General features: G+C 42.9%; 5 protein-coding genes across 23 annotated transcripts in view; 3 read left to right on the top strand and 2 right to left on the bottom strand.

Moving 5' to 3' along the window:
- SEC31A (SEC31 homolog A, COPII coat complex component) overlaps positions 1 to 2,023 on the bottom strand; it is a 45,449-nt gene extending 43,426 nt beyond the window's left edge. For 7 of the 13 annotated variants that reach the window (XM_055796213.1, XM_055796215.1, XM_055796220.1 and 4 more), the window contains exons 1-4: positions 1,804 to 2,022; positions 1,270 to 1,517; positions 569 to 651; positions 1 to 18 (exon numbers count right to left, since the gene is read on the bottom strand). The exon at positions 1 to 18 is cut by the window's left edge and continues 106 nt beyond it. In XM_055796213.1, coding sequence (XP_055652188.1) covers positions 1 to 18; positions 569 to 647 — 97 coding nt within the window. In that variant the 5' untranslated portion in view covers positions 648 to 651; positions 1,270 to 1,517; positions 1,804 to 2,022. Of the gene's footprint in view, positions 19 to 568; positions 652 to 1,269; positions 1,518 to 1,803 lie in introns of those variants that run through there. The other 6 variants (XM_055796208.1, XM_055796211.1, XM_055796212.1 and 3 more) reach the window with 3 other exon arrangements.
- Positions 2,024 to 2,270: 247 nt separating this feature from the next.
- THAP9 (THAP domain containing 9) lies at positions 2,271 to 8,006 on the top strand. Its single transcript, XM_055796222.1, has 5 exons — positions 2,271 to 2,502; positions 2,585 to 2,780; positions 2,878 to 3,157; positions 3,905 to 4,055; positions 5,568 to 8,006. The coding sequence occupies exons 1-5, from the start codon at positions 2,357 to 2,359 to the stop codon at positions 7,489 to 7,491; spliced, it is 2,697 nt and encodes an 898-aa protein (XP_055652197.1). The 5' UTR covers positions 2,271 to 2,356; the 3' UTR covers positions 7,492 to 8,006.
- Positions 8,007 to 10,844: 2,838 nt separating this feature from the next.
- Positions 10,845 to 52,365, bottom strand: LIN54 (lin-54 DREAM MuvB core complex component). 7 transcript variants are annotated; one of them, XM_055796224.1, is made up of 15 exons: positions 41,883 to 43,013; positions 38,863 to 39,026; positions 35,706 to 36,433; positions 30,035 to 30,155; positions 26,588 to 26,733; positions 24,912 to 25,070; positions 22,369 to 22,585; positions 21,577 to 21,650; positions 21,230 to 21,427; positions 19,311 to 19,402; positions 17,996 to 18,067; positions 15,477 to 15,579; positions 15,168 to 15,305; positions 14,218 to 14,420; positions 10,845 to 13,641 (listed from the first exon to the last, which is right to left on the bottom strand). In XM_055796224.1, the coding sequence occupies exons 3-15, from the start codon at positions 36,396 to 36,398 to the stop codon at positions 13,440 to 13,442; spliced, it is 2,418 nt and encodes an 805-aa protein (XP_055652199.1). In that variant the 5' UTR covers positions 36,399 to 36,433; positions 38,863 to 39,026; positions 41,883 to 43,013; the 3' UTR covers positions 10,845 to 13,439. The 7 variants fall into 7 exon arrangements, with proteins under 7 accessions (XP_055652199.1, XP_055652198.1, XP_055652203.1 ...); XM_055796223.1 differs by lacking the exons at positions 38,863 to 39,026; positions 41,883 to 43,013 and adding an exon at positions 52,142 to 52,365; XM_055796228.1 differs by lacking the exons at positions 38,863 to 39,026; positions 41,883 to 43,013 and adding an exon at positions 52,142 to 52,365 and having other exon boundaries at positions 10,845 to 12,563.
- Positions 49,988 to 52,117, top strand: LOC129783982 (basic proline-rich protein-like). Its single transcript, XM_055798056.1, has 2 exons — positions 49,988 to 50,020; positions 51,104 to 52,117. The coding sequence occupies exons 1-2, from the start codon at positions 49,988 to 49,990 to the stop codon at positions 52,115 to 52,117; spliced, it is 1,047 nt and encodes a 348-aa protein (XP_055654031.1).
- Positions 52,366 to 52,562: 197 nt separating the features above from the next.
- On the top strand, positions 52,563 to 62,293 carry COPS4 (COP9 signalosome subunit 4). The gene is made up of 10 exons (XM_055796230.1): positions 52,563 to 52,833; positions 54,084 to 54,163; positions 54,950 to 55,101; positions 56,385 to 56,488; positions 57,348 to 57,501; positions 58,639 to 58,789; positions 59,163 to 59,333; positions 60,675 to 60,790; positions 61,135 to 61,219; positions 61,720 to 62,293. Exons 1-10 carry the CDS (start codon positions 52,760 to 52,762, stop codon positions 61,851 to 61,853), a joined length of 1,221 nt encoding a protein of 406 aa, XP_055652205.1. The 5' UTR covers positions 52,563 to 52,759; the 3' UTR covers positions 61,854 to 62,293.
- The last annotated feature ends 7,902 nt before the right edge of the window (positions 62,294 to 70,195 follow it).

Here is a 70,195-nt window from a genome sequence, read left to right as displayed (position 1 = left end):
GCTGCTGAGCTGATGTACCTGCAAAGAAGGATGCTTGGCAGTGAGAAAGCCACGATACACAAAAGATCAACTGCAAAAGCAGTACAAGGAGGGGAATAAAAACATCATCCTTGCAATGCGAAAAGGATTGTGAAATGAGGACAAGTTTCTGTTTCTGTTATTTGGATGTAGTTCTATATAGCTCTCCTCCCCATGATTCCCCCTCTAGGCATTTCTTAACCAGCAAGAACAGGAAAAGCTTTGGGCAAGTGCTTTTTCTCCCCCCCATGACGATGCACAGAAAATGATCAGAGTTAGAAATGAGCCGCAGGAGACAGAAAACTAGTGGTTCAGATTGCTGTCAACTTACACTGGCAGCAAGAAGAGGATGTTTGCTGTCACTTGCAGAATGTAAAGCTTTTTTTCACGCGTGACACAACTAGAGAACTCCACTAAAGACAGCACAGCATATACCCCGCTCCTGCCTTCGGGACATGAAATAACTCCTACAGCTTTCAGTTACAACCACTTCACGGCAGCCACCACACGTAGTCCAAGGCCTGCTAGCACACACTTCCCAGAAGCTCACCTGTAGCCAGGTAAATTGGGTGCTGCTGGGCAGGGCTCCATGCCTGCATGGCAGTGCGATCAATTTCCTTCAGCTTCATTTCACTAAAAAATAAAACCAAGAAAAACAACGCTTAAAGGGAGCAAGGGGAGATGGCACTGCCACAATTTCAGCAGCTGCATTTGGACTTGGCAGAAGCTGCCAGGGTGATTGCTTTCCTAAGGATATCCACAGACAGACACACATCCGCACATCCCAAAGCCATCCCCTCCAGCGCACACCCAGGAGGAAGGGGATGAGTAATTCTCCGTTGGCATAATAACACAGAGGATACACAGAGGAAACTGACAGTTGCTGAACAGACCATAATAAAGGAAAATGTGGGCAAAGCTCCAACCGCTCTGAAAACCCTTCCTCTGGTGGCATGGAGGCACACGCCGGGCACCCCACGGCAGCCCCCTGCCTCGACCCACGGCGCAGACCCGCCTGGAGCAAAGCCCCGCCAGACCCCCGCCGCCAGCCGGCTCGGAGCGCGGCACACCGCTGCGAAGCCCCCACCGCTCCGGTTCTGGGTCTCACTTGAGCACCCCGGGGCTCTGCCCGCCGTCGGAACACCGCGCACGGCCGGCGTCCGCGGGCCGCCTCGCCCACCGGCACGGGCGCCCCGGAATTAAAGGGAAAAAAGGCGGAAAACGAGGGTGAGGGTGTCCGCCTCGCCTCACCTCCGCGTCCCCGCCGCTCACCCGGCCCCGGCCCGCTCCAACGTGGCAGCCACGGCCCCGCCTCCGGCCGCTGTTTCCGGGCGCGCCCGGCGCCTTCCGGGCGCGGGGCGGGGGGGGGGAGTGGGGGGGGAGTGGGGGGGGGCCCGGCCGGCCGCCCGGCGCGGGAAGCGGCCGGTGTGCGGGGGGACGTGCCTGTGGCTCCTGCAGGCTCTCCTCCGGGCTCCTGGGGGCAGGAACAGCGGTCGGCCCTGGGAAAGAGGGAGACAGACATCAGGGGCGGCCGCCCCGCCGGGGTGTAGAGCAACCGGGGGAAAGCGGGTGCGGCAGGGGGGACTCCGGGGCCGCCTGTCCTCCTCAGCTCAACAGCAGTAATCACGGCGCTGTCATGATGTGAACAGCAGAGAGGCTCATCATCGGACAGGTGCCAGGCCGACAAAGGGCTCCTCCGCCTCGCGGGACGGCGCGGGGGGGAAGCACAGCACCCGCACGCCTGAGGTACCGACCCGCCGGCTGCGGGCGCAGCCCCTGACCCACCTCTCACAGCAGCTGGAGCACAGCTCCGCTGCCACCTCCCGCCGCCGGAGCCTGCGGCCGCACAGCGGGCGGAACCTGTGCCTGGGGCGGGCGCTGCCCCGGCCCCATGGCGCGGCTGCGGCTCCCGCCTCGGCGCGGAGGAGCGACCACGCGCACAGGCCCCGGCGCACCGGGCAGCCGCGCACAGCAGCCCCGCCCCTACCAGGCCGCGGCGGGAAAGGCAGCGCGCTTTCCCGGCCCTGCTATATATGCAGACGGTGGCGCTGCTGCCATTGGTTGCGAGGATCGCCGCTTGTCATTGGCTACCTCTCCCTCCACCACCACTACCGGTTGGCTCCGTTCTCTTCCCATTCCTACCGTCCACTTTCCCTGCTTACATCAGACCGAGGCGGAACTGCAACACCGCTAGGAGGCGGAACTGCAACACCGCTAGGAGGCGGCCCGCAGCGGCCGCCCGCCAATGGAGAAGCGTCTTCCGACGCGGAGGCGGAGCTGTCGCGGCTTGCGAGCCAATTGGGAAGGAGAAAGCTAGACGGGCAGGCGGTGTCAGCCAATGGGCCATCGCGTTCCGTGCCGGGCCGGTCGTGCCGGCGCGGCGCGGCGGTGCTGGGGGGCAGCCATGACGCGGAGCTGCTCGGCGCTGGGCTGCACCACCCGCGACAACGGGCGGAGCCGGGAGCGCGGCATCTCCTTCCACCAGTGAGTGCGGCCGTCCCCCGTGGCGGCACCCCGCGTCCCGCCCGGGCGGGGCGAGCGGCTCCCTCTCTCCCCTCCCCCGTAGGTTCCCGGTGGACGCCGCGCAGCGCCGTGAGTGGATCCGCGCCGTGAACCGCGTGGACCCGCGGAGCCGCCAGGCCTGGCGGCCGGGCCCCAGCGCCATGCTCTGCTCGCGGCACTTCACCGAGGCCGACTTCGAGCGCTACGGGATGCGGCGCAAGCTGAGGCGGGGGGCCGTGCCCTCCCGCTTCCCCCGCCCGGTGCGTGCGCTGCCGGCCGCCCTCCCCTCTCCTTCCCCCGCTAGGAAGCTGTGCTGGCCCCGCTAGGCGCTCACCGCCCCTCTCCTTCCCCCGCCAGGAGCCGCGGGGCGCCGGCCGGCGGAGCCCCCCCGCCCGAGCCCTGAGGCAGGCGGGCCTCACCCCCGCCGCCGAGGACCACAGCTACACCGCGGCGGGGCAGCGCGCAGCGGGCGCGGAGGCGCGGCCGGCCCCGGCCCCCCCGCAGAAGCCTCCCCCCGCGGCCGGGAGCCGCCCCGCCGCGCAGCAGCCCGCAAGGGTGGCCAGCATCCTGATGGAGCTGGTCGATACCCAGCAGCTTCCCGAGGAAACCGTGAGTTTGCTGCAGGCCCTGGTTGCAGGTACCGCTGGGGGCGTTTGCTGGGGCCCGGCGTCGCGGGGTCCCCGTTCCCTCGCCGCGGGTTTCATGCAGTCCTGTAATTTTCTGGCATCGGTAATCCGCAGCCGTTGGGAAACTGTAGCGCAAAGGCTTTGCCGTTTTTATGTCTGGAATGCAACCGCCAATGCTGCAAGGTGTTAAAATCTCCCTAAAAATGCAGTTGCTCGAGGCTGGGGTCGGACCTGGCGCGAGGGCTGTTAGATGAGACCTGGCCGGTGGCCCCAGGGTGTCTGTGAATGGGAAAACCCCCTTGTCTGTGCTGTCCGGACATGGGCTCTGTCAGTGCCAGTAACAGAGCCTGAAGAAGCCATTTCAAATTGCCGTCGGCCGCTAACGGCTTCCCTGCACTCACTCTGAAGCAGCAGCACCCACCTGTAAGATACAGCCTTTACTCAAAACTGGGGAGTGGTATTAGGTGGGAAAAGAGGGGAAGGACGTGCTGGGGACTTGGCCTGAGCGTGGGCCACATGCTCCCTAGCCATTCCTCTCTCTGGGAAGAAGTGATGCACAGTGACAGCATTGCTGAGCCCTGCTCTTCATGTCAGGCTTCAGGACCGAGCGATTCCAGAGGCTGCCCCATTGCTTTATATTGTGCAGTTTGTATTTTACATCCCTGTGTTAACTTACCAGCTGATTTATTTGCTTCTCTAAAGCTGACAAGCTCTTGGTTTGTTTGTTTTGTTTTGTTTTGTTGTGGTTTTTTAACCAGATCTGCCTTGTGAGTTACACAGCTGGAGGCACATGACAGAATACTCACCAGAAATGAGGCAATTCGCATGTATTCTCCACCTCTACCACGTTAAGGCCTATGATTATCTGCAGAAGATTCTTCCCTTCCCTCATCCTCACAGCCTGACCAAGCAAGTTTTTATTCATTCATTCATTCTGAGTGTATTGCCAGGTACTCGTATAGCAAATATGCGTAACAGATCTGTCCTGAAAACATTCAGCGGTAGTAGTTTTTCCTCTGCTTTAAGTAACAGAAGCAGAGTAGGAAGCAAATGTCAATAAACATTGATACACCTAGTCTCAGAGAGTTGGTATGTGGGTCACAGCATGAGATTATCACATTACTCACACCAACGATTTTGGAGTGTGGAGTTTGCTGAGTATTCCCAGATGAGTATGTGTGAAGAAAAGCTACATTTCAGGGCCTCAGCTGCTGTAGGGCCTATATGTGTTTACTGTTCACTGTGGAGGAAGGAGGAATTAAAAAAAACAGGTGCTTTACTGCATTGGCACATGCTTTTGACCTGTGATGTGCAGTGCAGGCTTGTGAGAGGGGTTGGACAAGCCGAACAGTGGAAGGAAGGGCAAATACGAGTAAGGTCATCTAAAAAGCAGCAGCAGGAGGCAGTGTAAAGGGAGCCGCTGCAGTACTTCACCAACAGCCTAAACCAGGTGAGGAGAGATGGGCAGGATTAAGTGTCAGCAGAGGAAATGAAAACCAATAGGACTAAACATGGAAAACTTTGGGACTGTTTTCTGGAAAAGGGAGTGGTCAAGAAGAGGGCATGAGAAAGCGAAGGACTGCATAAAGCAATTAGACTAGAGCTTTGTTTTTTCTCACCTTGCCCCACAAGGACTCTGGGAAGTTAGTGAATCTTGACAAGTGTCTGTTTCAAAGTTACAGAAGGGAGATTCTTCTGTATCATAACTCCTTTGTGTAACTCACGGCAAGTAGTTACGTAGGCTCAGAATTTAATACCTGAACTGCTATCAGACCCATTAACAAGGAGTGCAGTTGTAACAGCACACAAAACAAAAGCTGAAGAAACTCTCCCCCTACAGGTTTTGAATCTCAGATTCCTGTAGTGCAATTGGAGGATGCCCGACAGATAACAGACGTCCATGCCAGCCTGTGGGGGTTTCACACAGTATCTTCCAAATAATCTGCTTGAAGGGGTGCAAGGAGCTAGTGGACGGAGCATATTAAAGGGAGTAGCATTCCACACAGGCTGCCAAGGCTTTCCCATCTTCCAAACTGGAGTACGATGTACAGCGTGGAGAAAGCCAGCTGGGAAGGAGAGCAGCCTGGTGTTGCTGACCCCCTGCATACCCTGATTTGTACTTCTGTATTTGGTTTAATTTTTTTTTTTCTGTTGTCCCGATTTCCTATACGTTGGAGAGGCAAGAAACTGCTTTGTTATTTCCCTCGATGGTCAGTACTTTCATTTGGCTTCCCATAGGGTGTGAGAAAAGAAACTCAGAGTATGCATTAGGAAAGGCAGGGCTGCTTGCTTTATACTCTATGCCTTTGCCTGCCCTGCACGGCTGACCATATCTCCTAAGAGGTAAAAGGTGCTGACTGTTGCTTCAGTTTTCTCAGATTGCCTAATCACATCCTCTTTTTCCTCTCCTCACCCCTCCAGTTGGCTGTCTACTAATGAGGCTACTGCAGGCTTCAGCAATGACATTTTTCTCTGCCTTGAGGAAAAGGTGGAGAGAGGGGAACGGGCCTACCGCTACTGCACCCTGATGGTACAAGACATGTCCCTGCAGAAGCAGCAGGAGTGGGACCCACAGACGCAGCGCCTGACAGGCTTTGTTGACTTGGGAGCAGGCATCCTTGATGCTGATGAAGCGCCGCTGGCCTCAGAAGCGATAATCCTCATGGCAGTCGGCACCTTGAGTCCCTGGATGGCTCCACTTGGCTACTTCTTTGTGAACAGCACGACTGGCCACTTACTTGCTCAGCTGCTTCGTCAGACCATCAGTAAGCTGAACAACATTGGCATCATGGTGTTGGCTGTGACGTCAGGTGCCACCGCTCGTGGTGCTGAGACTGCCAGAGCTCTGGGGATCAGGATAGATCCCGAAAGGATTCAGTGCACTTTCCAACATCCGCCAGACTCCGGTCACAGCATCACGTACTTCTTTGACATTTGCCATGTGCTGCAGCTAATAAGGAATGCTCTGCAGTGCTTCCAGAAGATAGAGTGGCTCAGTGACACCGTGTGGTGGCAGCATGTGGTGGAGCTGGCAGCTTTGCAGGAGCACAGGGTGTTAGAGCCATGCAGTCCCAAGTCATGTAGACTGGGGAGTAAGGAGAGTTACCACCTGAAGGTCAACCTTGCTACCCTGTTGTTCAGTGAGGGTGTTGCTGATGCACTGGAACACCTCCAGAAGCTGGGCCTAGCCTCATTCCAGAACTGCAGCGGTACCGTCAAGTTTGTGCGTTTGATGAGCCGTCTGTGCGACGTGTTTCATGGTAGAGGTCCCTGTAGAAGGGGACTTGAAAGGCCTTTGCTAGCTGTAGATTACACCAAAATAAGCCACCTCTTTAATGAGGCCAAGAGCTCCTTCACCACTTTAACAGACTCTATGGGGAAATACATTATTAAAAGCAAACGCAGACTAGGTCTTCTGAGTTTATTGCTCAATGCTGAAAGCCTCCAGTGGCTTTACACCAACTACATATGTCCAGAAGGCACTCCTTCCCACCACCTCCTGGCCTGTGCCTTCAGCCTTGACCCACTGGAGCTGTTTCTCAGGGCCCTCCAGCAAGCCTGCGGCAGCAGCCCCACCTGCACTGTGTTCCAGGCCGCTTACCACAGACTGCTGGCCAGCTGCAGCCTGGCACCAGGCTTGTCACGCAGCAGCGGCGCAGGCAATACAAGCTCCTTGGACATATCCTTGTCTCGCAGGAGAGATCTGACCCTTGGCAGCATTCGTGCTCAGTATAACCCAGCTCATGGGAAGACACTGACAAAGGAGTACCCCTATTGTGCAGGCCTTCTTTTGCATGGCTCTGCACTGAGTAATGCACTGACAGACCTATCGCTGCACGCACAGAGCATCACCTGCATCGCAGGCTTTGTTGCTGAGCAATTAGCCTCTGACTTGCAATGCGAGGCTTGTCTTGCTTCCCTCTTTGAGTCAGATGACAGCAGGCCAGGATGCGGGTCAGTGCTTTACATAAAAAAGTTAGGTGGAGTGAGTCTGCCCTCAGCAAGTGTGTACCACATAACAAACATTTTGGAACGAGTCCTGAACCGGTATGGCGAAGTAGGAGACGGCAACAAAACCACTAAGCTATGGTGCTTGTCTCTAGAAGAGAAAGTCTTGCAGGAGCTTCTGGGAGAAAGTTCCCTCTTCCCTACTCTCATGAACCATTTATTTGATGGGGAGTTGTGCATCAACAATCACTACACAATCCTAGTAAAGGAAATAACACGATGTTATTTAAACATCAGAATAAACTGTGCCAAACACCTGAACTTGAAATACCATCGTGGAGGGCACAGACTGAAGGGAAAACATTTGTTTCCATCACCACTGGGTGGCTCTCACTGAAGCCAGACCCACATGGGGTCACAAGTACTCACTGCTGTTCCAAGGATGCCTGTCCCCCACTGAGGCTTGGTGATGGCCAGGTCCAGGCAACACATGTGAGGAAATCTTCCCATGATTTGCCCAGCAAAACTGATGTTGATAAGCGGTGGTGTGTTGTGCCACCACTAACCATCTGATCAGAGTTTGGCTGAGCAAAGCAAGGAAGTTCATCTGATCCTGTGTTCCATTTAGCAATCCTGCAAAGCAGCTGCATGTTTCACAAGATTTGCGTGGCAGTTCACAATGAGCAATGGCTCCTCAAGGTGTTTGGCAAAGTGGCAGAGGTGCTGGGTGGCTTAGTGCTGTAAGCACTCTTTTGGGGAGAAAATTGACGCGTATTCCACACTGTTGGTGAGATCATGTGTGCTGGCACTTTGATTTCACCAAAGCAGATCTTCTTTAAAAAAGCTGGAGGCAAGAAAGCCTGCAGAGCTTTTACTTTAAAAGGAAAATAAAGACATGAAAAGAAAATGGCACTCAAGTTGTACACAAGCTCTGATCTCTACTCCTACGTGTCTCATCAAACAGCTAAACAAGCTGCTTAAGCCTGAATCCCCTGGAAGGGGCACTATGATATCAAACTGTATCCCTTAAAGCCCCATGTTTTACAAGTGAGGTAGTGAATGCTCAGCAAAGAGGCTGTTCTCCACAGAGGTGAGAGGGCAGTGCTGAGACTGTGACAAGACTGTTGTGCCCAGCAGTACCCAGGGGCACTGACACCCTCTTCTCTGGGCAGGAGCCCCAGGCAGCAGCATATGGGTGTGCTGCAGCAGGGTGTGTGTTTCAGGTCCTATTACATGGCCCCATCAGGGCACCTGCTCCACTGTGCCACATGGCCCTGTCCTCCCAGAGCTGTTGTGTGTCCTGCAGCACAGGCCATAAGGCAGTTTCAGCTTCAGATGCTGTTTCCACTGGTGACTTGAGTCATAGATATAATGCCACCAAGCAGGACAGGCTTCTTCAGTCAGTTCATTGCTGTGGCAAGGAAGCTGCCTTGGTATGCAGTGCTTTACCTGGAATAGAGAGTTTGCCGTAACTGCTGCTAAATGGCTTCCCTTTGCCACGCAGAACAGCACTTGCATCCATAGAGATGCAAGGCAACTATTTCCCACATAACTCTGGCTGTTCAAGTTACTTTTGAGCTGCATGTTGGAGATGGGATGAAAAATGATGTACTGTGTGCCAGGGCAGGAATAATATTCAACGTGCCATTCTGCCTACTAGTGACTTGACAAAACCGTCCCTGGTTGGTTTGGGTTCTTCCTCCTCCCTTTAATCCTACTCACTCATGGCGGGTGCAGAGGTGCTGCGCTCAAGCACTCAATTCTTCAGGCTCTGCTTTGAGAGCAGCACCACCGCAGAACTTCATATGTTCTCTGGTGGGAGTAGCAAACCAAGAATCTCTATAGATGTTTTCACAGTCCAGTTACCTATGAAAAAACCCATGTTGAAGCTGTTGCTGCCATGGAGCCATTCCACCTACAAGAGACTCTGCAGGAACCGCTTCCCTCCCATATAAGATCTTTAGGACCACTGACAAAATGCTGCTGAAATCCCAGTGGTAGATTGTTTGCACTCACGTAATGTTTTAACATTTGCATTGCCTAAACCTTCGAGCCCCAGTATGAGCTGAGCCCCAGGGAACAGGCATTTCCTTGCTGTGCATTTCTTTCAGCTGAACATAAGCCTGTTGCCACTTCTGTTTACATCTGAGGCAGCCTGTCTTGCTTGATTCATACTGAGCCTCCTCCCAAACAAGAAGCTCTTGCATGAAGATGTGCATGAACTCCTGGCTGCTGCGGTGAAGTTGTGAATATAGTAGGTGTGCTGTGCACAGAGCTCCCCCACCTCTGAATTTCTCGTGGGTTTTCTGCAGTTGCTGCTGATGGGTGAACTGAGCTAGAAACCACTAAGCATACAGGCTGATGTCAGCCTCTGTGCATTGCCATGGCTGACCTGCCTGTACTCATGACCACCACAGTTCACACATCCTTTTGTAATTCACTGAAATATTGATGACAGAGGTTTTCAAGAGATGTTGAGGAAGTTTTACAGGGCTTGGTAGGATAATGTTTGAACAAAAGCACATTATAAGAAAGAAGTGTGGCAATTACCTAATTAACAAAGCTATACAGTATTGTAAGAATGCTTGACAGTTGTTGCAGGAACCCTGTACCAATTGCCATTATTTTCCAAGAATACAGACCTGCTGTTTGCCTACCACAGATACTGCTGGCTGTACTCGCACCGCAGGAACTGTCAGGTTTCAGTGGAATTTTTCAGCATTCCTAACTCCACAAATGCAACAGAGTGATTTTCTGCACCACTCCCTTTTCCACAGTGTCTTTTGAACACTGCATTCTCTTCCCAGCAACTCCTCTGTCAGACATTCACTCTCTCTGTAACACTCTCGCTTTTGCCACCACCATGCCCCCCATTAGGTCCATACAAACCCATCCGTAAGTCACTCTGACACCTCATTCCTTCTCTTGGTCCTTTACAACAGCCCAAGGTAACAGACAGTTTTCCTCTTGCAGTGGTTGGTGCGCTACAGGGGGAAAAGCTCAGTCCAGTTACATCTTCTGTTCACTCAACATCCCAACAACACTCCTAAGGCTCCCTGAGCATCGATTGTATATTGCCTTTACCAAGCTGCTAAAAAAACTGAGCACAGAAATCAGATGCACAAAAATAAACCCAGGTTTTACTTTGCAGAAACAAACCACAAGCTCTCTTAATGACTTGTATTCTGGAATGCAACTGGGTAATATGGCTTTGCAAGAGCTGCTCACAAACCTCCCCCCCAACAGAGACACAGTAAGACACAAATGCCACAAGAAAATGGTGCGTTGCACCCCGCTAACAAGCAGTCTTAAGGCTCTCGACAAAGCTTTGCCGGGCTTCAACAAGCCCTGTGTAGTACCCTGCTGTCTTCCAAGAGCGCTGCAGAATGGCCTTGCACATCTTTCTGCTCAGTCCAAGCCTAACGCTTGTCCAGCCAGTGCACACTGAAAAAACCCTATGCTCTCTCATTAAAGAGTTTAAAAGAATTTGAGAAATCATCATGTGGGCTCAACTACCTGGTGCTGGCTTGGTTGACACATTCTGGCCATGTCACAGTGTGCCAGGAATTGTTATGTATGACAGTACCCAGTAACCACGGGTTTCTCTCTGGTAGGATTCCATCTCGTACTGAAAATGCCAGCCCGTACTTGCATCAGAAGTGGGCCTAGTGCTAATGGATTTATTTTGATATTTCAGTGAGAATCTTCTGTGTATATTTGTCAGTGCTGAAGGAAAGGCGTGCAGAAAAATCGTATTTACAGAATAGTATAAATGTTTATTTTTCTTTGTGATTTATCTGACTGTTTATTTGTACAATATAGAAAAGTGTATTCTTTGAATAGGTCTAGTAAATATAAATTTAATTTTTCTACTTTCAGATGTAAACAGAACTAGAAAATGAACCCTTGCCCCATTCCCAATTATTTTTATGTAACTGAATGAACTTGACTGTAAGTCTTGTCCAGCAGTTTGATGCAAATGGCTAAGGAAGTACAAAAACCAATTCACACATTCTACACCAGGGAGAGGGGAATCCAAGCTTAATGTTTGAGAAAGCTTGTTCAAAACAAAATAGAAGAACTAAGAGCATTTGATTGCACCTTCAAAGTCTTTACAAGCAAAATATTCTCAAGCAATATCATCATACATAATTACAACTGTAATCTAAATCTCACAAGTGTTTTTGCACACTGTATATAAATACACATCACAAAAGGTGCAATTTAGAGTAAGACATGGAATATTTACAAAATTAACATGGATTGAAGTCTAAACAAAAGAAGGCATATTGCAATCAGAAAAATACCGTAAATAGGTATTACTTTATTCACTTACACTAATTTACATTTATACAAATCTTACTGGACATACTATATTAGGTCACTAGAAGTAAACTGAATATCCGCACTATCTACATGTAAAGTTACTGCACTGATTTTTTTTTTAGTCAATCCAAGTCCTAATTATGAAAAAAAAAAAAAGAAAAAATATGGCATTTACTTACACAAGAGGTGGATTCCCATTTCAGAGGTCTGCAAAAACACACTTGCTATTTATGCTCAGGGAGATGTTAATAGCAGACAGGGCCCTTCAGATGGTGACTGGCAGGTCAAAACTTAACCTGCAATGGCCACTCGATGGACCCGCCAGCACTGCTGGCCACCTCCCAGGCCCTTTCTGCCCCTGAGGCATTTAGAGGAGGCAACAGAGAAGGGTGGAAGAGAAAGGGCCTTCTGCTCAGTGCGCAGGACCGTGGGGCGAAGACAGAAGTGGAAGCATCCTCCCATCCCACTGCCATCATGCATGGAGGCACTTGGCTCTGTTGCTGGTTTGCCTAGCCCCTACCTTTCCCCGGCCTGGCCCTGCTAGAAAACCTGGAGGAAGAGCTCCAGAATACATTTCTCTGTATTAAGTTTTACACAAGGAATACAAAATCCTTTTTGGAAAAACCTAGCTAGTTCAGGTTGCACTGTTTAATAAAAATGCCTGTGATTAAACATGGTTATGGATATTCATGGTAGGTAAGTAACCTACCAGGTTAATTCTGCAAATGTGTTCCACTATCAAAAAATGTATTCTGAGATTGCCTGTAACAAATACTGAAAAAATCCCCTGCCCTAGTCTGTACACAGCTATAGTTGATTCCCCTTGCCCCCCTTGCTGTGTGTAAAATGATCCATGCCTCTGCTTTGGTAGCAATCCTGATTCTGTGCTAGCATCCTCTCTGGTCACAGCTCTCAAAGTCATTCTAGACAACACTAAAAAAAACCTTACACCCCAAGTAAATTGCCAACAGAGAAGCAGCATCCTGAAGACCCACGGCCAGGCTGAACATGATCCCTACCTGTGTTTGCAAGTCGATTCAGATGCAGGTTGTTTCAAATCCTCATTAAAACAACTGTGGTTCCACTGCCTCCCATGGCCTCAGCTTCTCAGACTTAACACTCTTCCAGGGTTACAGCTCAATCCTAGAAAACACAGTGGACTGCACAGCCCTACCTCCAGTGAGGGACCAGGCTGCTGCAGACCTCTGAAAAACCAGGCTTCCCCTAAGCAAGAGCTTAGGTAACACTGAACACTGGGCAAACAGTCCGGCATTGTGGCGTGGCTGCTCTTCTTCACTTCTGAGAACAGGCCACTGTCTGTCTTAGCCTTCAAGCTCCATCTTAAGAAACATCTCAGCTTTCAGCCATGTTCCTATTAAAAAAATTCCCATTAATTCCTTTTGCCTCTTAAGTTTCTTGGGCCCTGCTCCAATGAGAATCTGCAAGCAGCTCCTTTGTATTATCACCTGTGTATTTCACAGTGCTCTGTGCACTACATAAACATGCTGTGTCATTTCCTAAACACAAGTACTACCTTCCATTTAGATGCTCATTTTTATACACTTCCTTTCAGAACTATCTTGGATACACTGGTACCTCCTTATTACGGACCTGTTTGCCAAAAGTTGCTTGGCTGTTGACAGCTGTGTTTTCCTGTATGCACAAAGAGATGCAACTTCATACACTGTAAATAATATATATTATAATAATTTATATATGCCCCAGGCAATTATTCTGGGGGAAAGGGGAGAACACATGTAATTATTTAGAAATCCAAGGTAAAAGCTGTACATCAGGAAGAAGAATTGACCTTTAGGCATTGTCTTAAGTAGAAGAGGATTTAGCTAAGATTTAAAAGGCTCTACATCTTGTTATAAAAGATTTTCTTGTTTCAATCTTACGCATGTCAATTTACAACAAGCACCAAATTAACAAATATTATTAAATCCTCTATGCCAAAGTGTCCCTGTGCCTTAAGTGTTCTGTTCAGTCCGCCTCATTATGGCTCATGTGCACGAGTCAGCAGTTCATGGCACAAGGGTCACTTTTGGACTTCCCTGCAGAGTTAATAACTCTCATCAAACAGCGTCCAAACTCCTCCAGTATCATGCGCTCTGCTGCAGCTTTTGACTTGCCCATCTTCTCCGCTTGCTCTGCCTGTGCGAGAAGGCATTCGCAGGTTGCGTCAGCTACCTCCTTGGTTACAAATGTAAAGGGCAGCCTGAAACAAAGAAAGATCCACTCGCTCTCAGCAAAAACACAAAACGCACCTAACTCCATGGCTGGGCAACTGTTTAGTACGAGGACTGATGAGATTTCATCTGTCTCACTGCTTCCAAGAGCCTTTAGACAGCTAACAGGGAGTGAATAAACCAGAGTTACAGTCAAATGAACTGGTGGGCCACTGTGCTTTGGTGCTTGCCTCTATTGATGTAGATTTTGAAATAGGCTTTGAAATGCCCAGGTACATATAACAATTCTCCAGCTTTTACTATAAGGGTAGCTCAAGAATTACATTCTGTCAGTAAATGTGACACTCGTACTTCCATGTTTTCTGCGAGCATATGTGCAACCACAAGAAGACAACACTTAGTTACACGCTTGAACGCAGCTAAGCTTGGCATACCCTAGGTTCCACAGAAAGCACGGCTGTGTCAACAAAAAGCTCCATTCACCTGTGTGCTCCTGCTTCTATAGCTTACACAGATAACATTCAAAAATGACAGGGACATACCGGTCACGTACATCAGAAAAAATACATTAGAAGCAAATGAAACAGGGTGCTGCATTAACTTACTTCCCACCACCGCTGCTGAGTGCTGGTGTTGGCCTTGTCAGCAGATCTGAGATCTGGGAAGATAGCTTGGTCTTTGCAGCTGTCTGCTGCTGGACCCTAACTTCTGCAGCATCTGCTAAATGCATCAATGTCTTTCGCTCTGGGCTTTCTTCAAAATTTTTACAGCCAATGCATTTGCATATGGAAGAACACATGATTTTTGCCTGAAAGGAACAAACAAAACATGAGAAACCCATTGCACCCTTGACTCTCTTTATGGCAAGCCACAACGAAAAGAAGATCTTTAATCTCTTATCAATTAGCCACTAGAAGAAACCCCCAAGTAGCTGTTTCCTCTCTAAATTCTCACCTCAAACTGAGATGCCTTCCCAGAATGCATACTTGAATCAAATGCAAACCAGTGGTTTCCCACTCATCCCCTTCTTCAACAACCTACATTTTCCAGTGGAATTTAGGTGGTCGAGCTATGAGAAAGGTCAGTCTGCCACTGTTTCTGCATGCACAGACCAGTTAGCTGATGCAACAACAGCTTTTGCTTTTGTCTGTCACAGACATGTTCTATCCCAGAGCACCTGTGGGGTGCTGTTTCAAATCCTCCAATGGACCTGGTGCAGTAGATTTCTTTAGGAAATACTGCTGTTCAGTAAAGGACAAATCCAAGCCTGAGTTCAAAGTCGCTACATTTAAAATAAATTTATGTTTATACATATATAAAATATACGTAAGTTTAAACATAAGTTTAAACTTAAACTTATATAACATAAGTGATCAATTTTGCCATATACATGTCTTTCTATGTGCAAACTGCTGGAATAAGAGAAAGAATCATAGCAATAGAAAAGAATAGAAGAGAAAACATTATAGCAATACAAAGAGACAAAGCAAGTCGGAAAAGTCACAGCACTAAAGGGAAAAAGGCAGTATCTTTAAGAAGAGATAATGTTTCATACCTCATAACATTCACAGTAGTTTTTGAGACATCCCGAGCGTTTACAGTTACACCCTTTGCTGTGTCTTCGATCCGATTCTCCTTCCTTTCCTTTTCCTATTTTGGGCTTGAAGGCTTCAGGGTTTCTGTCAAGGCAAGCCTGTCAACACAGACCCAAAGGGTCAGTCACTGCATGTGGGGAGCAGAATTTAAAGGTGCAATAAAAGAACTTAAGCCTTGCACATGTGGGAGGAGATCAGGGCATTATATACCCACTCTGTCCCATGCCGCAGCTTCAGAACATACAAGCTAAATGGCTTTCATCCCTCACCTTTATTGCTTTTTGCCTATCATTTTCATGGTCCAGGTTGTTATAACAATTTGTACAGTTGCAGTTATTGCAGAATTCACCATTTGCAAAACAATCACAATACCTGAAACAGAAGATGCAGAAGGCATTTGTAAACATGTCTATTACATTGTCATTAACAGAAGTTCCTAGCCTGGTGATACACCTATGTACCAATAAGGGTAAGGGCCACCCTATGTTCAACTCCACACGTACAAGTGGTATCAGCCTCCTTGCAAAGCCTAAATCCTCCAGTGCAGGTCTAGTTGCTGTCTAAAGACACAGGTATAGCTCAAGAGTTTGTCTGAGCTGATGTTGACGTAGCACAGGTCCCCACAGAAGCAAGAAAAGCTAATGAGGCTTTTTTCTAGGGTGACTCCTGGGTGGCTGACCCACATATTAAGGGCCATCCTGCTGCATCCCATCTTGCAGCCAGTTCCTAGCCCTGCCAGTTCAAGCCGGCCTTCAGGAGCTCTCATACAGCTGAAACAAAAGGCAGGCGATTGGACTGCCAATCAACAGGCAAACTGACTAACATAACGAGTCTTTTTTTGTTAGTTTTGCCCATAAACTGTTTGCAGCTGTGAACTGAGGCAGAGTTCACCAAAGCAGGGATGGAAGAACAGAAAAGGAGTAAGGAGTGGTACACCTCATAGGCTTTGAAGCACAGGTAATGAGGGAAAGGACCTGAATGAGGATAAAGCTGTGGTTATCAGAAACTTTTTAAAGGGACAAGTATGTGGATAAAAACCAAAATATTGACGCGAAAAGCCAATCACATTGCCAGGCCTCTTATGTACCTCTGCTACCTCTCACCAAAAACATGATCTCACCATCCCATCGGTCTGATATGTGGAAGCACCACATTCATCCCCAGCTCAAACATGGCTCTGGGCCACAACAAACTGCCATGCTTCAATGCTTCCAGTACCACCTCTAGCTATAGCTGATAGAAACTGTGGATCCTCTTCAGCTGCTTTTCAAAACCTGCTGGGACCATACGTTCATCTTTAAGGAGCCCAAACCCCTTGCAAAACTGGCTTCCTGTGGCTTGCCCTGGGTAACACTACAAGAACTAGATAAGGGTTGCCCTGGAGTCCACTATAACTATTCATCTTCTTGAACTGCATTTGAGTGATTTTTAGCATCCTGAATGGTCTCAGGGATAAAACCACATGAAAAGCTTTTTCAACCTGTAATAGCTCTCCTTTCTGCCTTGTTTGAAATTCAGTAGTGGAATGGTCCTGGTTTCCGAAACAAAGAGTGCCAGCATCAGCCCAGAGCATCAGTGAGCATACAACTACTCCGAGTTCTCTTCTTTGTAGAATAGGCTACATGCTTACCTTCAACATTCATTTGGGAAAAAGCAACTCCCCTTTCAGGCAGGAAAAAGTTTTACTAGTGAGAAAGCACCTTTGCCAGAGCGAATTAGCCATTTGCTCTGCACCAATGCCTAGCCACTTAAAGATACAATTACAGTAACTTACAAGAAACGTTCATTTCCAAACAGCATTCTGAAGGTGCAAGGCATCACCAGCAATGCCATTGTTCTCCCAGAACTTCTAGAGCATTCAGGTGCTGATGACTAAAACAAGTGGAAAATCCTAAGCATCTAACATATATTTGGCACTATGAAGTCAGTCACGTATGTTGTAAAACATCTGAAAAAACATCTACAACATCTTCCCATTTCCAATGTCTTCTGTGCAACAGACAATTTTGAGGCTAGGAAGCACAGGGCACACCTCCCCACATAGAGGTGGGGTGCATTACATGAAAAGAAACCCAAGCTGAAAAGTTTAAATATACTTCTTAACTTGGGTTTAGATACTATTGCATCACTTTCTTTTTGAGTAGCACACCACTGTCTACGACTCAGAGAACCACAGATTAATTTCAGTATCTCCTCCTGTTATTGTCCCAAAATTGGTAAATTGACTTTGCCTCAAGTTAAGGAAACTTAGCATCTCCTCAGCTTAAAATGCTTTTATGTCAAATTCTTACAAAGACACTGAATGGAAGAGCAAAATATCTCATGAGGGTGACAGACTCGGACCTATCAGTGAAGAATCACTTGCCTATTCAGTCATTTAAAAGACACACTGCCAATTTTTTCTGAAGTATTTGATACAGCATGGTATTACTGATGTGCTTCATCAAAGTATAGTAAATGCCCACTGATGATACTATGGGATGCTGCTTCACTTATAGCAACAACGATGCAACTACAGCTGCTGAGTGGAATTGGCTCCAACACACAGCAAGGCTGCAAAGTTAGAAATTGATCAAACGTTAGGGTCCACATAGCTCACAGGAGACGCAAAATTGCACAGGCATTGCAACATCTCCACCAACCTTATCAACATTATCAACAGCAACCTTAAACTAGCATCTAGACATAACTTTTCTGATATACTTAACATTCTATTCTGATAATTGGCATAAATCTGTGATGTCAAAAATAAGGCTTAAAAAACCCACTAAACCCAAGCTGTACTTACAATTTCAAACACAGAGACTTAGTACAATTGCAAGGCTTCCTGGGGCGGTTTGCAGATTCCGAAGGAATTATTCTGGGGGGGAAAAAAGTGCATTTACATACACAGACACTTTTACCCATTTTTTCCTATTTTAAATTCAAGTAAATAGCTCATAATAAGAACTTCAAAAAAATCATTATATTCCCCTTGCATTAGGTTTCTGGCTGACTGTGTTTAAGCAAGTATTATATAGAGTGCCTTTATATAGTGCCTTTCCAACCCAGCAAGAGCTGGGTTATTTGTTGCACATCTGGCTGCATGGCTGAAGTAGAAATGAGACTTAGAGCTAGAGGAAAGATCGTAACTGAAAACTGGAACCAGAGAAAACTTCTCCAGAACCCTTCTACATGCAGGGGGACTAGATCCAACCAAGGTTCACACAACACGCTTGTGCCTTTCCCTTTGTTCTAGTTGGAATTAAAAAATAAAAAAAAAGCTATGGAATAATGGAAAAGCAAGCCAAAACATGGTATTCATTTTATAGATAAATTTTATATCAGAGACAGTCTTTAACTGCTCTTAAAACTCAGACTGTGTGTCCCTAATCACTTTTGATGAGATTTGTTCCATCCCAATCCAGCAATTTCTGCACGTAATACCAGGGAGATTAAATCAAACCCATTTGTTTGAATAGCTGCATCTGGATTTGGGATTAGTTTGCGTCAGTTGAGGTTGCAGCAACAAAAAGCACCTTGGCGCTTATAGCTTCCAGCAAACAGTAACACAAAAGGACTGTGCAGAACAGCTAAGCCTGCTGGATTGGCAAAGGGAAAGTAATACATGTTAGCTGTTATTTTCATCCTTCAAGGAAAAATACAAGACTGAAAAAAACAAAGCCTCCTATCAAAATCCATTTTGGGCTTTGGTGCCATTTTGCTGTTCAGCTGGGTGTCTGCAGATGCTAAGCATCTAGCTCTTAAATTGTCCAGCACCTCCTTCCAGCAATGTTCAGAAACAGTTGAGGCCTTTAGCTCCCAGATGCTGATGCAAAATGAAGACTGAGCGACAGGGAGCTTCCAAGTCAACTTCCTGCTACACAGGTTCGAAAAACAGAAAGGAAAACACAGCTCTGATAAAGAGACTGGCTCAATTGTCAGACAGATCCATGTCTTTTAGTCAGAGGTAATAACCACGCCACAGTATACCAGATTTTCTTGGAAAAATCCCCCAAACTCAAGCATCTCCGCTCCCATCCTTCCTGGTAACGGGACTGAAAGAAGATGCTCATTCAGTAGCCTGTAATGCATGTTTCTGGGTTTTTTTGCAAAACACTCACCCATTGAATGGTAGCCGTGCTTGGGACTGGATACTAGACGTCCCTGTAAAGCCAGTGTTGCTTGCTATAGATACATATGATGATTGTTGTAGCTAACAAAACAAAAAGGTTAATGCATAGCATGAAAGAAATTAAAGTATACACAAGAGGATGTGTAGCTAGTCTTTTAATTAGCTTTTCAGATATTATTATAAGAATAAGGTGCTTCTAAAGCACAATTTTAGACATTTGTGTAACTTGGAACAGGCAGCAACCTCCTGCCTCCATACTTAGCATAAAAACATTTCTTTAGATAATATTTTTGTTCTGTATTACAGTGTCTACAGCCATACAAACACCACAAAGATCACACACAGAAGTAGTCAGTCCACAAACACTTCCAGCTCCTAAAAACATGTTCATTTCCCCCCTTCTTTTCCTAAGCAACCCTGCTCCTAATAAAGTAGGATTGCTTCCTGCACAAATTACTTCAGTAGTTTCCTTAATATATACAAGGCACTTATTGCGGAATTAAATAAAAGCAATTAAAATGATTTACATTCCAACCTCTTTGCATACCTGGACCCACAGTTTATTTTTCGTGCTAAACCCCCAAAAACTTGCAAGAACCTTCCAAACGACACTGTCTTGTGCTACCTTCTTTAATATTATCTATGTGCAGCCCTTTTCTCCTGCTGAGACAGGTTCTGAAGACAGATCGGCACATAGCAAGATGTGGACCTAGTGGGGCCAGGTCAAACGGGACAGATTGTGTTCGCAACACAAAACCTCTGAGAAGAGGTCCAACAAATGGATTTAGTTTAAGGTAAGATTTGTGGAAGTGGACTGGAAGAACACACTAAGAGTCTTCAGGTTCAAACTGCAGCTGTGACAAAACTAGAAGGGAACCAAGAAATTATGTTGGTACCAGTAGTGCCATTAGCTGACAGGAATCCTTGTTTGTACAGAATGGCTGGTCAGCTTTCAGCAGGAGGTTTCATTTATTCTCCTTTTCATTCTGACTGTTGGTCAGATCTTGGCAAAGAGCAAAAAACTAATTCCTAGGCCTTGGTTGGTGTGACTTGTACCACCTGCTCCTGATCCCTGGTAATGTGGTTAGCATAACTAACACCATCTTAAAACGCAAGCAGCCATTCTCTGTGTCCAAGCAGGTCACATATTTGTTCCCTTTCTCCTCATTATCAGGCCCTGAAGTTCCTATGAACCACATAGAGAAACCAAACAGATTTCTTCTTCCTTTAACTACTGGCCTCAAGATTCCTGGGCATCAGGCTGGTTACTCCCTTCTTTACTGGCCATGAAAGTCTCAGGCGCCTGGCCAACCAGGTGGTGGTGATGACTGTCACAGAACAGGGAAGCACACAAAGCACTGTCTATAAAATCAAGCAGTTACAAGTCCTAAGTGAGGAACTTGGACTAGAACTGCTGCAGGAGAGTGAGACCTGTGGCCCGCTGGTGGCCAGGGATGCCTCCACTGACATCCGCTTCCTCCAAGGGTTGACTGACTCGTATTCTTTTATATGATTTTTGAGTCTAGATTATGATTGTTATATTGATAAAACAAGCCATGTACTAAGAACTGGCCTGATCTGCAGATGGTCTAGGTGATTAGAAATTAAGTTGTATCATAGATTTTGTACTGCTACTTGTGAAATGGTACTACCTGATTCTGTTTATAGAAAAGCTGTGCTATTCTGGTTATAAATTCTACGTTATGCTAATCACAAAATCCTGTTAAGAAAATAAAGCTTTAATCGTAACTACAGTTTAGTGCTGTCATCATTCTGCCAAGGATCCCTAAAAGAAATTGTTTGTCCTCTTAATGTCAAGTGACAGTTGGGGAGCAAGACCTTTAAGAAGAGGGTAGTACATTCCACAACAGCACTATTTCCTTATTTATCTTTGGGTTAACACCGTACCTGTGTGACATACTGAGCTGGAAGGACTGCATACCCAACATTTCCTGTGCCAGGTGCTGGTGCCAGTACAGTGCCCGGTGGGAGGTTGGTGAGGTTGGGCTGGATCTGTGGCAGTGGAGTGGCTGGCATAATAAGTCTTTGCTGGGGCTGACTAGTAGTAACTATCTGGGAAGCTGGGTTGATCGGTTTGGGCACCACCTGGAGACAAAAGAGGTCTTTATGAAATTGGTGTTTTGTTGATTCAGAATGCACTTTTATTAACAGAACATTTCATTACAGTGCTGAAACTGGACTTTTTTCCATCCAGCCAAAATAAGTCAAGAATATGCATTTTACATTTAGCTCACCTGTTTCACAGTCTGTGCTGGCACTATGGGAACAGACATCCGCACTGGGGTTGTGTTCACCACCACTGGCTTTGCTAGCATCAAGAAACAACATCACATTAACACACATTATTCAAAGTCCACAGTTCAGTCCTCCAGAATTTCACATACACGTAACACAAAGGTACTTAATACTGTAACTATGTGCTGAGAGTAACTGGCCAAAGTCACGGCACATAACATTTATGTCTGAAGAGCACCTTTGTAAACAAAGATGCATGCACTCTTGTGCAAATACATTTCACAGCAACGGCTGAAAAGCCAGCTTGGGTGCAGAGCTCCTCTGGACATGGGTTTTAAACCACAGCTTGGTTTGAAATCCTTTATTCCATCACCGCTCTGGAAAGCATAGACAGAAACATCTGGTGCTTCTAAAGCATTTTACGTGGAAGGATCTTCATGTTGCAGGAATTTTGGCAATGTGTTTGTGGGCTGTACTGAGGATATACATACAGAGGATCTGGGACTTGCCACAAGTCACTCACAAAGCTGGTAAACTAGGGAAAAGCAATCTAAACTGCTCCAAGAATGCTCTGTAGTTGGGCCTGCAATTTGACACATACAGAGGAGCATTTCCACATACAAACCAGATGTAACAGTAGAATATGAAACTTACAGGAGTCTACCACAACACCAAGTACATCTGGCAGTCTTGATTGATCTCTATTACATACTCACTTTAATCCTTATAAAACAAACATGAAAAAAGCCATAAAAACTTACTTTAGATAATACATTAGCACTAGCACTTACCTTGTTGAAGAGGCTGTGTATTCGTACTGGGATTTTGACTGGCTGATTGGGTTGAACTATTGGCTGTTGTGGCAGTAACGAGTCTGACATAATGGAACTTGCTTCCAGGTACCTGAATCTGCTGAACATTGGGCGCAGTTGCCAAGGGAATAATCGTCTTAAATTGAGATGTACCCACTCCTCCTACAGTAATGGTCTGCACTGCTGATTTCACAGCCTGTTAAGCCAACACAGACAGTGCGAAGTTACTTGTACAAAGGCAGAAAGAACATCAGCGTGTTTATTCCTCAATTTGTCAGTGAGCAACTCTTTAATCCTTTGAGAAGCAACTCAGTTATCCCCATTTTTGTTTTCAAAAGTAAAACAGATGTGAAGGGATTAAATGTCTCTCAACAGCTCAGCGCAAACTCACTTCCATTCTGAATGCTCTACACCAAACAACAGAGTAAACAAATATTTACATGAGTAGGGTGACTCAGTCCACTCCCTCAGATACGTCTGCCAAAACACTTCAGGGTGAGTACAGAGAACATTGCTCAGTTTGTATTCAAAAATCAAGCCACAAATCAACCTAGGTATATTCCTACGAATAAAAACACAAGGCAGCAACTTGCAGAACTGTTCACACTGGACTGTGGTGTGATTTATCTCTGTGTGTACAGATACGTCCTTTTACGACAGGTTGCAACTAATACACAGAAATCACTGTGCAGCCCTTAAGAAAGAAATGGAACAGAGTCCAAAAACTGATAACTGAAGACATGAGAAAGAGAGCACAAGCTGAGAAATGAAAGAAGCAAGAACAATGAAGAACAGCAAAACAAATTTGTTAAGGAAAAAAGCAAAAAGGTGAAAGGTAGCTCAGTAGACCTGTACTACCTCACAGCTGCAATAACGGTACATTTGGAATTTGCCAGATTTCATCTTCCCAGTTTCTCTCAAACTACAAACTGGTAATAACCAAGTGTTTATTTTATTTATACACATTCATAAATCTACCAGTTCGATAGCAGCCTCTTTTTCCAGCCTCGCTGACAACCTCAAACCTTGGTTTATTCCTCCTTTTTCTCCTTCCATCTAACTTCTTTTGGAGCTTAGCTTTTTATTCTCAGTATCTTTTAGTATCAGTATTAAGCATATAATTGTCCTTGGCATTAAGTTTTAGTATTAAATTTGGTTGATAGTATTATGTGACTTCCTACTAGAGCATTTTCACAGCTCCCCAGCTTTCAGCAACTACACAAATGAAGTCTCAATTTGCACATACTTCACTGGAAATATAAGCCCAGTCTTTTACAAGGTGATGTTTTTGCAGGATTTTTTTAAAATACCAAAACCTCAACAACCCAGAGCAATTCAAAATAAGCACTATCTGCAAGCAGTCACAGCCTAAGTGTTATCACAGGGAGACCAGCATGGGCAAAGTTCCCTCTAGCACACAAATTAGTGGCCGCTATCCAAGAACACCTGGAAAAACTGAAATTCATGTGACAGTTCTTCTAAGGGCATATTGAGGCCAGTGAAGACAGGTGAAACCCTTATGTTGTGCCAGATAGCTCTGGATCAGAACTCGGCATGTATACCCCACAGCCATCTTTGTTTTGTCACTTAGGGTACTCACATTAGAGCAACTTATCCATTTAACAACAGTTCCAAAAAGACAATTTCGCCAGTTCTACCCTGGGGAAAAAAATATGTTCAGATCGTGCTGGTGTCGATGTTCCCATATCAGCATTCCAATTATCACCTGTATCAGGAAGACGAGACTGGCACAATTTGTCCAAGTCTCTGGTGTCGTGGCATACATACAACTGTGTCCACTCCCTGCTATATCCACTCTGGTTATTTACATTCATAGGCATCCCCTCATGTTTACCAAAATGGGAATACATACATTAAGATAGAAGAAGATTCACCCAAGATTGCAAAAGAGGAAAAAGGTAAGAACTGTAGTTTGTAATCAAGGTCAGTCTTGTCTTGTCATTCATTAACGCAGATCAATTTATCAAAGGTATTATGGAAAACCCTGATATTTTTCTAGAAATGAGACACAAGAAATTAATAATTTCTAACTCTGTAGGTCTCAGACCATGGTGTCTTGCTTATGCAGACCTCTACCACAAGGATATGAACTCCACTGTTGCAAACCTCAGAAACGCCTGGAAAATAGCCCTAGTCAGTGGCACAGAAACACTGGTAGAAGAGATAAAACCACCCAAAGAACATTTCCTCGTGTCACGGGGAGCCCTTCAGATGATTTGGGAGATTCAGTATACGGAGACGAGAACTTGCACCAAGTGGTGCTTTCCAGATTGGAAAGCTGATTTCCAACAGCGTGCCCTCATAAGGGCTTGCAACAGTTTGCGCCTCTCAACTGAAGCAGCGCACACTCCTTGAGGCAATGCTCTTGCCAATTCTCAAGGAAACACCACTACAAGAACACCTTGGGACTGACCACTGCCAATCTGCAGTTCAACACTCCCAGTTTCCCGCAAGCGATGAGACAGAGACACTCTAGAAGACAAAGGAAAGTCAGTTTGTACCTGGGTGGTTGTGTGGTTGACTATAGCCTTCCCAGGGGAGGAGGGTGCTGATTGCTGCACTGTGAGGATCTGCTGTCCTAATGCTACATTCAGTGGGACGCCCACCGTCTTCTGGGGGGAGTTGGGAGGCTGGGAGGCCACTGACACCACTGCTAGCTGCTTGGCAAAACAAAGAAGCAGTTTAAATCTCCGTGGAGAATACAAGACCCTGTACATATACATTTCCCTCCTCATGAAAGTACAGTTCTCCACCAGTACAGAGGGTTCTTTCTGTGAGCAAGAGTGCTGTATTTAGTCACAACTCACATGGGTCCAATTGCGCCACAACAGCACATAGACATGTTAGAAACTTCAAGGCATTGCTCGTTTCCAGCAACAAAAAGCCCCTGCAGAAAGCTAGCACAGCTTCTGGGTTTTGGATTGTTTGTTTGTTTTTTTTAAGGAAACTAGCCCGCTGAAGCCTGAGCATTGTCAGGAAGGATTTTCTGAATAGCAGCTTTATAATCGGTACTATGTCTATTTAATCATAAACTGAAGTTTTAAAGGAGAGCTGTGGAAAAGAAAAAAATAAAATCTCACCTTATGCTACTGATTCAGCCAAACTACAAGAACATCAGTATTTTCAAATCTACTTTCCAGATTCCCTTAGAGGTCTAGTCTTCTGTTTGCATTTCAGCAGAATGTAGTGTTTAAGTACTGTACTCTATACAGCCACACCCTTTCCAAGGCTGGTTTTCTACTTTTTGTTCTAAACTCCCTTCTTTGTGTTTTAAGAGAACTTCCAGTTTTTTAAACCATTTGCTTTTAAAAGATACAATTACTCACCTACGGCAAATTCAAGATGTAACCCTAAGAGCCTTTTTACCCCTACTTGATGCTAATTTTGATTCTAGACTTGTATTTTTTTTACTTCTTCCTCATGTTGCTTTCCTCACTAACAATTCTCAAACAAGAGTCCCCTATCCATTTCTATAAGATTACATAGCTAAAGCATGGCCAAACTCAGAGAACTCTTTACTCTTATGCCAGTTTCTATACACGATACTTAGTTTGCACGTGCTATGCATCTTGCATGCCAACTCTTCATCTCTCCAGCAATATTTCTCTTCTCAAGACAATTTTATCAAGTCTAAAATAGAAGCATCACCACGACATCTGTAACACAGCTTACAATGGGTGAGTTACCTTTTCTATCTGTTGCCTACCTGTGCTAATCTCCAGCTCTGTATTTTTCAAGGACCATTGCAAATGTCATTTACTGCAGACGGTTAAGGAAGACTAAATTATCTATGCAGTAGCAGGCAATGGTTAATAAGTGCTGATCTATTATCATCAAGGTCTCCTCTTAAACAACCTGTTAACATCTTGTGAAGACACTAAAAAAAATAGTTTGAGCACTTGGCTAAGAGAAAACAGCTGCTCTTGCAATGGATGCTTAGGGAATGGCAAGAAATTGCAGGAATGGGAAACTAACGCAGTAATGCATATTTACTTAAAACCACAGGAAGGGAACCAGTTGCAAAAAACCTAGCTTAGGCCATTACCACAGAGCACTGTGATGCATAATGGAGACTGAAGAGGAAGGATCATAAACAGCTTGTAGCAAAGACACAGAGAGCTCCATTCAGACAGCTGGCAGGAGAGACAGAAGGCTGCAGCCAAAAGCAGGTCCTTACCTTATTAGGGGATTTGAGTGGGGAGATAGCTATTTTATTCGGTGTCTGTTGTGTTGTTGTACTCAAAGATGATCCAATGACTCCACTCTCAGAGATTGTTATTGTCTTTGGTGGTGTTCCTGGAGCAGACTGTGAAAGAACCCTACCTATAAACAAGGAAGATACCATCAACTCAAGTTATCCCTGCTTACATTAATTTTTAAAGCAAAGTTTTCTCTGCATATTGTGCAAATGATCCCTACTTCTGATAGCGTATTACCTGGTAGGAAGGACATTGGTATTCTTTAAGTTAGATTTAGCAACAAAGAAGAAAATAATTGGCATTATTGCAAATAAAAAGTTTGCTCAGGTTTAATAAAGCTGAAATGTACACTGAGCTTTCTGTGACATTCAGCTGAAAATTCTTGAAGCCAGGACAGCATCCTGAGGGGTGCAGTCCTCCAATACACATGCGCTGGGCACAAACACCCAGCCAGCTGGCAGTTCCCCAGGAACTCCCTGGGCTGCTGCCAACACAGAGAGAAACTGAGCATCTGCAGGGGGCTACTTCCTTTTAAAAACCTTGGCTATCAGAAATGAGCCGTGTTACAGTGACCAAGGAAAAGGTGTTGGGTCTGTCCAAGATCAACTCTTAGTTGTGGGTTTTTTAGGTTAAACATCAAAACCAGCAGCTCCAAATCATGAAATCAGCCTTCAGAACTTTTTTGGTTTGTTTTTTTTAGCCCATACTTCTAAGTTCCTTTCTAAAGAGTGCTTGACCACTGAGCTTTTCCTCTACTGCACTCATTTCTGCCGTAGCTTCTCTGTCACTGTGCTGGTTTTGGCTGGAATAGAATTAATTTTCCTCATAGCAGCTAATAAGGGGCTATGTTTTGGATTGGTGCTGAAAACAGTGTTGATTATGTTTGTTATTGGTGAGCAGTGTTTATGAAGAGCCAAGACCTTTTCTGCTTCTTACCCCACCTGTGAGTACAAGAATTGTACAAATGCAAAAAAAGTACAAGTGCACAAGAATTTGGAAGGAGACGCAGCTGGGACAGCTAACCCAACTGACCAAAGGGATATTGCATACTATATAACCTCATGCTCAGCTTATAAAGCTGGGGGAAGAAGGAGGAAGAGGGGGACATTCAGTGTTACGGTGTTTTGTCCTTCCCAAGTAACCATTATGCATGATGGAGCTCTGCTCTCCTGCAGATGGCTGAGCACCTGCCTGCAGATGGGAAGCGGTGAATGAATTCCTTGTTTTGCTTTGCTTGTGTGCGTGCCTTTTTGCTTTACCTATTAAACTGTCTTTATCTCAACCACTGAGTTTTCTCACTTTTAGCTGCGTGGTGCCTAGTTGCCATCAGGGGTTAAACCACAACAGTCACTCATTTTCATGTACTACATTTATCAAAATAAGAAACGCACACGCACACTCAGGCATGACTTTTCTGTCCAGCACAAACCAGTGGCATGACAAGTCAAGTAGAACTAACAAGAAAAAGCATCCTCGTGGCAAGCTGCCTTCCTCTGAGGTCTACGTGCTGTAAAATAACCTTCACTTTTGTACAGTCTAAGTAACAGCACAGACAGTTGCTAGCAGCTGCTAAAGCCACACACAACCTGAAAAATGTGAGTCTGTAGGAATTCTATCATCTCCAGTATTCACTGCTTTGAGCTTGTTCTTTCCTGGTGACAGCTTTCCCTTTCTCACTACATGCCCTCTGTGCCCCCTGGCATCAACTTCCTAAACAGAATCTGGCTGCTTATATTGACAAGTCTTAAATTTAAAACTTCCACCTCAGCTTCCAGAAATTCCCAGGCAATTAAAAATACTTATCAGATTCATAAACAGACATATATAAACATCAAAACACAACACTCAAATGTTACACCTTCCCCAAAATGATGCCAGCCTCTTGAAGCTGGCAAGCTGCACTGGCTGTTTGGGATGGTGAGAGGAAAGGCAGATGTTTACAAAGATTTCCCTCTCAATTAGAGATGCATCTTCACCTCCCACTGATGATTCTCTCACAGGCTGAGGGAGAGGTAGTCTTGATTTTCCAACATACTGATTTAAAAACTGGAAGTTTGTTTATTTTGTAACATACCTGTTTATCAACATTATGTAGGTATGTTTTGATTTGGACATTTTCCCTTCATTCTGGAGACAGCAAACTTAAACATATGCTATTGGTAGTATTATTTTTGTTTTGGTTCCTTACTGTTTACCAGTTTTCATGTATTGCTAGATGAAAATGTAATGCAGCTCTAAGTGGCTTGTTTTGGGGTTTTTAATCGTTTTAGGTTGGGTGGTTTTTGTTTACTTTTTTTTTTAACACACATGAACAGCTTAATGTAAATATTTATAAACAGTAGAACAATCTTATTCACAGGTCTGTATGTATGATAGGGAACTGTTTGAGAAAGAGCTAAAACTAGGGAGTAGGATGGAGAATCCCTCTTTCATCTGAAACATGAATCAGGCTTCAGGGTGCAGGCAGCCTGACAACTCAAGGAAAAGACTATGTTTCAGTTTTGTGCCATTCACTTGTATTTACCAAAGTTTCGAAAACAGGACACTGTTGCATTCTTTTTAAAACCAGCTCAAGTCCCAGTTCTGTAAAGGCTTAACTAATTTGTTTAAACATGTGGAAAAAATTTTAAGCCTACTTGGGTTGGTCAATCTGGAAGCAGTTGAAGATATCCTTCAAAGCTCTGAAGATGACTGGCTTCCTACATTCATCATTTTCAGGTAATTTACATATCTTGGATGTTACTTGCATACATGCAATGATGCATTCAGCAAGGGACACATCAGTCCCACTGCCACAATAAACAAATGTTTACACTGTGAATTTTTTTCTTTAATTCTGTTGTTTAAAGGACACAAACAGATTTGTTTTCCAAAGACACAAACCCTTTCATATTTGCCTTAATTACTTTTTTGCGATGCTTATTTTTGAAGTGAGCAACTTAACAGAAACAACACAGCTTTATTCACTTGTTACTCAAGCATTTTTCCTGTTATTTGCATGTATACAATTGTCCAGCTGTAAGCAGATTAAAGTAATAGAAGAGCATGTGTCTCCTTTTCCCCCTGTGTATTTATATAATGTATCTACAAATACTTTCTGTTTACCAAGCAGCCTTTTCTCTGGCTGTGAGGTGGTTTTTTTCCTCCTCACCAAAATCCAGAGAGCAAAATCATCTTACAGTAAAAGCAAAATGATCAAACTCTACCACCACAAATATAGTTCTAAACAAACACTGTGTAAAGGTACCAACAACTGCATTTATCTGCTTCCACCCACAAAATACTCTGATTTATTTTTCCAATTGCTTGAGGTACTTCAACAGAAACTACAGTAAAATCATCAAGACCAAAAGATCTCTACAATCATCATCTCTTTGAAGAGCCTTTAAAAAATGATAAAGCAAAACAAGTCAAAGTAGTACAACCTGCAATGACTGGTGACACTTGAGTGGTCTGCCCTGTAACAGCTTTGCTATTAATCGGTTTTGCAAAGATCAGCTTGGTGATCACAGGGCCAGAAGTTGGGGTTCGGGTCTTCTTCGCAATCTGAAAGATGGAGGAAAAGAGATCTAAAGTAACTTGAGCATTTTTGATCTAAATTATCGTATTGTTAAATATGTTAGAAAAAGGGCAATACTCGCACAGATAATCAGAAGAATAATTGCTTCTCACATTTCATCTCAATTTCTCTCTATGGAGAGAACTAGGATATCATCCATGCCACTTAGAAAACTAACCACCAAAGCAGGATAGCCAAATCCCTTACAGCTTTTTTTGTAAGATATCTCTCTGTGCAAACATACCTCATCCTCAAGATGCTATAATTATTTCTTACATGCTGTTAGGTCTAGATCAAAATGTTAGAATTAAACCCAGAGCTCTCAATATCTGAAGCTTTAAAAAAGGTTAGATCTTTTCCAGCCAATTGGGACACACTGTGTTCCTCCAGTGATTTAAATGTAGCAACTACTACTCTGAAATATCTCTTGACCTACTCTTGACATAGCAGCATGCTTTTATCCTGCAAATGGGGAAAGAGCTTTCTGCCACAGTTCTCAAAAAGTAGGTGGATCATCAGTCCCTGGAAGTTTTGGGTACACACTAGCCAGGAAGAAATCAGTTTGCTACATCCAGGCCCAAAGGAGTCTTTTCTTCCTTCCATGATCCAGCCTCTGAAAACACAGCTGGACCAGAAACATACATGTGCACCTTTACGACACTGATAAACTTGAAATCTTTATAAGCAGGGTTTTATAGTCTTAAAATCTTAAACAAGCCTTTTTCCCCTTTTCCATACTGACAGAAGTTAACTACCAGATGTATTTATCCTAATAGCTCCTACACATCAGCATCCAGCTGGTAAATAGTTCAATTAAGAGGCTGACTTCTTTTAAAGACTATTTAAGCCTGTTGATTGCAGAGGCTGCCTACAGATGTGGACTATGTCTAAGATCTTCCCCGAGTCCAAAAGAGCACACTGCAAGACATTAATGAAGTCCTTACACTTACCCACCCCACAGGTCAGGCCCATGCTGCCTCTCCTCCGCACACACCCCCAGCCACATCCCCTGGGCACCAGCTACCAACTCCAGCCACATCGAAGTCATGACATTAGCGTCTCTGTGGGGAGCCACTTTTGCTACTCAAGCAGTTCGCTGGAGAAATCTGACTGACATGCAAAGATACAGAGATGACAGCTACTTTTAACAGCCTGAGAAAGTTACGAGTACTTAGATGAAGCAATTGAGTAGGCTGGATGTTATGGTTTCCTACACAAAACCCTATTTATAGAATTTGCTGACTGAAAACACCTCCTTTACAGTAGAGTAACACCAAAACATCTGAAATATTCAGCAGCACCTAACGAATTCCCCAGCTGCCCTGCAAAAAGCACACACATGAGGCTGTTCCAGCTTCCAGCAGCACACACACACGGCTGGGGACACCAGAGCCCCCCTGCTATGGCACACAGACTCCAGCCTTCGTGCCTGAGCTGTGCCTAGCCAAGGAAAGCCAGGAACGAGCGACACTGACACCGGGCAGTGCCAGAAAACAGACCTCATTTGAAACATTAAGTTGTTTGAAGAAGAAAACTTCATTCATAGCCCAGTTGACAAATTCAACTCAAAGTCATTTTAACACCTCAGGGATTCAGTTCTCTTAGCACATACAAGCTGATAGACGAGCAGGCATTTTATCTGTAATGTATCTTATTATTTTTGTAAATTTGCACATCTTTTAATTTCTGATAAATGCCCCACACTTCGTCTGCCTGATTTGAGCTTTCCATTCTGCTGAAATTAATCTTATCCTGCCATAAGGTATTACTGTAACTGAACTGCTATTGCTTTTACTCTGAAGCGAGGGCAAAGTCTGGCTCAGAACATGATCACCATCCAGCAGGAACAGCCAGCTCTGGACAACAGCAGTCATTTCCCAGCAACAGTCAATAAGCATGCTTAAATGACTTACATGAATACATATAAAATACTAGCTACCTGTCAGCATGAAGTATTTCAGAAAAACCGTAAAAATCCCAAAACTATAGCTGGTCAATGCAAGTAGCCCTGCTTCCCTCAGCCTCAACTTACAATATCCTCTACTGATAAACTCCCCCTTGCTTTTCAGGTGAACTTTTTCTCTATGAAAGTCATCTAACAAATGAGTGAAATCCCTCAGGGCTTAGGAAACACAGCAAAACTCAAACATGGTTGGTTATAGGTGAGGAACAGCCCTTGGCCCCCAAGTGCACGCCATGAACTCCTGTTTTTGCCACTCTAGTCTTTGCCACTAGAATTGATAACCCTAGCCATCTTCTAGGCATCTAGAAGTGAGAGCCTTCTAGTTATCGGTGAGAAACTTGCTACCCATTTCAGAAGAGACTGGAGAAGCCAGAGAAAACAGTCAACATGACAGACTGCCCCTTTGATGCTTCAGAAAGAGCAAGTTCTCCAGAGCACTCTGCCATGGCCTGTACTAATTACAAGAAGCTTAATGTTATTCCTCTGACTGTGTAAACTAAGCACGCTCCCTGCGAGTTACTTAGAAATAAAGTGAAAAATATTTCCTGGGGCAACAAGCTCTTCCACAAGAAAATTATGGTATTTAGAAGCACACACCAACCTTCTTCCCCCTACGGAAGTAGACAGATTTATCTGCATTGCTATTTAAAAGGTCAATTAGTGTCTTTCCAATCACTCTCCAGTAAACAAGATGAACAGGCAAGTTTCTACAGCCAGACTTCGTTTTCAGTGGTCAAACAGTGTTCCATACATATAGAAAAAAGCACATACATACCTTGCATTTACTGCAGGACTGAATACCCACATAGTCAGCTACCACAAAGGAGCTAACTTACTATAAAAATCCACTCCCTAGAGGACCTCATGGGAGCTTGTCCATGTAGCCACACCCTATGTAATTCATATTTGGCATAAAATGAAAAATCAGGGACTCCAGAAACAGAAGAGGAGAACAGCGTACTTCAGAGAAGATGAAGAAACTGAGCTTGGAATGAGAGTTTGCTCTGAGGTTAGGGAGTGCATGAGGTCACTTCTCCACGATGAGATGAAGCCACAATGATGGCTTAGCAGTTGTCTTGCCATGGCAGCAACAATGCTATGGACACACAGATTTATTTGCTGAAACACAAAGCCAGTTACCACATCAGGAGAAGTTCAAGTTAGACTAGCTTAGTGACAGCAATGACAACAGGTCTGGACATCTGGTTGAGAGTCCTCTGCAAGGCCAAACCCTTGCTTAATGCACTTGGACTGAAGCAGTACACCAGTAAGCACATCACTGTTTTTAAGCCTGTACACGGACAAGACCCACAACCTGAAAGCAGATGCACTTGCCTAGTAGTTTTGTCCACACATCCTGGGAAGTGTTTTCAACTAAATCAGACAAGCTGCCAATGGACAGTACAATCCTCTGGACATAGATTAAGCCCAAGGTCCTGCCACATTTTACACCTCACAGCCTCATACCTCTAAAACTGCAGTCAGGATTCCAAGGAACATTTTGCTCTATCCATTATGCCCTTTCTCAAGTGCTGAGATTTCAAATGTCACAATTAAGATTACTGCAAAGCTAACTGAATTTTTCCAATGACCTGCAAAGCCCCTAGGACAGGGAGGATGTAAGGAGAACTGATGAGCGCTCTTTGTCATCTAATCTTTTACCAATTCACTTCTCCGGTACCAAGTCAAACTGCTGTGCTGCCTTTACATGTGAAATACCTGATTCACAAAGCCACAAGAGATAAGCTACACAAGACCCTTGGGAGGCAGGGTGGCATTCACAGCTTCCTTTTCTACTCACTGAAAGGCTAAGAGGCTTGTTCAAGACGATGGGGTAAATGCATGCCTTCATTTTCTAAGCCAGAGACTCCAGGCATGGGTTAACTCCCCTGTCATTCATGATAGGGTAGACCATGAATCTCTCGCCTAGCCTCATATATCCCTCCGCTACTCTAAAGGGAAAAGCACTGTCTGGGAAGTGCTAATGTAATCTTCTCTGCAGTATTGGATACTAACTGAACATTGCTGCCTTGCTTTTCATTTGTGCTTCCTCCTCTCCTTATAGAAAAAAAGGTGTTAACAATTCAATCTGTTTTGCAAATGGAAGCAAAGACTTAATAAAAAGAGACCACAAGAAAAATATACTCAAACTGCAATTAACTGTATTTACAAATGGATGCAAGTGACTTTGTAACTGCTTCTGTTAAGAAACCTGCAGAATTCCTAATGAGAAACAGCAGAGGTCAATCACCGCAGCACTGTGTTTCAGTCACTGATGGCACAGGTCATCTCATGCACTCGAGAGCACATCACTCTCCTCAGTTTCCTCTGTCACTTTGCAGTAATTGAAGCCAAGTGTCAAGAACTAATTCACTCAAACGTTCCTATGCTGAGTCAAGGGCAGAAGCTTTTTTGAAAGCTATAATGACAAAACCATATCATTAATGATCAAGGTACAAAAATAAAAGCCGCTTAAGAAAATGGGTATGTTTCAAACAGCCATTATTAAACATGTTTTCCACGGGTATGATGTAGCAACAAACAAGGAAAAAGCAGAAATCAGTGCAGGGATCATCTGCAGCTTTAAAACAGTCGTGAGAGTTGCTCACATATGCTTGCCATGAAATACTAGTCAGAGAGCTTACCATTCAGCTAATAACATGCTTAAAATTTTTTAATTTGCCATGTGCAGCAATTTTTATTAGCTTAGAGTTTAATTTCTCGTTCAATTTAGACTGTAAAATAAATATTTTCACATCATAACCTGCATTGAGTTCTACTTTTCCTTCACTTTAATGAGGTCTTATTTCTGCCTCACTGCCAACTAGAACGAAGTCACTCACATTTTGTTCTGCCATACAGCAAATGAAAAAAATCAGACCCTTTGGGTCATAACCCAAGTCTTTTCAACAGATTTTCAGACCCCAGTAGATTCTCTGTGGTTTCAAATACCTCAAGATCCATGCCACAGAACAGGAACAAAACCTTGTTCAGGTTTTTTAAGTGTCCAGCTTACATTCGTGTCTAGTCTATCAGTATCTATCAACAAGCTTAAGTAGATTTGAGGCAGACAAGATACACCTTTACGAGCTACGGTTAAACCATGACTGTCGTTCTTTTTCAAATTCTCGAAGGTTTTTTTTCACAGACTTTATTTAAACAAACTAAATGTAATAGGCAGAAGCCACTCTTTCGTAAAAGAGTAAGGCAGCATACACTTTGAATTAAGAACAATAGGCATAGAGAGTTCAATTCAATCTTCCTGAAAGCATGTAGGATTTATTTTTATAAAATGAAAATAATGGGAAGATTCTCTTCAATTTACTGAATTTTAATAGCTCGCTTTCTCTGAGGCAAATTTTAGGTTTCTAGACAGTAGCTAGAGGTAAAGGGCATAAAGTGGTAAATGCATCCACAGATGAAAGCATGGGCTAGGAGCAGCATTCTGTTTTTTAACACAAAGAATAAATGCAAAGGCTGAAAGCAACCGTGTGTCTATCAGTGAAGAAAAGGGACAACTGTTGCAGCAACAAAACTGTTTTTAAGATGTTTCATCAGTATACACTCACTTTACCTGTACTGTTTTTAATTGCTGGGTCTGCAAAACAGAAGGCTGGGCCGCAGTGTTTATCAGCTGACTTCCTTGTGTCAAAGCTGAGACACCAACTACAGGTTTCACTTCTGACCGACCTCCGATAACAACCTTGATCTGCTGGCCTTGTACCTTGGAGTCTCCGCCTTGGGCTTGGGACGTGGCCTTCTGCGCCTGCGGGAGCTGGCTGTGGGGTAATGCTAACACAATAGGCTGGCCAGACTTGCCCAAAGTTGTTACAATAAGCTTTTGTCCATCCGGTTTAATACTCTGATTGCCTATTTTAATATCGGCGGTCTTGTTCAGAATAATTTGATTGGCCGATATAGTGACAGGGGTCTGGGCACCAAGTTTATGGAGACCACTTGGAAAAGTAGGCTTTACAACTGCATTTGCATCAGTTTTTGGGGTTGTGGTGTTCACTGCTGCATCGCCTGAGTGATTGCTGGGTGCAGTAAGTGGTTCTGTGGTGACTGCGGCCGTAGTTGTAGCTGAGGAGTTGCTGGTGGTGCTTATGTTCACTATTTCTTCCAGTTCTGTTTCCATGGGAATCGAATCTCCGATCGGCGACGACACGATAACTGCCTCGATGCTGTCATCTTCCACCAGGGTTATACCAGTGTCCATTATTTCCTCAGGGAGCAAGCTGTTGACTTCTGCTGAAACCACCTCCATTTTAGCAGTTGTGGCAGTGATGACCGGAGCAGGTACTGCAATATTTTAAAAAGTTATTGGCTTCCAGAAAACACACATTTTCAAAGTTTTTATGAATAATATTACCAAAAAAGAAAATACAGCAGCAGATTTTTTTTTAGGTTGAAGGTATTGTGCATGCACAGAAGGGATAGCACAAAAAAATTTATCAAAACATAACATATTAAGCTGAATTTACTCTCAGTAAGAATTTATATCATCCAGTGACATCAAATCAAGACACTGACTTGCTGTGTATTACCAGTCCACTCTTGACAACACAGTACACAAAGAAGCAGTGTTTCCTTCCCAAGACACAGCCACCTTGTTCACAGACATTTAAGCTTACTGAAATATAAAGCAGGAGTTAAACAGCTTTAAATATCCAACAGACAATAATGGCTTTTCTCATACATGTCAACATTGATTAGCAGGTTATCTTGCCTCAAGAGACTTGTTATCTGTACCAGATGTAACAGGGGTTCATCTTTGCCAAATCCTTATTTTTGAAATCTCAGAAAAACAAACAGCTGTCTAGTGATGGGCTTTATCAATCCCACAAGCTCAATCAACAGCCCACCTACCCCAGGACCATGCCAAAGCCCTGCCCTTCCAATTAGGCAGACAATTCCTCTATGCTGGCTGTGAAAAGAGTAGCTCAATCTTTCTCCCCCCCTCAATACTCACAAGAAAATATAATGCCCAAATTCATGATTAATTTGAAGCATGTTCTAAACATGAAACACCCCATCTGAAATAGAATATTTTAAGCTGCCTAGTAAGAGCAACCGATTCGTATTAAAAAAAATAATAATACAGTGAGATTCAAGGCCAGAGTCACCGGTCACTTGAGAAACCTTAAATACATTGCTGGGAATTGTCTCGTCTACCATTCCCACCGAATCTATATCGCTCTCAGAAGCTGAAGACTGATCAGCTTCATAAGGCATTTTCCCCACTTGCTGACTGAATCAGCATGCTTGGGAACTGGATGGGTGAGTACGCCCCTGAGTACTCATAAGCTGAATTTGAAAGGATCTTGTCCTCTTCAGTTTCCTACTTGCTAGAAAAAAAAAAAGAGCTGAGTTATTCATACTAAGCAACATTCATAATTAAGGAATCATGCCACAAAACCAGCGCCCAAATGCCAAGGTGAAATAGATTCCTCTGGAGTCGTTGTGGTTCCATTTTGCGCAACACCAAACTACAGGACAGCTGCATTTTGCTTGTAAGGTAGAAGGATAGGGAAGAAAATCCTACTATAATCTACCCAGTTTCCCCGCCAAGCTCAGGAGGCTCTGTTGGAGCAGTCCATGGCTTCCTGATTGTGAAGGGTGCCATGCTGATCCCCCTCACCTCAGAGTACAAGGCATATCAAACTGCCATGACACTCAAGAAGCCCAAGCTGTGACAGAACCTGTTCAGATGACAGACGGTCAAACACACACAGAGCTCAACTTATTGGCAGGCACTTAAAGATACCAAGTTATCTGATGTCACTGCCAGAAATACCTCCTTTGGAAAGCATTTCTCCCAAAGCAATACCAGTACAGCTTACTGTGATGTCAGCCCTGGTAATTAGCACTAGACAAAACAGCTTACTCCTAAGGACACATTAGTAACAGTATTGCGTTGCTGTCTTAAAGTCCAATTGGTTGACTGCATATACAAAATACAAGATTACACAAAAATCAGATTAGTAAAAGCGGACTGTTTCAGCATATGTTAAAGCCAACAGATCTCCTGAACTGTGTCACTTTCTCATCTCCTCATCAACCTGCATGGGCTTGCATCTTAGATCTTATAGATTTTAACTATTTCAGACAAACAACCCCACACCACCACAAAAAAAGCAACACACACCTCACCATCCTGTTCTATACTGACAAGCACAAGGGGCTTGCATCCAGCAGTTTGACTCCTAGGATCAAGTGCAATCCAAATTACGATTGCCTCAATGTTTGAAAAGAAGGGAAAAATCACCATTCAGTAATGACAAATAATTTTAAGTTACTTGCTTTTGGCTTGCATCTGTATGTGTTATTCCCTAAAAGAAAGGTCATTCTTAGTATCTTTTAACAGTATGACCATAAAGCATTTACATATACTTTAGTTACACAGTTCGTTATTTATATTCTTCATTCTTACCATTAGGTTATGTTACAAAGCAGTAAATATTTATTAAATACCTATATCTAGTTGAAAGGATAACAACCAACAAACCACTTTTAAGTCAGCATGCAGAAGGAAAAGAAATACATCAAGTCTGGAATCAGAAACTGACAAGTTAAAATAAACATTATGCTTCCTTACTGGATTAATAGTTTATGGCCATCACATTGGAAGGTTTTACAATTAGGTCTCATCATTTTACAGTAGGCTTGCATTAATGTATTCAGGCTAGAGCCATCAACAACAGCAAGAAAAGAACCACAACACAACCTACCTGTTCTATGTCTTCATTGCTTATTGGATATGACTGAAATAGATGAAATGCAATAAGGAAAATCTCATCCTAGCTATTCCAGAAACTGCTGTCATCAAAGGCTGCTTCAACATCCCTGCAGATTTTACTCCTAGGTACTTAGCCAGAATTTCTCAGTAGTCCAGCTGTTTGGTATAAAAGCATTAGAAAAAATAAACATGTGCTGTTTCCATTTTTCCAGCTCCGCTATTAAAGTGATTTCCAACAGTAAAAGCATGTTAAGATTCTAACAGCTTTGAGATACTCAAGACAGGGTAGAGAATTACTTTAACTATTTAAGATGACTTGAAAATTTCATTCACTTCAGCAATTAGGCTTTGAGTCACTTGGTAATGCAAGGGCTGTACCTACAACACCCCCACCCCCCCCACCCCCCCCAGATACATCAGTAAGTGTTTACCCTTATTTAGCTCAAAACCTGAAGAAAAAACAATTTAACCCAAGGAAGTATGTAAGCACACTATCAGACTGGGGAACTCCATAAAAAAATTCCAGGATCAGACTACTAAATAGAATATTTTAGCCTACAACACAACCATACAGCTAAATTAAAAGCTCAAGAGTAAATTCACATAGTGAAGATTTGTTTAGAAAAAGCTCAGGACACCAAACCAGCCAAAAACATATTAAAAAAAAAGCAGGGACTAAAGCATACCATCAGCAGAGTCTTGGAGCAACAACTCTGAAAAATGCTGAGTACTGTTAGGAGGACAGGAATAGAAGTTCATCTTGAGTGAACCACCTCATCAACTTACCCACAGCACAGATCTCTACATTTGATATTCACACAAAAATATATAATGTATACAATGTCATAAAGGGTAAGAGGAATTTATAAGGAAGAGGCTAAAGAACGCCATCATTGTTGGCAAAAATACAGAACTAATGTCTGACAGGTACCTGTGAACTTTGATCTGTTTTCTTCCTTCTCTTAAAGATTCTGCACTGACATACTAGTGACAGAAACTAACACTGTTAAAGTGCTGAGATCAATTACATCAACACCTTTGTTGATAAAGCATGCAAAGCAGCCACACTAAACAGGAAAATCAAAAGAATCAATATTTAAGCAGGTTGACCTGCAAAAAAGTAAACACATTGCAAGACATAACAATGCCTGTATTTTACAGAAACTAACTGCATCTTATTACATCTCCAGAAATGCCTGCATTTCACTAAGAATCTTTAACCTCTCAGTCTGCAACCAGGAGCAGTTTCAGAGCAGCATTTACAGGAGGATATGTTACAGAATCATCAGGAAGGCTATGTACTGCAAGGACAACTGCTGGGAAATTCAGATTACTCAGAAATAAGGCTGCTGAAACCAACTTGATAGGATGTCCTGGGATGGTGCTGCATGTGAGCAAGGTCATCAAAATGAAGTGGCGGTCTGAGGGACTTGTCACCAGTTGTGGCCCCACTGGCAGTCCCCTTCCCATTCTCAGTACCCAGTACAGGCCTGGTAGCGCTTAGCCGTAGGAAGACTCTGGTATAACTTGACAGGTTTAAGAACATTGGCCAGACCTGCCTTGAGTCATTGGCAATTTTAGTTTTAAACTAAATTCTGAAGTGTCACTTTCACTAGAAAATAGGGAAATCAAATCAGTAACAGCTTTTGCAAGAGTATCTATCTTGACTTACAAAAAAACCCTATCCCAAAATCAAAAGCTTCATAAAGGCACAAAGTCCAACATAGCCCCCAAAAGAACAGGGATTCTCTTGGGAATCAGTAACTGTTGCTGCATGCTAAGCAAATGCTAACTGAAACCAAGTATCTTGGCCAGATACAGCAACTAGTAGTTCTTTGTAAAAAGCTGGGAGAGATGCACACACCTAAACATAGCATTACTAAGTGCTAGAGCAAGGGCAAATACTTTCAACTTCCTGAGGCAGGAACTGTAAAAGTCCTTAGAAAGAAGTATGAAGAGGAATGCTGAAACACCACAAGAAATCCCAGTCCTCAAGAGGTCACTGCTGGTGTGATTATCCAGGAGACAAGTCACATGGACATGTGTATGTGAAACTAGTTACTATGGCTAGCCACAAGAACACAGAAACAGGACCATATATTAATTATTACCATTTTCCTGAGGGACATAACATAAGATACAGTTTTGCAGCTCCCAAGAAACAGAAAACCAGAATTATTTGGATTAGGAGACTTACTAGCATCTCCACCCACCCTTGGTACTGCAAAAGGCCAGTTTTTTTTTCTGAGGATCAATAAAGTTTAGATATTACTAGCTTTTAAGAGAATCAAGGTGCCTGTCTAATAATTTTCAAAGTTTAAGGGAAAACACCAATAGTTGCAGTATCCCTCAAGGGATTTACTAAACCAGGTGGAGGGAATAAGGCTGGAAACTAGGGTCAGATAAATAGCAGAAAAGTAAAAGTGGACCACCAAACAAGTAATTATTCACTGCAAGCACAATGGACTCCAAATGCAGATGTGGAGGGAAAAAACAAGAACACAGTATCATCAACTATCCAATACAGAAGGGATAACATCTGGCATTTCCTTTGCTAAGACAAAAACGTGAGAACATTATAACTTCTCTTTTGAATAAAGGTTGAGCAACTGACTGTTGCCAGGCTATGGCTCAAATTTGAGGATTTTAAAAGTAAAAAATCTCAAAATATTCATATGAAGTTATATTCATAAAATCAGTCTATTTCTCTTAACTAGTAAAGGTTTAAAAAACATAGTAATTTATTTTATTCCTAAATCCATTCATCAGAACAAAGGCAAAGGCAGGAGGAAGTAGAAGAAATACAGCATGGATCTTTGATTTATCCAAGAAGCATGAGATGCTGTCAGCCACATGCAAAGTTCAGGTGCTCAAATGCTTTTCAAATTTTTCAGCTTCTGCTTATCTGGCCTGTCCAATAGTGGTGATATGTAAACTCCAGAAAGCTGCTGAGCTGAAGGAAATCCAACTTTTTGGGTCTTAATACTTAGAGATCAAACAGTTTAAAATTACCAGGCCTCAAGTAGTTGGAAGCTGCCACAACAGAGGTCCAAGTACAATCCAGTGGGAACACTGCATCAGCAATCCTTTCAACTGGTCCCATTCTGCTTCCTAGACTTCCAGTCCCTGCGACTGGGGGTGAGGGGGGGAAACACCTTGCAGTTATTCAATCATGGAACAGTTAATATGCTGCTATCACTGACATGTAACGTTATAAAATATTGACAAGGACAGCTGAAAAACAATGACCCAAAAAGATACAGATTAACAAAGAGATGTTCTTTGTAGACATGCTGTAAAAAAAAAAATTAGAAGGCTTTTACTTAAGTTTTCAAAAATTCACGTCCTATTGTCTTCAAAACAGAACCATTTTGCCAACTTATTGATATGAAATACACTGCCTTCACCACAAAAATCTTCCATTGATCACACCCTCAAAGATTTAGTGACTGCATCTTCCTTCACCACAACCACTGCTACAAATACACTTTAAAACTCTGCTATTCTATGACCTATAGCTGTTTTCTTCACATCAAAATTAATACTCATGTACAAGGAATCACAGCATGCTACCACAGAAATTAATTACACACGCTGAGTACAAAAGCAAATTTACTATCAAAGTAAGAAAGACCTTAGATACAGTACATAACCAAAATTCCCCATGAGTCAGAGAACCTTTCAAGCAAACCAGAGGTTAGAAAGAAAAAGGGGAAAAAAGCCATAGCCAAGTTTTTGATGAAAGCAGCATGTCACAAATTGTAAATGGTTGAATTACATTACAGGTACATGAATGTACTGCTCACTAGAAAACCAGCATTCTAAACCACTCTGATACGTAACTCCAGATTGGACAATGCCCTTTTCACCACAAGAAGAAAATATTACATTGCCCAAATGTACCACCAGTTACAAAACAAGATTATTAAGGAAAAACATTCTAGCCATTGTGAGGTACTTAGTAGTATTACTGAAAAAACCCAACAAAACTCCAAGCACTCGCCCAGAATCATTAGTGTCTAGAAAATTAAAATCACTTAAATGTCAAATTACTTTCCCATGCACAGCTCACACTTGCTACCTAGCTCTCACATGCTAGTTAAATGTCCATTAAGAAGGGGACAAAACCATACCATTTTACTAATATTGGTCTGCATTTCAAGCCATGTCTACATTTCAAATTTGCATAGATACTCATCTCATAATCATCAGCTGACGCTTCGAGTTTGCTATTTGTGGCTCAATTCAGCTCACAGCTGAAAACTTAACTTCCATATCATTCTGAGGATGGACTAAGATCAGCAAGCTGATGATAAATCTGCTTCTTGAGAACTTAGCACCCTTTAAGGGTCTAATCCTTGCCAGTGATAAATAAATTCCAGACTGCACTGGAGAACAAAGGCATTACTATTATGCTAATGCTGCCCACTAATCTAACAGTGCAAAGTTCTGCAGAAGTAAGAGAACATAGACATGAGTGTATTTTTCAAATGATTAGCATGTCGAGGCTATGAAGGTAGAAACAGAATTAGGATAGCCATTTATGCTCTAATTATCAACAAATGCATGCTCTTTACTTAAAGCAACTTTCCAGGAAAGAACTGGAAATAACATTCATTGCAGCAGAACACTTCAAAGCTGTTTCTGAAACTGGAAACAATGTTCTACTTTCAAGCTGAGGTTCATGCAAACTAAAAATAAAATAGAAACCAAAAATCACAACACTTCCGCCACCCTTCCCTTGGTTTGCATGCCAGTTTCAGCCATTTTCACAACATACAGTAGCACAAAAGCTGAAAAAAAAAACCCTGAACAAGTGACCTTATGATCATCAAGCACATTCTGAAGGTGTTCACTGCAATGAATGATCAACATTTGGGTCTGTAGATACCTGGGCCTTTCAGTCTTTAATGAAGCATATCCAATCAACTTTGTGGTGAGACCAAAATAACTAACTCCCAAAATAGTTTCAAATTATTTTCTGTTTAGAAGGCCAAAATTAAAGCATTAAGAATCTGAAGTTAAAATGAATGTATGTGGTGAACTTAGCTTGACTGAAAAAGCCCCTGTAACTTAACCGATGTGAAGAGTACAGAGTACTTATCACTAGGTCCAAGAAATGTATTTTTTCTTTTAAATATAGCTTGAAATAAACTGCTTTTCAAATTCCAGGTGTCTCTTGAATGTGGGGCTACAGAAGAATTCAGACACACAGCAATATCACACCAAGAACACTTAAAAACAACACGCATGACAACTGCCATCGTAGGCTTGGTATCGAGCTCCCCACAGACTTTTAACAAGTATTATCGTATTGGGCATCTTTTAAGATTAGGCTTGCTGCCAGCAATTTCAGCAAAAGTGCATTTTAGTGTTGTATTTATGGGCAAAGGTTCATCACAACAGAATAGTTACCAATTTTATGAGTCTTTGTAAATCAGGAAGCACAATGACTACGTGGTGCATTAAACGTATTCTTCAGCAGCACTGCCCAGTCAGAAGGTACAACACATGTACTTCGTTCTAACCAAAACACCACCACCCCCTGACTTCCCCCCCCCCCCCCCCCCCCCAATTTCAGTGGGGTATTTAATTTCTAAAAATATGCTACAATGGCACAAAAAAGCATTTTGCCCTAAAAACCTTAATTCCTTGTGCGTCTTATGCAATCATATGATTCTTTTCAAAGTTAGAAGAACACAGAGATGAAAACCAGATAAAAATCTAGACACCATAAACTGCAATGCTTTCAGGGTAGCTGTCAAGATTTGGACAGCAGTGAAAGTTGTTATGGCCACTATTGCTTTTTAAACTTATCCTAGAAATCAAAGTTGGCTTTCTTAATTTTTTGAGTCCAATGAGGCATCGAAAGAAAAGCAAAAATAGCTCAGTTACATTGCAGTGATTTGCCAAAAAACATGCTTCTAGCTGCAGATTTCAGCAGCTCCACCAGCCTTAAACATGACAACACTTAACAAGTACAGAATATATTTACTTGCAGAAGGACTGAGCTGAAGATAAATAGCTAGCCTGCAGGCAAACTGTGACTTGGGTTCAGATGCCGAAAAACACTATTACCCCCTCCCTCCCACTTTAATCTCTAGATAAAGCATCTCCATATTCCTTTTGGGAAGAATTTATTTAAATAACTAGGATTATGCAATAGCTGACTGGCTTTTGTGGAATGAAATTCTGCATAAAGATTTTGAGTCAAGAGATAAATAGGAGAAATGGGAATTTCAGTGAAATCTTAATCTCTGCTCCAGGACCATATGGGCCACTTCAAACATAGGCTTCTCAGATCTCTGAAGTCTCATTTATCATAACACAAAAGGTTGAAGAGCTTCTGAAACACAAACTAGTAAGTTTAGGCATACACAAGAAAGCCAACAGTTAAGCTTTTGCATAAACACCTCACACAAAACAAACAAACAAACAAGCCAACCACAAACGACCAAAAAAACCCAACCGCCCCAAAAATGCCCTCAACAAAAAGCCTTACAGACAGGACTAGCCAGAAAAGAAGCGTATCAGTGACTAGGACCACACATTATCTCTTACAGTCTTTGTTTTCAATATCCTGAAAGCGACCCAGAGAGACATTTACTGTATCTTACTCTACCCCTGGAGATGCTTTATTCCAAACAGCATACCAAGGCCACCTGGAATGAAGAGTTCTTTGCATGCGCCCTCTATTCTGCTCAATCTATCCATCTCCCTTCTGTCCTTATAGAATGTCCTTTCCAATTTGACTTCCATGGCAAACACTCTACCATCAGTTGGACAAGTTACCACTACACTGTCCAAGTTGAAATGAATCCAGAAGGTTCATCTCATTCTCAGAATTAGCAAGAGAGGAAATAATAACATGCAAAACCTTAATTGTGTTTCTCCATGGAAAAAGGCTATTTTCTTCTTTTACTTTGCAAGACCACGTAGCTCATAGCTTCCCTCTTTACTACATCTAAGACAACTCTGTACACAGAAGAAGCTCTTGCCAACTGTCAATTCATAACTTTGGGGATTGGAAATTAACAGTGTTGTTTTGTTGTTGATGACAGGACATCAAAGCAAACCTGTAGCTTTAGCAGGTTGTCTGCTGTGACTCAGCTGCTCTAGGTGTTTGCTACACTGTTAAAGCACCACATATCCAGAATGAGCTGAATGCACCTGCATCAGAGGGTTTTCTCAGTAAGTTCCCCCAGAATCCAGCTCAGGACACGCAGCTAAACAGCTCTGTATCAAACTACAGCATATCAAAATGAACTGAGCAGCAGCAGTATCACTTTTAAGTGACTATGGGATGACTTTGTACCAAACTGTATAGCATCTGCATTGCTGGGTGTAGTCTAGGTTCTTATTATCTGGACTGCTAAGAGATAACTCTCTTCCACAGACAAAGCTTATTTTGCAGCCATAAACAAATATTAGAAGTAGAGGCAAATGTAACAACTCATGATAACAATGTCACTAAGAATTTTTGTTAAGAATCCAAGACAACCAACTTATCAAAGCTTTTTATTCAACTTACATCTTTTTGCTGACATAATATCAAAACTCACCTACCCATTCAACAGAGAGAATGAGTGCTTAGTTACTCTAGTTGTTCCAGAAGCAATGGTAAAAATTCACAAGTAGCTTCCTTCTTTCACATTTTCTGCTTCTCCCAGGAGAATTCATAGCCCGTATCCAATTGTTTGATTTTTTTTTTTCTTCACAGGAAACAGAAGTGACCTTTGCTAATATCACTGTAGGTGCTAAATTGACTACAGCCTTGTTGGTCCCTTTGCCACTGCCAGTTAGCAGCACTGGCACCAGAACTACTCTTGGCAAGTGGAAAAAAAACCCTCTTCACTGAATGTTCCAGACATGAACCCAGCAAACAGAAGAAACATATTTCAAGAAAAGACTGAATTCACTACATAAAAACAGGCTCACAGTTCCCACAAACTCTTGACTGCTTACAGTGCAAGTGTTATAGAACACCTACCCATGCAAAGCAGAAACAATCCACAGTTAAGAAAGTGAAGGTCACTTGTTTGCCCAAGTTGATATCGATAGGGAAAGAGAGACAAATAATTGTATTGTGTCATTTTATAACAATAAAACAAATATGCTAGTTCATCTCCTTGTTTGCTGTGTTCTTTAGTCCCTTTCTGCCAAGTACATACAAGCACACACCAACTAATCCAGGTAACTGAAATTCACCAAGATCAATGGTGAAGAAAAACAGGAAATGCAGTTCTTACAACTCCTGACACTGGACATGGTCTCTTTCATTTGCTAGAAAAGCTTTCACAGAAGTATATGTATACCCAAGATTCACCCCATACTGCCGGCATATTATCAAATGAAAGACCACAACCACACGTATGTGATCTTACTTTACCTACAATTATCCTAATTAACTGCCATCCCTCAATTCCACTACCATTCCAATAATGGGTAAAATAGTGTCATTCATTTTATGCATTCCCGATTTTCTTACTCTCTGACACTTTACACTTCGTCTCTAAAATGGAAAGATGTGTTTTGTCGTAAAGCAAAGAATTACAGAATCACTCAGCACCACATTTTTTCAGTCTTTTGTTTAAGCTAACCAACCAGGAGATTGCTTTAAAAAAAAGTCATGAAACCAACAAAAATGATGAATGCATAAGAAAGCTAGAGTTAACAGAAGGTAAGTGAAAAAATTAATCACTTAAGACTGCAAACTCACCATGTTTGCACATGTAACAGCAGAGTGAAACCAAATCATTTTAAGACAGACAAAATACTTGCCATTCTCATTCTCTACAGATGACAAGATACGGCAGTTTGTCTACATGCCTCCCAGAGTATCGTAGTTCTAGATTTATCAAATACAACACCAATGTCTAACTACAGCAAGGAAAAAGCCCAACCTTACTCCTTATCAAATGCTGAATATACAACTACTCTAAGTATCCAGTCTTTTTTCATCAGTTACAAGGAACACCAAGAAAGTATCAGGTGTTCTTCACCACAAATTTAACCATCTATAGTTGCAAAATTCAAAATAATAGTTCCCAAGGCAACCACAATTCACTCAACCAACGCACGCCATTCCCTTCCCATTACTCTACATTCTGTTAAGCGAATGCTCCCTACGTGACACAGCATACATACAACTGTATGCAACACATTGGAGGGACGGGCGAGGTACACAAATTAGCAACTTCGATATGTTTAAAGTAACAGTTAAAGTGATACGGACATAAAAGTTTTATATTATACAAGATTTTGGTGTGGGGTTTTTTGTTGTTTTTCTTTAATAGGAAATAAGACAGCTTGTGCCACCACTGCCATGTTGTTTTCTTTTTAAGAATGAATGGAGAAATACATACCCAAACCAACCACTTGCCCACATACCAGTTATGAGCAGATCCTTCTTCCCTTGGCAAGTTCTGGGTAATTTAAGCTTCTATAATAATTTTGAAAGGAAAACCAACAGCCAAAAACCCTTATATGTGAACTGCTAATTACATAGTAATAAATCAAGCACCTGCTACAATTTTTTAGGATTTACTGTGAAAAACATCCTAGCAGTATCTTTGTTGCACTATTATTTCAAATAGCATCCTTTGCTACTTAGACCACTGTGTGCATGACCAGCAGCATTACTTTCCTTGTACTCCAATTCCCTGTGCATATTAAGCCGGCACTACAGCTAAAGCTCTCCCATCCTCCTTCGGCATCTGCCCATTCATTTCCACACAAACATTTCCCCTCCTCCTTGTGGTAGCAAATATTTGTGTAGCTGCAAGGGCAGCCCAGATGAAGGAACCAAGCTGGGTTAAAGCTGGCCATCCAAACCGAACTGTGGGCCCCGCTTTCTCCATGCTGCTGATGCTGGTGTTCAACCCAGGAAGAAAACTACTTCACATAGCAGTGAGCAAGTTCTGGTGGGTCAATGGGCTGCGATAACTCGGTTCGAAGTCTATGAGCATCAGAACAGCACCAGGGAATTGCACCACAGCCAAAAATTCAGCTGAGTCAGGGGGCTTGGGAAGCCCAGGAGCCTCCCTCCCCTCCCAGCTTGGCATTTATACTCCCTGCATGGAGGCAAGGGGAAGATAAAACCAACTGTTTGAACAGTGACAGAACACTGGACTATGTCAGGCCATTTTGTACAGATTCATTCCAACCTAGAACAAAAGCCACTTTAGTTTTAATGTGGAGCAGTCTTGTTCTTCATTAATGTACTCTAATGTAGAACTGTGATCTACCTGTAGCTGCTTAACAGCTTACAAAGCACAAGAGAAGGGGAAAGCATGGAAAAGGAAGAAGCTGCCAGGGAAGAATATAGCCATTCTTCTCACCAGCAAAGCAGCAACAGGTACTCATGGGATTACACCAGTGCATAGCTACATCTTCTCCAAAGTAAATGGGAACGTAACACTTAGATAGGCTCCTTGAGTCCATAGGAGAAACTGCTGTTACTCCAAAGGAATAAAAAGAAACCCCAAACTCAGCCAGATCATAGAGATGGGGATCTGGTATGTGCCTTGAACTCATATGACAGCAGAGCCCAAAATTAAGGGCATAACACTCACATGGTTAGCAATACATTCAACTGCGTAAGTACGGCTTCCGAAGGGGGACGGCACACAAGTTGGAGGAGTTAAGAAGCCACTAATCTACATCTGGATCTGGAACGCAAGAAACCTGAATGTCTCACTTCATGTAGCTATGTACCCCCATCACTGATCAAGGGATTATTGCAGCAGTCTCATTCTTGCCTGTGCAACAAAAACTTATGTTTTCTAATGTTGTCAAGTGAGAAAGCCTAGCCACAGGCTGTACCAAAAGCCACATGCTGCTTACTGGTTTTCTAAGCAACTGAGGAAACCAAGCTTCTCAAATGTAAGGCCTGGTAACGTAAAATACAAACCCTTGAACAGGGAGTTCAAGGAACGTTTTCCACTTCTTATCAGGAGCTCCTACAGCTCAGAATAAAAAAGTCCAACCAACCATGAGTTTGTCTCCTAGGTACTTTCTATGAATCCCACCACTGTAAGTATACAAAATCTGTAGGACATGAAGATGTACTTCTAACAGCACGTGAAGAGAGCAAGCGCTACCCCTATAGCGCAGGAATGGCAATGAAGCAAAAGCAGACCAAGCTACAGGTAAGGAAGCACAGCTGGTTGCTGAAGCAGAAATCTAAACACATCCCCCCAGTCTACCTTGCTTCTTTTTTTGCCTCCCACGAGACATTTTTCAAATACATGTAAGGGAAAAGAATCTAAGGGGCTTTTACTGCTTTTCAAAACCTAAAGTAAAAGATATCCAACGCATGAGGTAAAATGTCTCTAAAGCTAAAATCTGACAACACTCTTCATCACACTTCAAATTTAAGCGTGGTTAGCAGAGACTCAACCTGAAACCACTTAAAGCTTTTTGAGAACTCAAGCCGAACCATTCAGAGCATTCGGTTACAAACTGTTTGAGCTTGGACATAACAGAAGCATAAGCAAACGAAAAAACAGCAAGTTGTTCTTGATACATAATCTGAACAGTCAACCTTGCATAACAAACTTTTGAAGCTTACTGCATTACAACAAGTGTGAAGTACCTTTTAAACCACTTTGAGAAGCTAGGCTGTATTTTCTAACATGCTCTTCAAGGCAGCCTTTGAGAGTGCTTGGCCTACAGAGAGCAACACTGCTGTATGTCTCTCTATAGGTTGACACAAGCCTGTACAAGGCATGTAACCAACAGTTACCGCTTGCTGACACATATGTAAACTGGATTACTTGGAGAATAAAGACAGATGAGTCCATCTAATGTATTTTATTTTACAAAAGGATTTCCCAACAAAAGAAGTACTCTCAGCTTTATATAAAAATTGCAAAGACAATTCCAAATTATTCTTGTATATTCAGTATTTTCTACAGTGGCTGTAATATATTTCTATCAACTGTTCAGAATCATCTGATGAAATACCATTTAAATATCTGTTCTTTCTTCACTTGAAATCTTAAATCAGAGAGCTTTCCTCCTGGGCACACTACGTTCCAGCGGCCGATTTCACACGTTCTCCATCCCGCAGCGCTTCGCAGGACTCGGAACATCCACACCAAGCGTTATGTAATTTTTACATGATACGCTTCGAAGTGACAGCCACACGTAATTCACAAAGGCGTCCTGACCATCAATACACCAATAACAAGCCAAGGCGACAAGGCGAGAAGCTGGGACTACCCCGATAGACGGTCCAGGTGAAAATTCCCCTCCCCACGGGGCGGCCGCCCGGCAGCACGCGGCAGGCGCAGGTCGCCCTGGCGCTCGGGCGAGCGAAGGAAGCGCGGCACTCGCCCCCACCGCGGGGCAGAGCCCCGGCGAGCGTCCCCGTAGACAAAGGCGGGACAGCGACACCCCGCACCGAGTCGGGCAGGTCCTGGCGGGGCAGCCCGGTCCCTCCAGCGGCCCGCGCCGGCGGGTTGGGCGAAGAGAGCGTCCCCAGGCCTAAACCGGCTGCCGCCGCGTCCCGCCGCCGCGGCACGGCCGGGGGACCGGGACCGCCCGGCCCCGAGAGGTCCCCACCGCCGGACGCGCTGTCCCGGGGGAGCCGGGCCCAGGCCCGGCGCGCCGAGCCCCAGCGGCACCGGCCGCCGCTCCCCGCGCAGGGCGGCCGTTCCCCCCGCGCGCCCCCCCCGGGCCTCACCTCACCGGCGGGCGGCGCGGGGGCGGTCGGGAGGCGCCGGGCTTCGTCAGCGGCCGCCGCCGTATTTCGAAAGATCCGCCATTTTCACCCCGTCACCACCGCCCCCAGCGGCCCGCCCCCGCCGCACCTGCCCCCGCCGCAGCACCCGGCCGCTCCGCCCCGCCACCGCCCCCCCCCCCCAACCCCACCAACTGTCCCGCCGCCAAACCCCGGCCGCTTCCGGACAGGCGAGGAGCGGGGCGGCGGCGCGTCCCGCACACATCCCCGCTCCGAAGGGGAGCCTGGCCGCCGGCCCGCCGCAGCTGCAGGGGCAGCTGGTCGCAGGGAGCAGCGGCTACGAGACCCGCCGAGCCGGCATCCCCGGCGGCGGCGGAGCGACTGGCGCGGCTGTCCCCGCAAGCCCGGGGAGGTCGGCGGGGCCGCTCGGGAGCCCGCCCCGCCGCAGGGAGCGCACCCAGTAGGGCCGGGCCTGCGCCTTCCCGGCGGCGGGCGGCTGTCAGCGCTCCGCCGCTCGCTCCCGGCCAGCGGAGCCGTGCCCGCGCCCCCTTCTTCCCTCTAACGCTTTCCCGCCCCTCGCACTCACCGGGCGGGCGGGCGCTCTTCCTCCTCCTCCTCCTCCGCCGTCGCCGCTACCTTTCTCCGTCGCCGCGCGCCCTCCGCGCCTCGCGCCGCCGCCGGTCCCCTCTCCTCCGCTACCGCGCCCGGCGGCCGCGGCGGCGGCAGCGCCCGCGACGAAGCCGCCGTGTTTGTTCAAAATCACGCGCCCCGCGCCATTCCCCCGCCGCATCCCATAATACTGCGCCGCGCCGCCCTGGCAACCACCGGCGCAGCGCCCCGCGCGCGCTGCCCCCGCCCCGCGCTTCCGGGCCCGCCCCACCCCGCGCCAGACGGCCCGCTTCCGGGGCCGCGCGCGCCACGGGAGGAGGATCCAGCCTCGCCGCGCGCTGGGGCTGCCGGTGCGCGCGCCCACCCACACGCACGCGCGGCTGCAGACGCCCGTATTTCGCTCCCTGCGCGTGCCGCCCTGCGGCCCCGGGGCGCCTGCCCGGGCGTTATCTCCGCGGCCGGGCTCTGCCCGCGCGGGCGCTCCCCGCCCACGTGACCCCGCCGCGCGGCCGCCCCTCTAGCCTTCCCGCGGCGCGGCTCTCTATGGTAGGAGGAGGTCTGCGGCGGCCAGGGGGACGGCGGCGGGTGGGTGAAGATGGCGGCCGCGGTGAGGCAGGACCTGGCGCAGCTGATGAACTCCAGCGGCTCTCACAAGGACCTGGCGGGCAAGTGAGTACCGCCGTGGCGGGGCGAGGCAGATGAGCGGCCGTTGGGGCGGGGGAGGTGGCGGACCCCACCACAGTATCCTTGGCACGCATACTCGCCTCACAGGGCGAGGCGGCTCTTCCCAACGGCCGCGCTTTTTTTTTTTTTTTAAGTAAAAAGAGGGCGGGAGGAAAGATTTCACCAGGTGGTTCTGTCAGTTTTTTATTTATTTGTTTCTCCGCCGTCGCTAACGGCGGCTTGCAGTGTGCGGGCGGTGCCCTGGCGCAAGCAGCCGCCCGGGGCCTGGGCCCTCCGCCGGGGCTCCCTCACGCCTGCCCGCCGCCCCTTAGCGCCCCGCTGCCTGCCCGCCGGCCCCGCGGGGATGGTGAGGCGGGGAAATTAGTTTTTCTCGACTGCTGTAGATGCGTCACTAACTCCACCATCGTTATTATTGTTCTATATTTTCTATAGGTGGGTATTTTGGAGGGCAAACCTTAGGGTTTGAGCTACTCGTGGTGCAATGTGTCACATAGATTTTTCTCTCCCGCGAGGGTTCAGTCAGATGTCGGTCAGTCAACTGAAATTCTGCAAGTTCCAGTCCCGTTGCTTGTTTTCTAGAGGAATTGCTTCACTTGAAGGAGCGTCGTGTAAAAGTTTGGAAATAATCCCCTCAAAATGTGGCTTCAGTATGATTGTAATACTTCATCAGTGTTGCGCACACTGAGGTTGTGGCCCAGGCCAAGTTTAGTTAGGTTTATGAAGCGTGAAAACGGGAGTTGATATTTTTGCAGAAATTAACACTTAAAAACAGCTGTGCCAGTGCTCATGTCAAGTGGCCATAACGTTCTGTTTATCTTCCGCTCCCAACACTGTTCTCATTCTCATTGAATAAGGCATTTTGCACATTTGACTAACTTTATTAATCCATGAGTGATACAGTTTTAATTACTTTTTCTGTGCACTATCCTAGGGATGTGGATTTTTTTTTTTAAACCTTCAGAATTGCACATATATTTACAAATAACAAAATGGTGAGCTATGTTATCTGAGAATCTAGTCCTGGGATTTAAAAAGAGCCAGATACCAACTTGAGGTGAATCTTCTTACATTTGAGTACAAACACTTTGGAAAATTGCCACCTTAAAGGTATAGAAAATACAAGCAAAGTTAGGACTTTGACATAGAAAGTAAGCAGAGAAACAAACAGTGTTAGTGAAAAAATGTGTCTTTTGAGTGATTTCTATTTATTTATTTATTTTTAAATCTGTGGACAGGTATCGTCAAATATTGGAAAAAGCTATTCAGCTGTCAGGTGTAGAACAACTTGAAGCTTTGAAAGCTTTTGTGGAAGCAAGTAAGTGCATTTGGTATAATTGGTTGCACACTTGAGTGAAGGTCAGAGGTCTGTGGGATTACGTATTTCTTAGTTCTATGTGAGGCTACATAAAGACATGATATGTTGATCCTGTTGGAACTCAAAAACAACTAGAAGAGGAACCATTGTTGCCACATTCAGAAGGTATAGGAGAATGGACTTGTAAGCTTTGTTAGTTATTATAACTTTCCAACCTGTCAATGTGACAGTGATGGAAGGTGAAAAAGTATTCTCTGTTGAATGCTAAAATTGATACTGAATGCCAAGCAATACTTAAACTAACAACGTCCTTCTCCCATCTTGAGTTTGCTTGAAAAATTGTTAAGAATAAATGGTTAGGGGTTTTTTTGTGTTGTATTGGATATTTGGTTTATTGAATACATGTATAAATGGTTGTATTTTTTGAAAGTTTATTCTTAACTTAGTGAACTTTGGCCTAAAGTTCTACTTTGTCCAAGATCTTTCAGAAACAGAAAAGTGATTCAGAAGGTAACATCTCTCTCAACTGTAAATCAAAGTGAGAAATTCATTATTATCTATGAGGGGTTAGAACTCTGGTGACCTCTAGTGTAAACAAACAGTTTCTGAGAGAAAAAAAATCACCTTTTAAAAACAAAGAAAAAAACCCCACCCTTTGCTTGGATACAGATTTAAAACCTTGAAATATTAAAATTTAATATAAAAGTAAATAATCACTTACAGTGAAGGCACTGAGAAGCATTGCATCCATCTTGTTTTTTCTTCCATGTGTTGTCTCTGAACCAGTGGTGAATGAGAATGTCAGTCTAGTGATCTCACGTCAGCTGCTGACAGATTTCTGTACCCATCTTCCAAGTCTTCCTGACAGCACAGCCAAAGAAATTTACCACTTCACCTTGGAAAAAATACAGCCTAGAGTTATTTCATTTGAAGAGCAGGTGAGAGATCCGTGATGAGGGGTTTTTTGTTTGCAGGCTTGGCTTTGGGTTTTTTTGCCCTTATCTGCTGACTATTTTAAATCTTTAAGAAAGCTATTCAAAACAGATATTCCTACTTAAGAGTCCAATTTTGCATTCCTGTACATGCAAAACCTGAGCTAAATGCATAGTATTTAGGAAATGCGAAGAATACAGAATTTGTCTCTTCATTGGAATGCTGTTCATGTAATTCCTTTGCTACCAGAAAATGGCTTCTTAAAATGAAACAACGCTTAAGCTACTGGAGGTACTATTGAGAGACAGACTGGTACTCCTTATATTGTTTTACCCAACTAATGGAACAGGCAGGTTATGTAAAGAGAGAAGCTCTGACAAATAGCTTTTGTTTCAAAATAAGTATGTGTGTGTGTGTGTTAGTATAATCATTTTACCAGGAAAAAATGTTTTCTTGGAATCCCAGTTATCGTTAATTAATCAACATGCTGCAGTTCTTTTTCAGTTCAGGTCCTGGTTTTGTTTTAGGAGTATTCACTGTGATCTGAGAGTTCCTACAGAAGATATTTATATAAAAAGCCTTTAGGATCTAGTATTCAAGAAGAAAAGCAAGGGAGTTCGTGTCATGATTTGTATTTGCTTCTCTTTATCTTTTGTCTTTTTAAGCAGCTTTTACTCTTTAACTGTTTCTTTACTCAGTTTCTTTAACTGAACATGCTTGCCTATGTTATAAGGATTATGCATAAATTAAATCCAAGATTTGAGATGATTTCTTTTTTTTACCCACACTTCTGCTTACAAAACCCAGATTATAAGCACTGATGTTTTTACCTGCTGACAGCTGCTCTACAAAGTAGAAGTGTGTGTGTTAGGATCTAATCATAAGTCACCTTGTTCATGTCTCATGGGCATGATATGAGGTATAACAGCAAGAAATAGTTTGTGAATCTTGGTGCTCCAGTTCTTGGAAGCTTTATTTCATCTTTTAAAAAACTTTCTAAAAGGTTACTACTTATTGCTCCTTGAAGATAAGCTCCTTTGATCTTGTCACAAGTTTAAGTGGAAATGCATCAAATCAGCACTCATATTTAAAAAGCTTGGTATTAAAGCCTGATGCAGGAGTCTCACTCAGGACTCCTCATGCAGGAAGAGTTGCATGCTTGCAGGTTGCTGTGTCTGTAAAGCTGGGGTGTGTTGAGGGGATTAATGAACAAAAACAAATACTGTGAAAGTTAATACAGAACCATTCAACTTTCATAGCATTTACTATTGATTTTATTATTGTTTAGGTCGCTTCAATAAGGCAACATCTTGCATCAATCTATGAGAAAGAAGAAGACTGGAGAAATGCAGCACAAGTATTGGTGGGGATCCCTTTAGAAACAGGGCAAAAGTAAGTACTCTGCTAGACACAGTTCTGTGGTATTAAATACACTTGCTCCCCTTGTACTTAACTAGACCAGTGAGTGAGAATTTTGGGGTTGCATATTTTTCCAGAGTTTCGATAGTTCAGGCCAGAACCTGCTGCGAGATGACAAAAGTATAGTATGATGACTGTACATTACGGTAAACAGTTCAGTGGGTCAGAATACTGCACCAGAAGTTTTGCATTACCTGTTAGTCTTGTTGATAAAATACTATCAAGAAGGCTATTTACCGGAATGCTTCTGAGGTTCTTGAAAGGTGGCAGTTCTTCCACGTGTTCACTTTTACAGTTCAAAATGAAGACGTTGTTTGAAATTGGATACTAACAAATACAGTTGAGTTTTCTTGTGAGGTTTTGTTTGTGAGTTTGTGGTTTTGTGTTGGTTTTTCTTTGAGTGTAGAAACCTTGCTGTTCCTTTTCACTGGCTGTCCTTTCTGTCCTTTCTCTGTAGGCATATAAAGGAATTGCTGTAGGTTTTGCCTGTTTAGTGTCTATTTGTTCCAGTGCAAGTTTGCTTCTTAACTCTAGTGGCTCACCACTTAAGGCAAATTCCAGTCTACTAAAAGCATATTATTAGAGTACGCATTTGTGTCTCGGTAGACAGCATTATTTCTGCTGATGGTTGTAGGAGCTGGTTCTATATTAGCATTCATTTCAGATTTCCTTACTCTAAACCGAGAGCACTAATTTTCATATTAGGGAAGAAGAAAGCAGAGTAAAACAAATGTTGCCAAGTGCTAAAGAATTGTAATAGATGTTTAAAACGGTTAAGAGCAAGGGTAGTTGTGGAGCAACTCTGAGCACTTGATTTTCTGTTTCTCTACAGACAGTACAATGTAGATTATAAACTGGAGACCTACCTGAAAATTGCCAGGCTGTATCTGGAGGATGATGACCCAGTTCAAGCAGAAGCTTATATTAATCGAGCTTCCTTGCTTCAGAATGAATCAACTAATGAACAGCTGCAAATCCATTATAAGGTTGTCTGACTTACTTTATTGCTTTCTCTTTCTGAAGGTAGATGATTCCACATTGAGATGTGTTTATGCAGTGCCACTAAAACTTTCATAATGAGGAAAGAGACAAAGGGAAAAGCTTCTAAATGGTTTTGGGAGCTTGAGAGCTACATCTTAGCAATAATTAAAAAGTTCTATCCTTATGATATGGTGCTAAGTCTGTGAAGGTTCCTGAAATGCCAAATGTGCTGATTGGAAATAAAATTTAGGCTTTAAAACATCTGAAATATTGTTGGAAATACTACCTACCTTCTCCTTTGTAAATCTAAGAGGGGAGAAAAATCCAATATTGGATATTGGGGACAATGGAAGCCCCCCCCCCCCCCCCAATAATTAAATAGTAAGTCCTATCCATAGAAGTAGCTGTAAGTCTCAAGTAGTAAAGTAACTGTTGACCTTTCTGCTTATTTGTGGGTTTACTGTATACGTAAGTTGTACACTCATTTCTCAAACTATTTTAGTAACTGAGATGAGCAGTGATAACTGTAGTGCAGTATTACCAATCAGGTGTGGTGGTGTTTAAAATTTTACAACACAAAGCAGATGTGCCCTGAGCTGTAGCTCAGGGTGTGGTGGTTTTGGTTTGTTGGTTTTCCCTTTTCTTTTTTTCTTCCCCTCTGTGCTATGTTTTAAAGTGTGCACTCATTTGAAAGTGTAAATATTTTCTGTAAGCGTTATAAAAGCACAAAGGAAGGGAGAGAAGAAATATTGAATGCTGCCAGTGGTTCTGAAAGGGAGAAGCAAACACTTGAAATGTGTAAGTTGCTACCTAAGTGCTGCTAGCTGTCAGTGTTGGTAGTGAAGGGGAAGCTTGCATAGCTACAATATCAGCTGTACAATATTTCATTAGTCTTTGGCCTTTAGATATTTGCAGTGTTTAACATGTGATTAGTGCTGGGAAATGCCCTTTCCAATGCTTTCCATAATACTTCAGCAAGAGCTTTACAAGTCAAGCTAATTATTTGAAGACACAGATTTCCCTAGGATGCAGCAGAGCAAAATTTATGGGAGTTGTCACTTGATAATGGGGCAATTTATACACACCTGTATTATGCAACCACCCCTGTTAGTTTTCTTTTCTGAAACAGACATTCTTTCTAGGTTTGCTATGCTCGAGTTCTTGATTACAGAAGAAAGTTCATTGAGGCTGCCCAAAGATACAATGAGCTCTCCTATAAGAGCATAGTCCATGAAACTGAGCGACTGGAGGCACTGAAGCATGCTTTGCACTGTACTATTTTGGCATCAGCAGGTAAAATACACATTATGTTTTTGTGTAAAAGACCCAATGTATTTCATATACCCTGAAGCAAGTCAGCTGCTGGATTACTTGTGGGGAGGGATTCAGAATTGCAAATGTGATGTCAAAATTACCTGTTGGCATACTGTTAACTCAGAGTTGGATTAATTCTGTGTCTTTGCTAGTGATAAGGTGGCATCTTGGCTAAAGGTGCAAAAGAGTCAGTAGCAAACAGTATTTTGGAACTGAACACAGCTGAGCTCCTTTGGTAAAGCTTTGTTGGTTAATTGCATGTATTGAGAAAAAAAAAAGATTATAACTGTCTGTTGTTTAAAGACTCAATGATTTGTTGATTGCTTATAAGGATGATTCCTTACTCTCCTAGGACAACAGCGTTCTCGCATGCTTGCTACACTTTTCAAGGATGAGAGATGCCAGCAGCTTGCAGCCTATGGGATCTTGGAGAAAATGTATCTCGACAGAATTATCCGTGGAAATCAACTGCAAGAGTTTGCAGCTATGCTAATGCCTCACCAGAAGGCAACTACAGCTGATGGTATGTATTTCTCTAAAGCCTCGTAATGCTAGGTGTTCATCCACATGAATTAGACTTGCCCAATGCAGTCAAGAAATGTGATGGAAAATAATTTAGTCTTGCTTATATGATTATTTTAAAATTATTTCCCAGCATATTACCCTCATGAGTGTAGCTTAATAGTAAAGCTTCTTAGCCATAGTTAATCTTTCTGATTGGCTATTAAGGTTTTGAAATACTCGTGTGGAAGATAATGTGTAAAAATGTTTCTGTGTCCATGTACAGTCCTCTTCACTGACAACCTGCAAGTATTTCTAACCTTGCCTCATACTTTGAGTCTGTCCTTTTGAGCTTCTCCAGTTCTAAGGCACTGTTACAAATAGGGTGCCTAGAAATATGTGACTTGCATGTAGGCTGTCAGTGGTCTGTGTGGATGATAAATTTATTTGAACTGCTTCCTGACTTGACAGGAAGATGGCAGATAGTGAAGGGATGACTTGGACCTCACAGTATCTCCAAATTGTTTTCTGGTCCTTCTTGCTGAGATCTTACTAGCTCTGTTCTTCCTGGAACCTCTGAAAAGTGAGAAGTAATGTGAAGTAATGACTTCACTGGAATCTTAAACACACTGGTCTCTATTTCCTAGATTAGAATAAATATTGAAGTGGAAAAATACATAAACGTGAAATACCTCTTAATCAGGAAAACCTTCCTAGTGAACAATCCTCATTACTTAAGGGCAGCTAAACAACTGTGTAATCACAGAGGTGAAAACTGGTTAAAGGTACTTACTAAAAATAAGCTGCAGCCCTTTCCTTGGGTCAGTTTGTTCTTTATTTATAACCTGTTCTTTTTGTCCATATAAGTTAAAGAATGCAAGTTAGTTGGTATTTAATAATATGCTTATCTTCAACTGGAAGTTAAGAGGCAAATGAGTTAAACCATTAAATCAAGAAGAGAGAGATTAGATGAGGGTTTATCACCGTACAAGCACCATAAGAGAGGTTAATTGTACCCCTAAGAGCTGTAATGAATTAAAAAAAAACCCCAGCAATGATCTTTCCATTTGTCAAGCTAGGAGCTGATCACAGGAGGTCAAACTCCCTCAGTTCGGGTGCTGAGTCTTCTGGCAAAACCAAAGGCTCCACTTGATTATTCTAGAAATCAAATAAAAGGGTTTAAGCTACTTGTCTCTAAAGTCAACCACATGCCATCCATTTCTTTTTTTTTTTTTTTCACTTTCCTCTCTGTGGCATACCTTCTGCTCACTTTCCCCCTTGGGGGGAAAAAAAGTCTGCTCTACAACATAAACCAAGTATTTCAATCTTACAGTAATGGATGTTTTTCTCATTTAACCCTAAGGTTCCAGTATCCTGGACAGAGCTGTTATTGAACACAACTTACTATCTGCAAGCAAACTTTATAACAACATTACTTTTGAAGAGCTTGGAGCATTACTGGAAATCCCTGCAGCTAAGGTATCAGTTTTCTACTTCCTTTGTAAAAACAAGGAGCATCAGAGACATGAGAAAACAGCTGTGTTCAATATTAGGAAATAATGAAAACTTCCATACTATGAGGAAGTTTAAATATCTAGCACATCTTATGACAAGGAAAGGTACATGATGTGAAATTAACAATGGTGGAGTTAGATGCCACTGATAGTATGTCCAATCATTTCATAATTGTATTGTTGTCTGTAGGTTCCTCCCCTACCAATGCATGGAGCTGTTGAAAAACCCACAAGGACTATCAAGTCGTAATAATTTTTAACTTCTTTTGGAAGAAAAGTAGTTTCTAATATCTTTCTTCATTATTTCAGGCAGAAAAGATAGCTTCTCAGATGATAACTGAGGGTCGCATGAATGGATTCATTGATCAAATTGATGGAATTGTTCATTTTGAGAGTAAGTTTGACCACAGTAATATTTCTGTATGTTATTTTTTAGCACTATTCAGAGTGAGCTTTTTCAGTTTGCTGCCTTACAGGATAAAGAAATTGGTTTCTTACCATCTTCCATCTGAAGTGAGCTTGCTGCAATCAGGAGGTGGCAGAGTTTGCCATAATGGAGGACCACACTTCACCCACCCTCCCTGCTATGTATTTTCTTACCCCCAGGAAAATGTGAATTTATTCCAGCAGTCTACTTGTAGGAACAGGTTCACCAGGAAGTTTTCTGTTCAGTTCTAATTTGCAATGCAGGACTTATGCTTGTAACAGACAGCCAGAATCATTGTAGGTTTCGAATACAGAAATAAGCATGATGTAGCTGCAAGGAAGGCTTCCTCTGTGAGGTAGGTGAGGGCAGTGGCAGAAGAAAAGGTTACAGTTGAAAAGACATGGAAATTGCTAAGAAGCTAAGAATTAACTTTTGTGTGGGCTGGTTGTTTTGTGTTTTTTTTGCAGCTCGTGAAGCTTTGCCAACTTGGGACAAGCAGATTCAGTCACTGTGTTTCCAGGTCAACAACCTGCTGGAGAAGATAAGTCAGACAGCCCCAGAATGGACAGCGCAGGCAATGGAGGCCCAGATGGCTCAGTGACTGTGCAGCAGTTGTCTGAATGGAGGTAGTCAACTGCCTGCTGTGCTGGAAGAAGGGAACTGAGTAGGACTGTGAACCAAATGAATAACCCACTTTTATTTCCCTACCTTCTGCTTTCACTGTGGCTAAGAATTAGGTCATACAGTGTTTGGTGTGACAGTCCCCCAGTTCTCTTGAGCATAGAATGATGCTGTTGCTGCCTCTGCATTGCACTCTACTGTCCTGAAAGCTGTAGTTTCCACGCAAAAGCAGCTGTAATGTCTGCAGCAAGCTTTGGTTTTGGTTTATTTAATTTTACTTTTTTTTTTTTTCCACTATATTGCTATAGCTTTGTAGCCCATTACTTCCTATGGTGCTTGTTCTGCTGTGAAAATGTAAGTGCCATGTTTCTTTTAGTTGTAATTATTCTAATAAAGCTTGGAATGAGCCACTTGGTTTAAGTGTTGTAGGGGCCTGTTGTTTTTTTTTTTTTTTTAACTTAAGCAATAACTTGAAGTAAGTTGGGTTTTTTTTTTTCTGAATTGTCAGTTTCAGCTCCTGAAAAATGTTAAATGAAAACCACCTTTTTTCCTCCTCCTCTGTTTATAAAATGCAAGCCTGAAATCTTAGCTGAAGGAAATACTGACCCTTCTCCCGCACTGGTGCGGGAGGGTGCAGACTTATCTGTGCTGAGAGATGGGGCAGAGACCAGCGTTCCCAAGAGAGCTTGTTGCACTGATAGTGACAGTGTTGAGAACATAGCACATGCCAAGTAAGGTAAGCCAAGCATGCTTTTTGTTTTATTTTCTAGGTCAGCATGAATTGATAATTTTACAAAATTATCCAGTGTTTTTTTGGAACTAGAGGTGTGACAAAAGACTTTGACAGGTAAGTATTCTGCAGTACAAAAAATTAAACACGTGAAACTGGAGTGGCTGGAGAATACTGTGCCTATTACTTACATAATGAGATAGGATGATGAGGTGAAGGTCTCATGTGATAAGCAGGACTAATTTTAAATGCATATGCCCAGCAACAAAATGCCAAAGTGGCCCTTCTGATGTTTGTCAGTCTGGAGCTGTACACTATACCCATCTTTACAATCTGTCAGCTGTACATGGAGTCTTACTGTGCAGTTGACTGAAGAGGTTTCCATCAAGAGCTCATCTGGTAATGGAGAGCCAAGGCAGAGTTTCATCAATAGCTGTTCCTGCCCAGAGATTATGTTTCAGTTTGAGGTGATCTTGTTTAGGTTGTAATTCCAGCTTTAATGTGAATTACCTTAGTTCCTTTTTCATTTCAGTGAAGTAATAATACTGTTAATGAGTTTTCAGTCTGCGTTCATTGTAGTCTTTTTGTCTCAAGATCTAGAGGATGTTGATGTCTTAAGAGTGAAAGGTTGTGGTTTAATTCACAACTCAAATGCCTTCATTTTTGTTTTGCCTTTTTGTTTTTTAAACATGTTTATGCATTTATATTTGTAGTGCTGTTGAGACTTTTAGAAAAGCCAGGAGCCTAGTGAAGAGGAGTTCATCCATAAATAGTATGGACTTCTGTCAGCCTGGCAGGTGACGTTTCTGAGTCCCAGAACAACTGGCTAAGTAAGTTACAATGGCTCCCAGTTGGTAGCATCCTTGAGTTTCTCTGGGAGAGAGTGGTGACAGCAGCTGTGGGAGCAGGAAGGAGCTGCCCACCTCTTGACAAGTTTGCTGTAGAAGAGTAGAGGTGGAAGATTTTGCAGATCCTTATTACAGACAGAAGTTGAGTGTCTGTTGTCCTTCAGTATGAGCTGACATAATACAGTGTAAGGGTCTCCTGTCACTAGAGTCCGTGCCTGGCACTCTGGATGCTCACCTCCAATACTCACAAAGGTCATCTGTAATACTAAATAGCCTCCTGCATTACCCTCTAACACAGCAGAAGTAAATAATTTATTTGCTGCAGGAAAGATGGTGGTATTTCAGTAGATGGCAATAAAGGCCATACTGACCACAAGCAAGTCCTGAGGTGCACTGTACGCATCTTTGCTGTACCACTTTTTCCAAGGCAGCTGTGTCAGGACTCGCTTTGGCTGTTCATTGGATTGCTTCTTTTATTTCCAGATGACCTTTTTTCCTCTCAACTCTCCCAATTACTTCAAAGGCAACTATATGTCAAAAAGTATATGTAGACAATGTAAGACAGCTAGATACATAGTATCTAGTAATTACTCAAGTAGTCATCTAATTAGTATGAGCAGAAAAAATAAAGCATTCAAAAATTTGTGATTAGGGACATTGAAGTCCAGTGGGTTATTTCATAATTATAATGGAAACTTCAAATGATGTGGTAGATCTAATTCCCTTAACTAGTCATACCATTACAGCTTGAGAATTGCAGTGTAAACTTAGTTAACAACTGTTCTACAGAGGATCAGACACCTTGTCTCATTTCTTTATGGAGTAAGTGCCTGGCTTATCCAGAAATTATTGCTTATGTTTTGACTTTGTTAATATTGTTTTTCCCCCGGGATACTTAAGTGACCCATGAAACTTACATTACTTAGGGATTTGGGGTTAAATTGGATGCACAAACTCTTACTTGTTAAATCCTACAAGGAGATGAATTTTTAGTTTTGCAGTAATGGAAATTTAGCCCTATTGCAATAAAATACTCACTCATTTCACTCATTTCACTGTTCAGTCTGGGAGAAAAAAAACAATTTCAGAACCATCTGCATTTGAAAGCAACAGTTGTAGAGGAAGCCACCATTTCCCAAACAAAAAACAACCAACAAGGGTTTGCATGGTACTGGAACTTTAACATAGGAAGGATAGCAGCCTGCAAATTTTATATTTGCTATTAGTAAGTACCTTATTTAACAGGCTGATAAAAGAAGTGAAGCATTTAGTGATATTGGCACTCGCAGAATTAATAGACTAAGCTACTCTTTTTCTATTTCTGCTGTTGATGTTTTTTTTTTAAACATGACAAACATTTGAGTCTTCAGAGGCTTTTAGACTCTTATCTCCATTCTGTTGGAAACTCCGTTCACTCAATCGCCTGTCTAGGTACATACTGTGGATCCAAGCTACTTTCATACTTTTCAGTTCTTGAATTGCTTATAGAAGCAACAGAGTTGGATGACAAGGCAAACATCCCTCAAGAAAGGAATTCACAAGGCTTCAGGATGTCAAGCTCAGGGTGACAGCACATCACTGCTCTTTCAAATAATTTTACAGCAGCAAGTACTTGCTATCTAATCAAATTCTGTAATACAGGAAAAAAACAGACCATGCACACTTGCTATACTTATTACACATCTAGATCACTGAGTGGCATGGTGTTTCAAAGCATCTTTACACTCCTACTCAGTAAGAAATTGTCACGTGAGTTTAGACTCAATTGTAATGTTATTCTTAACTATGTGACTATTCTTGGATATTTTAGTCCAAGACCATCAAAAAAGGATGAGCAAAATAGTGACGTAAATAGTCAAGGATGAAGGGTATTTTGACCACATGTTTTCATGAAAGATTACTTATAAGTTGTTCAAAGTGGTACTGGCTAAGAATTTTCTCTCCCTTCAAGACAAATGTGGACGTAGTCAATATTAGTCGGGAGCCTCCTGGTTCTTAATTATCTTACAAATACTTTTTTCTATCCTGAAAAGTGAGTCACATTGACTTCTGCACACAGCTCTTCTCTTGGGAGCATGCACTTTGCAGATGGAGGTGTGCTTTGTAGGCCATTCATACATATCTCATTTAGTGCATTTACTGCTTCACTCTGCTACTTGAGGGAGAAGACACTTCTAAAAAAAACCGTACCAGAGTGTGTTCACAATGGAGTATCTTTTCTTCCTGTGGGCCAGGAGTGACTTCTGGAAAGCAATACATAGATCTACGGAATATTTCTGAGAGGAGAAACCCATGTGGCCATCTTTAGCCTCAAAACCAAGATGACCTTTGGTGATAACTTAACAACATGTTAACAGGGCAGAAGTAACGCCTCTGAGCCCAAGTCCCACTGTCAGACCAGGTATCCTTCCTGCTTCAGCCAGGGCCTGACCTAATGCAGGAGCCAAAAGCAGCAGCTTCCCACTAGAGGGAGATGTAAGCACGCATAACCAATGTAGAGGACTCGGCTCTTAAGGAAAAGTACCAGCACGTTCCCAGTTTTATTTTGTGATTAAACTGTGTTCATCCATAGCGAGCACAGAAGAACAAACCAATCAGTCTCTGGGCCTTTTAGATTTCTGAGGCTTTACCTGTACTCAAAACATGTTACAAAGCTTGCTTCCCACATGCATGGCTTAGGTTGTACTTCAACTAATCGGTCACTTGGTACCAGAAAGTTTTCTCTTCACCAGAGTAGAAAGTGTAAGGAATTAAGAAACACTTAATGCAGAATGAGGGAGTAAACAGACTTTTTATTGCAGTCTGAGTCAAAACAATATGTAATATGTTTTTAATTGCAGTGTGGGACTGATCTTGGGATTCAGGAGGTTTTGGTAGGTTTGCAATTTTTTTCAATAAAAGTTTAGTATGCTGAGTTGCATTTATGTAGTTAAAGACTTCTGCAAAGAAACCTGGAAACAATGCATGTCATCGATTAGGAAGACAACACCAATGCAAATCCGTTATTTTTAAAAGCCTAGAGACTTTACTTTACACATAATAAATGAGTTCTTTATGAAATGATGTTTTTATTCTTTGGAGTAGTTACTACTTAGGCTTTGTTATTCATTGCAAAAGATAAACTAAAAGCAAAGTAAAAAAAGTTACCAGACTAAGAAGGTTAAACTAAAAAGAATAGGCAGCCCTGATTGATTCTTAGTGAGTATACAACATTAGTTTTATTACAACAGCATAAACTTGACATTCTGACTGATGATCTAAGAAAAAACAGGACAAGAACACTTCCAGAAAACAGTTTTGGGTTTGGTGTTTGGTTTTGGTGGGGTTTTCTTTTTGGGTTTTTTTTTTTTTTTTTCAAAGATGCTATTGGAAACTAACCTGGACATTTAATCTAGTATTAAGGCTCTCTGTACTGTTTTGCCAGACATTTGTTATTGCCTGAATAACTAGGCATATTCCTGTCATACTTAAAAAAATATTCAATAGAATAGTAAGATATATTCAAATAGCCTAATATTTCATTACTAGATGTGAATGTTAAGATCTGAAAAAAATAACCCCCCCCGAAGACACCTAGTGTAAAGCCTTAAATACATGAACTGATACACTAAGTTGAGTGTTTGCCTAGAACATACTACTTTTAAGTACTAAATAAACCAATATTTATATTTACAACCTTGCTCCCTATTCTGCTATTAGTCTAAATCAAACACCTGTAAATGAACTCTTCCTCTTATAACAAGACTCAGTTTTTATTAGCCATGTAATAGTATTAGAAAAACCCAACAACCCTCACCCATGGTAACAATCTTAACAATAGTTTACTACTTTAAAACCCCTATAGATTTATTCAAATTTTATCACGTGTTAAACTACAACAACATATTACTCACCACTTTAAAACCTGCAAAATCATAATATGACCTAAACGTTGTCTTTTCAAACAATTATTTGGGGGTCTCTCCAGCTGCTTTTAACTAATTGTGCCCCTCCTGTTAATCAGTGCTTGGCTTTGGGCCAAATTACTTTTAAGTTTATATGAGCTTGCAGTGTGTGCTAGATAGGGTTTTTCTTAGATGGTTCTTTTTTCTGTTTTGGAAAAGAGATAATTGGGTATTTTTTTTTAAAGTCTCATTTTCATTATTTTCTTAGGGACTTTTAATGTTACACTAAGCTACTCAGTCATTTTTTTATAAAACTCTAGAAGAAAAGAATTTTCTTAGTGCTCTATGTATGTTGGGTTTTATATTGTTCAGTGTTGGTTTTTTGTAGGAATGGATGTTTATGAATTGGGAGCATTTTATGGTGGGGCTTCAATGGAGAGTAGGTTGCTGAATAGTTTTAGGTTTGTTTTTAGCTACCTGCATCTTTATCAGTGTGTTCATTATGTTTGTGGGAGAAGTGAAAATGTGTTACTGATACATTTGAACATAATAGGAGCTCTGAAAGGTGAGTTTGTACATAATGAGGCAAGGTCTAAAATATTCAATCTACTCCACTCTTGGTTTTATTTAAGGAACAGTTTATTTTATCAACTGTGCTGAGTTGATTGAAGTGCACTTCAATTACATTGTTTGCCTGAAATGCTGCAGTAAGCTAGCTGACCATGTGTCTCACAAGCTTGGTGGCTTGTGTTAAACTTTGATGTTAAAGAGCAAAGAAAGCTGGGGTTTATATGTATATATATATATATACATATATAAATTTTTTTTTTCAGTATTTGCTGTTTCTTGTTTTCATTAATGCAAAACTCGTTTAGTTTCATTTTTTGGTTAAATGGTAAGAGAATTTCTTTGCTCTATTTTTACTACCGTGGCAGTCCAGGTAGTTTTTTTGTTCTAATTGCTCTATTACTACTGTGTTTTCCAGGGAGAACCAGGTTTCAGTGTCTTTATTCTGAGCGGAGTCAGAAGCGATGCATAATTTGGTTTTTGCCTGTACCGTGCTATAAAGCAAGCAATTGATAAAATATTTTCACACCATAGCACATATTGAACGTTTGGAAACAATTGAGGAAAACATGTATTAACATTTATCACATAATTTAAGGTGAGGCCTGGTGTGATTATCTTTTTGTTGGCTTTCAAATGCTGCAAGCATCATTGCTACTGCTATACTTGAGGGCACATACGTGCTTCCATTTTTGTCTGTATGGGACTTCAGAGAACGTATCAGAGTACCTAATCATTTCTGGATACAAAACACTGCACTGCTGCTGTGACTTTGCTTTTAAAACATGCACTGTGGTTACATACCTGAGAACCATTAAAACATCATGTAATGTTTTGCTGTAATTGTCACTGAGTATTTTCAAAAGCCAAGCAGCATGAAGACTGCATTCTTGAGCATATTTTACCTGTCTGGACTCCACTACCTATGGCCAGTCCCAACTATAAAATTAGAGGGAAATGGTAAAGTTAGCATTCTGTAACTGTTTCATATTGTCAAAATCCACTACCAGCTATAATTCTCTGCTGTGAAGAATGGGGAGTAGTTGCTTTCTATAGTTACTCCACTGCCTTGTTTAGCTCTGCTGGGTATGGCATTTTTTTGTGACTCCTCATGGCCTCTAGCACCATAGGCAATAGTATGACTAGGGTTTTGTTCTTTGAATTACCGTATTTATTATGTGGTGTTTTTTTAAGTAGAAGCACTAGGGTTGGAAAAGTGATGGTGTAGGTGTAGTAGATATAGGGGACAATAGGTACTCAACAGGAGTTTGTGATTTGCAAGGATTAGCTGTTGGGAGTTGATAGGATAAGAGTTAGTGAACTGATCCCCTTCTAGGTATTAAGGAATCTTTATCTACTGAGGGCTTTTGCTGGAAACAGCCTCAACTTGGCATTTCTATTTACAGTTTGCAAGTAAATAGATAATAGAATTATATTTGTGGATGCTGCATTACAGTGAGGGCAAACTGGTAAGACAAGACACTCTGGATGGAGGGGAGTCATTAATGCAAAATAGACCTTGAAATTGCTGCACGCAAATTAGACACTGGTATGTTAGTGTTTTCATTGCTTTTTAGCTTGCATATTGCTACTGGCAAAACCATTAAGATAAATAAGCCTGAAAGTTCGATACATGTGCTTTAAAAGGGATGTTAAAGCATTGGGGAAAGACAACAAAGTGTTGTTTGACTAATTTTAAAAAAGGCAAATACCTTTTAGGGAGGACCTGAGGAATATATGCTATTGAGTTCTTTCAGAAGTCCCTGGAGTGGCTGAGTTAACTATGCATTTTCTTCCGTGGAAAACGTGTTTACTAAATTAGTGAGAGAGATGCAATAACAAATAGGTAGACATTGAAAATATGCAACTGTAATGAGAAAAGAAAGCAGCAGTTTCTAAGAGCAGTGATTAAACTCTGGAACTAGCTATCAAGGGGAAAGGGTAGGTTTCCACTGTTTTGCTTTCTTGAAATCCAGACTGACTGTCTTGCTGGAAAGTAGCGTTGAAAGAAAGCTAATGTTGACTGAGTTTAGTCTAGAGGTAAGGGTGCAATTTAAGGATCTACAGGAGGTCAGACATGGTGACCTAATGGTCTGTTTAGGCCTTAAGCTTTTTGAAACTATTAAGTGATTTGAAGGTGAAAAGATTTGTACTTCATGAATTTCTGTACAGCAGCTGTGCTGCAGGTTTTAATTATTTCTACTCTGTGATACTTGTATTTGAGGCAGAGTGGTGTCAGGAAACAAAGAAAGCAAGTTAATAAAGTAATATCAATGTTAACCTTCCATGTAGA

Source organism: Falco peregrinus, chromosome 2 (genome assembly GCF_023634155.1).
Source record: "Falco peregrinus isolate bFalPer1 chromosome 2, bFalPer1.pri, whole genome shotgun sequence".
Taxonomy (NCBI): Eukaryota; Metazoa; Chordata; class Aves; order Falconiformes; family Falconidae; genus Falco; species Falco peregrinus.
This window is presented reverse-complemented; position numbering and strand designations above follow the sequence as displayed.

Coding starts and splice junctions, on each gene's coding strand:
- THAP9 (XM_055796222.1), top strand. CDS start 2,357: ATGGGCCATCGCGTTCCGTGCCGGGCCGGTCGTGCCGGCGCGGCGCGG. Junction 2,503..2,584: donor CGCGGCATCTCCTTCCACCA/GTGAGTGCGGCC, acceptor CCTCCCCCGTAG/GTTCCCGGTGGACGCCGCGC. Junction 3,158..3,904: donor GCTGCAGGCCCTGGTTGCAG/GTACCGCTGGGG, acceptor TTTTTTAACCAG/ATCTGCCTTGTGAGTTACAC.
- LIN54 (XM_055796223.1), bottom strand. CDS start 36,398: ATGGAGGTGGTTTCAGCAGAAGTCAACAGCTTGCTCCCTGAGGAAATA. Junction 25,071..26,587: donor CACTCAAATCCCCTAATAAG/GTAAGGACCTGC, acceptor TGTTTTGCCAAG/CAGCTAGCAGTGGTGTCAGT. Junction 19,403..21,229: donor CAGCTCAGTATGTCACACAG/GTACGGTGTTAA, acceptor TTGTTTTGTTAG/CTACAACAATCATCATATGT.
- LOC129783982 (XM_055798056.1), top strand. CDS start 49,988: ATGGCAATGAAGCAAAAGCAGACCAAGCTACAG. Junction 50,021..51,103: donor AAAAGCAGACCAAGCTACAG/GTAAGGAAGCAC, acceptor CTACCCCGATAG/ACGGTCCAGGTGAAAATTCC.
- COPS4 (XM_055796230.1), top strand. CDS start 52,760: ATGGCGGCCGCGGTGAGGCAGGACCTGGCGCAGCTGATGAACTCCAGC. Junction 55,102..56,384: donor TTATTTCATTTGAAGAGCAG/GTGAGAGATCCG, acceptor ATTATTGTTTAG/GTCGCTTCAATAAGGCAACA. Junction 57,502..58,638: donor AGCTGCAAATCCATTATAAG/GTTGTCTGACTT, acceptor CATTCTTTCTAG/GTTTGCTATGCTCGAGTTCT.